This window comes from Punica granatum, chromosome 5, assembly GCF_007655135.1.
Source record: "Punica granatum isolate Tunisia-2019 chromosome 5, ASM765513v2, whole genome shotgun sequence".
NCBI lineage: Eukaryota > Viridiplantae > Streptophyta > Magnoliopsida > Myrtales > Lythraceae > Punica > Punica granatum.
The window spans coordinates 5,413,713-5,482,197 of NC_045131.1; the positions used below are offsets into that span (position 1 = coordinate 5,413,713).

At 39.1% G+C, this 68,485-nt stretch overlaps 9 protein-coding genes across 13 annotated transcripts; 2 read left to right on the plus strand and 7 right to left on the minus strand.

The window, feature by feature from the left end:
• Positions 1-8,318: 8,318 nt before the first annotated feature.
• On the minus strand, positions 8,319-12,691 carry LOC116208201 (polyadenylate-binding protein 2). 2 transcript variants are annotated; one of them, XM_031541520.1, is made up of 7 exons: positions 12,469-12,633; positions 12,264-12,366; positions 11,824-11,894; positions 10,910-11,399; positions 9,259-9,450; positions 9,024-9,151; positions 8,319-8,680 (listed from the first exon to the last, which is right to left on the minus strand). In XM_031541520.1, exons 4-7 carry the CDS (start codon positions 10,943-10,945, stop codon positions 8,632-8,634), a joined length of 405 nt encoding a protein of 134 aa, XP_031397380.1. In that variant the 5' UTR covers positions 10,946-11,399; positions 11,824-11,894; positions 12,264-12,366; positions 12,469-12,633; the 3' UTR covers positions 8,319-8,631. The 2 variants fall into 2 exon arrangements, with proteins under 2 accessions (XP_031397380.1, XP_031397379.1); XM_031541519.1 differs by lacking the exon at positions 10,910-11,399 and having other exon boundaries at positions 12,469-12,691.
• Positions 12,692-13,032: 341 nt separating this feature from the next.
• Positions 13,033-17,635, minus strand: LOC116208200 (ABC transporter G family member 11-like). Of its 2 annotated transcripts, none has more exons than XM_031541518.1 (8): positions 17,045-17,635; positions 16,284-16,363; positions 15,703-16,167; positions 14,773-14,859; positions 14,515-14,640; positions 14,213-14,413; positions 14,057-14,143; positions 13,033-13,947 (listed from the first exon to the last, which is right to left on the minus strand). In XM_031541518.1, exons 1-8 carry the CDS (start codon positions 17,481-17,483, stop codon positions 13,267-13,269), a joined length of 2,166 nt encoding a protein of 721 aa, XP_031397378.1. In that variant the 5' UTR covers positions 17,484-17,635; the 3' UTR covers positions 13,033-13,266. The 2 variants fall into 2 exon arrangements, with proteins under 2 accessions (XP_031397378.1, XP_031397377.1); XM_031541517.1 differs by having other exon boundaries at positions 14,213-14,416.
• A 5,512-nt stretch (positions 17,636-23,147) lies between these two features.
• Positions 23,148-24,794, plus strand: LOC116207739 (ras-related protein Rab11D-like). Its single transcript, XM_031540823.1, has 2 exons — positions 23,148-23,562; positions 24,068-24,794. Exons 1-2 carry the CDS (start codon positions 23,342-23,344, stop codon positions 24,510-24,512), a joined length of 666 nt encoding a protein of 221 aa, XP_031396683.1. The 5' UTR covers positions 23,148-23,341; the 3' UTR covers positions 24,513-24,794.
• Positions 24,681-32,102, minus strand: LOC116207736 (multisite-specific tRNA:(cytosine-C(5))-methyltransferase-like). Its single transcript, XM_031540821.1, has 15 exons — positions 31,366-32,102; positions 30,769-30,857; positions 30,212-30,278; positions 30,001-30,116; positions 29,705-29,771; positions 29,528-29,576; positions 29,100-29,185; positions 28,667-28,926; positions 28,525-28,580; positions 27,918-28,003; positions 27,599-27,691; positions 26,312-26,639; positions 25,806-26,191; positions 25,482-25,713; positions 24,681-25,204 (listed from the first exon to the last, which is right to left on the minus strand). Exons 1-15 carry the CDS (start codon positions 31,654-31,656, stop codon positions 24,969-24,971), a joined length of 2,442 nt encoding a protein of 813 aa, XP_031396681.1. The 5' UTR covers positions 31,657-32,102; the 3' UTR covers positions 24,681-24,968.
• A 184-nt stretch (positions 32,103-32,286) lies between these two features.
• LOC116207737 (40S ribosomal protein S6-like) lies at positions 32,287-34,678 on the minus strand. The gene is made up of 6 exons (XM_031540822.1): positions 34,528-34,678; positions 34,346-34,410; positions 33,577-33,634; positions 33,386-33,494; positions 32,994-33,266; positions 32,287-32,754 (listed from the first exon to the last, which is right to left on the minus strand). Exons 1-6 carry the CDS (start codon positions 34,531-34,533, stop codon positions 32,516-32,518), a joined length of 750 nt encoding a protein of 249 aa, XP_031396682.1. The 5' UTR covers positions 34,534-34,678; the 3' UTR covers positions 32,287-32,515.
• A 918-nt stretch (positions 34,679-35,596) lies between these two features.
• On the minus strand, positions 35,597-37,457 carry LOC116207454 (histone H3.3). The gene is made up of 5 exons (XM_031540401.1): positions 37,308-37,457; positions 36,667-36,738; positions 36,419-36,495; positions 36,236-36,326; positions 35,597-36,138 (listed from the first exon to the last, which is right to left on the minus strand). The coding sequence occupies exons 2-5, from the start codon at positions 36,736-36,738 to the stop codon at positions 35,968-35,970; spliced, it is 411 nt and encodes a 136-aa protein (XP_031396261.1). The 5' UTR covers positions 37,308-37,457; the 3' UTR covers positions 35,597-35,967.
• Positions 37,458-38,247: 790 nt separating this feature from the next.
• On the minus strand, positions 38,248-43,841 carry LOC116207453 (protein SCAI). Of its 2 annotated transcripts, none has more exons than XR_004156924.1 (9): positions 42,907-43,841; positions 41,090-41,296; positions 40,737-40,976; positions 40,396-40,462; positions 40,132-40,311; positions 39,951-40,046; positions 39,325-39,507; positions 39,102-39,238; positions 38,248-38,965 (listed from the first exon to the last, which is right to left on the minus strand). XR_004156924.1 is itself a non-coding variant. In XM_031540400.1 (9 exons), exons 1-9 carry the CDS (start codon positions 43,411-43,413, stop codon positions 38,788-38,790), a joined length of 1,791 nt encoding a protein of 596 aa, XP_031396260.1. In that variant the 5' UTR covers positions 43,414-43,828; the 3' UTR covers positions 38,248-38,787. The 2 variants fall into 2 exon arrangements, 1 of the variants encoding a protein (XP_031396260.1); XM_031540400.1 differs by having other exon boundaries at positions 39,955-40,046; positions 42,907-43,828.
• Positions 43,842-51,892: 8,051 nt separating this feature from the next.
• Positions 51,893-60,223, plus strand: LOC116207631 (LMBR1 domain-containing protein 2 homolog A). 2 transcript variants are annotated; one of them, XM_031540665.1, is made up of 15 exons: positions 51,893-52,336; positions 53,586-53,662; positions 54,051-54,209; positions 54,633-54,846; positions 55,563-55,649; positions 55,748-55,887; positions 56,447-56,527; positions 56,795-56,859; positions 57,736-57,911; positions 58,105-58,235; positions 58,329-58,422; positions 58,599-58,812; positions 58,932-59,032; positions 59,179-59,333; positions 59,403-60,223. In XM_031540665.1, the coding sequence occupies exons 1-15, from the start codon at positions 52,169-52,171 to the stop codon at positions 59,683-59,685; spliced, it is 2,145 nt and encodes a 714-aa protein (XP_031396525.1). In that variant the 5' UTR covers positions 51,893-52,168; the 3' UTR covers positions 59,686-60,223. The 2 variants fall into 2 exon arrangements, with proteins under 2 accessions (XP_031396525.1, XP_031396524.1); XM_031540664.1 differs by having other exon boundaries at positions 51,894-52,336; positions 59,179-60,223.
• A 5,823-nt stretch (positions 60,224-66,046) lies between these two features.
• On the minus strand, positions 66,047-66,484 carry LOC116207934. The gene has a single exon (XM_031541065.1). The coding sequence runs from the start codon at positions 66,482-66,484 to the stop codon at positions 66,047-66,049; it is 438 nt and encodes a 145-aa protein (XP_031396925.1).
• Between the last annotated feature and the right edge of the window lie 2,001 nt (positions 66,485-68,485).

Genomic DNA, 68,485 nt, shown 5'->3' on the forward strand with positions numbered 1-68,485 from the left:
TTATAGCACCATTGTATTATATCATCTTTGATAGCATAGTGGCCACCCTGTTTAGTCCCAATATATATATATATATATTAATCGTGATGATCCTATTTTTCAATAATATGATAAAATATATTTATGGTGTAATCAGTTATATGATGCAATTAACATTTTGAAAAAATTTATTAATTATTTATTTCTTCATTAATAATTGCAATTCAATGATTCAAAAGGGATTGTAAAAAAAAATGATTGCACTATAAATTTTTTTGGTAAAGAAGAATCAACTAAATTGTTATAATTAAGAATTGACACTCATATTTTCATCTGTTGCAATTTGATGAGTATTTTTTTTAACTTCATATGCCCAGGTAGGATCATAAAAAATTTGCCCATTCCTCCAAAAAGAGTATATATATTTTTTAAATTACAAAGGAGACTCATAAACTTAATAAAAGGAAATGAAAAATTGAGCACAAATAATCTCACTTGATGAGAATCGAACTTGAACGGGGAGATTACTCCATGTCTCATCTTAGTTCCTTAAGGAGTCACACCCAATAGCCATGTCTCATCTTCCTCATTTGATTGATTACTCCATTTTTCTGAGTTTAGTGTTAGATTTTCTTACCATAGTTGGTGTCTTTGATTCAAAAAGTTGCTTAGTTTGCTGATGCTTTAATGGGGAGATAAAAGCCCGAAGAGAAAACTATCAATAGCTTCTTCAAAAATTATATTATCATCAATATGGTCCTTCAAATATCTTATTGCCATCAATATGGTCGTTCAAAGATCTTATTGCCATCAATATGGTCCTTCAAAGATTTTTGCCATCGATATGGTTCTTTGAAGATCATATTGCCATCAATTTGGTCCTTCAAAGATTTTTGCAATCAATATGGTCCTTCAAAAATCATTCCGTCCATCAAATTAATCCTCCGTTAAAAAGACCGTTTCTATTGCTTAACTCCATCAAATAATTTCTATATAAAAAAAGAATAAAATATATCTACTGAAACAAAAAATCGACAATATTTTTCACTCAAACACATGCGCTGTGATTATGTCAATCGCCTGATAGTCTCCATCTCCACCTCCATCTCCATTCATCTTCATCTTTTCCATTGATATTTAGAAGAAGAACAAATAAACCAAGCAGATACGTACATTTCCAACATGAACATATATAGACTGAATGTTACAAGAGAGTATGAAAGAGACTGAGAGAGAGCATTTTTTCTTCTGTCTGAAAAAAAAAATTCTAACGTTTTTTAGTGAAAAATTAAATTGATGGCAATATAATCTTTGAAGGACTATATTGATGGTACAAATCTTTAAATGACCAAGTTGATGACAATACGATCTTTAAAGGATTAAATTGATGGCAATATGATCTTTCGGGGACCAAATTGATATTTTTCTCAAAGGTCGAACATATACGAATCCCATGATTTCCTTATATTTGTTAGAATATTAAAGAATAATAAATTAGTACACTGCCGCATGATGACATCTATATACTTGAGCTAAAGCAGAGTTCCAAAGGGAAATTCTCCTTTAGCCAAGTTTCACCAAATGATTTGCTATAATAAAATATTTTTAAACCCATCTCTCTTTTCTTTTCTTTTTTTATAGTAAAAAAGAAATAAATGATTTTACCTATACTTAAGCTAAAGGAGAGTTCCAAAAGGAACTCCTTCTTCAACCAAGTTTCACCAAATGATTTGATATAATAAAATATCTTTAAATCCTTCTCTCTTTTCTTTTTTTTTTATAATAAAAAGAAATAAATGACTTTACCTGTGAAAAAGAAATAAATAAATAACTTTATTAATATAAATTTATTTGGTTTCATTTTTTTGGTGTGTAGTATGGTATCCGACCCCAACGGACCCTGAGTAATTCAATTCAAAACCCAATTGGTTCACTATGTTAATGTATCTTCTCTATTGGCAAGACACGAACTTGAACCTTACTTAAGAGGCAGCGTTGGGTCCGTTTGAATCAATTTCTATTAGTTCACATTCCTTCTTTGTTGAGGCCATCTTTTTTTAATTATTTTTTGAATCATCATTTAATCTACCTATTCATTGATAGTTTTTCTTACTCTTATTATTAACCAATCCCACAAAATCCTCAATTTCTTATCAAGTGCTTTTCATTTTCAATCAAATTATTTTTATTTTCTTATTAAAAAATTTAAATTTAGTCAAAATGAAGGACACCAGTTTTAAATTTCGAAGTACATAATTTCTAATTAATAATACATGATGTGATACAATAAGAATAATATTGTAATTTAATTATAAGCTATGATTGTTCGAAAACATTATCACATAGTCCGCAATGAAGTACGGGTGTACTACTAGTAAAAATTAAAACAAGCGTGTAACCGAAAAAGAATAAACAAAAAAGCGTTCAGAATGATTATGCAGAAAATGTTGCTTGGTTCAAAACAAGAGTTTTTTAGACTCTCTCTTCTTCTTCTTCTTCTTCTTCTTCTTCTTCTTTTGCGAAGCAGACCAACTTTGAGACGTGCGCCCTAGAGAGTTATGATATATGTATAGTAAAACAAACTAGCTACCTTCTTTTTTCGAGGCATGTGGATACACAACCAAAATGACCCACCCCATGAAACATGAAGCTCCTTTGGTTTTTCATAGTGAATTATAATCATAAAGCCAAACGGTGTATAGGAATTTACTATGGGGTGATGAAAAGAAGTCAAAAATCATATAAACTATCCATTAAGTTTATAAGCGATTACTGAACTCATTTTCAACGTAAATATTTAAGTCAACAAGTTGTGATATACATTCAATCTCTTATAAATTCATTGAATTCGTATTAACTTTTCCATATGAGATCTATACTCTCAATACAAACAGTACTACGACGACAACATGCATGGAATTCGAAAAAATATTTACATGAGTGATACATAGATTTCAAATATATGTAACACTCCAAAAAATAGTAAAAAGTTAAAATTTATTTTTGATTTGATAATTATTTCCTTTTTCATTTTTTTCCTGAAAAGGACAGTTACATAGATTTGAAATCTATGTGTGACTCATGTAAATATCTATTTGGAATCCGTAAAGGGAAAAAAATGCATGGAATCTCAAAACGTTCTGCTGTTTCGACGGCTGATGCCTTGGGCAGGGTGGAGGTGCAAACAGACCCTTCAAGAGTTCAAGGTGCAAATTAAATCTAAGCTTGAAAGTGTGAGGTGCGGATTGCAAGAAATGTAAAGCCTGGGGTGCTAGGAGGTGGTGGATTGGACATAAAACTTCATGCTGCGAAAATAATTGCCCAAAACGGCGCGTGGAACAGTCTATATATATATATATATTCGTTAAATACAACGACTATGTCGAATAACATATATATCTTATAGTAATTAAAAATACTATATTATAACCAACGTGGGTTGGTTCAAGCGATTTAGTATTTGTTCTGCTTAAGTAAGGTCTTGAGTTCTAGTCCTTGTGAATGCAAAAAATTCACGCTATGAGAGCTTTACCCCTTACCCCTTAGTGGGCCGACTCGGCTCAACTGAATCAGTCGAGGCCCAATTGAGTTTCCATATATTAAGGTTCATACAAAAAAAACTATATTTTATATATATATACATTGACATCTTAACCGATTATGTCTTTTTTTATACATATAGTTTATACAAACAATATATTCCTTCAACCAACACATAAAAATTTCGATTAGTACGCTGAAAAGGAAATTAGATTATTGCTGGGGTTGGCTGGTTAATTACACCAGAGGTACAAAAGGTTTACAATGCGTAACAATGTGGTACAATTTTTTATTTTTTATTATTTTTGTAATGGTTTGATACAAAACATTTCAATTTTGTTCCAATCAAGTACATTTCCCAATTGTCCTCTCACACAAATAGTATTTTCCTGACGTGGCGTGCTCGATGTGTCACTATTTTCATGTAAACCAATCATACCCGCCACATCATTAATGGAGATGTAATTTGAAAAGGTAAAAAAAAATACAAAAAATAATAATACTGAAAAAAAATTGTTTAAAATGTTAAAAAAAAATCAAAATTGAATATGTTTATGCTATCTTTCTCCCTACCTATAGCCTGTGACGAATGAAGAAGGAAGATTGAGGAAGGAGAAGAGAGGGCAATAACGCTGCCTCCGTCTCAGCTACCACCATCAAACTAGCTCCGATGGTCTCCTCTCACCGGCAAGCAACTCATCACCACCCCGTCACAGCACCAGTACCTCCTCATTCCTATCTCTCGTACTTGTTATCCCCCATACGAGATCAGATCCACTGCCTCGACCTCCTTTGTCTCGGCTCTTAGGAGCGTGCATAGATACCGGGCATACTCGGAATCGATTTGAATCTACCCGTTAGGGTAGGGTCCGGGTAACTTGTATTGAAAATAAAGTAGAGTTCGGTACCCGAACCCGAACCCGATAATAATTTTTTCTAGTTATATTCAAATATATTTCTTCATTTTACTTTACCATGTTCCCCTCTTTGTCTCTCTCTCTTTCTATCTTTCAATAGAAGTTTCGCATTCCTTATCATCGGTAGCTTTGGTTTGACGATATTGATGTGTCCTCGGTGAGGCCTGATCGTATTACATATATTTAGTTTTGTGGATGGATTGATGAGACATATTACTAATTGTTGTAGATATATTGTGGATTAATCTAAATCTATGTCGACATTCTGTTTTGCGTTATTACTGATTATAAATGAGATATTTTTCGATTTTATTTAGTACGACGATAAAATTTATATGTTTCAACAGGGTACTCGGAACTTGTGGTATAATACACGTTCCATGTATGTTCCGGTTTCAAGACTCAACAGGGTAGGGTCATGTTCAAAAATCTTGAAACATGTTCCTTACAGGGTATGATTCGGACATTGTAAAAAGAACATGATACCCAAACCCGACCACCCCTATCCACTTTCTCTACTTGCAACCCAAGCTCAAGACCACGACACCACCATGAGTTTCCCCTCCTTTGCTGTTGCAGGCTCCGGGGCATCCCTATGGTCTGACACCAGCCTGAGCTCAAGCCCACATCTCGTCATTGCCTCACCCCCTCTACATCCTGAGCCCATGAGCTCAGTCCTGCTCTTTTACCTCTTCTCTTTCCCTTTTCCCGCTCCCTTCTGTCTCCATTCTCTCTCTTGCAGGTCCGGAGTCCTTCCATCTCGCCGTCGTGAGCTTCCCCTATTCTACTACTCGGGTCTTGAGTTCGGCTTTGCCTTAGCCGTGTTTAGCGCGCCCTCACCCAAAAAAAAAAAAAGAGTCTCCATGACAGAGTTTGGTCTCTCGATCCCTCTCACTCTTTTACTCTCCTTGTTTCCCCATTATGCCCGCTTCCTCTCTCTCTCTTGCAGATCTCGGAGCTCCGATGACCTCCATGGTAGCACGGGATCTAACTTGGTCTCACTGGAGCTGCAGACCTAGTCTCTCTTTTCCTTAATTTCTTTAATTTTTTTTCTTAAACTTTATTGTGGATATTGAATATTTTTATTTCTTTGAATTTTCTAAATTTGCTTTTTCATTTTTTTCTGAATTTTTATTTTATTTTTGATTTTTTTATTTGATTTTTTCAGATTTCACATATCCATTAAGAATGTGGCAAGTTTTGATTGGATCCACATGACAAAAGCGCCACATCAGTAAAATGTTTACATCGTTAGGGCAATTGACGGAATGCACTTGATTGAAATCAAATTGAAACGTTTTGTATAAATTTGTTACAAAAAAAATATTTTGTGTCATATTGTTACACATTGCAAACTTTTTGTACCTCTGATGTAATTATCGTGGGGTTGGTGACTTCCAAAACATGAAAATTATTTAAATGAACAGTACAAAGTAAGACACATCATCAGCAATGCGCATGGCATATATAACCTAATTGCACAATATACATGCACTAGAGAAAACTACAAATATCCCAAGAAAAAAACTACAGATATGTAGAGAGAGCAATCGATTATCTCGAGTTTCATACCGAATAATGAACAGAAAGAGACACGGGATATATATTCAGATATTCATCTTGTTTTTCTCTGAGGAATGAGACATTTTAATTACGCAGATTTTATAGCAGGACTATATATATAATTTTGGTGTAAATTTTGGTAATTAGAAATTCAATTGGGTTCTGACTAATACAGTCGAAGCAGGTCGTCTCACTAAGGGATAAAACTCTCCCGGCGTTAATTTTATGTATTCACAATGACTCAAACCCGAAACCTCACTTAAGCAGAATAACCGTCAAACAACTTGAATTAATCCACGTTGGTTCACTATATACATAATTTAATTTGGTTCATATATGATATTATTATATATTAAGGAACTTGGTTACAGAATTCTGTTAGGTTGCCAAAGCAATCTAATCATTTAAAGAACAAAATGATGTGATACCTATAAAAAGGGAACGAAGAATAAGAATATCATATATTCATACACATACGCACATATATGTATATATATATGTTGGGGAGCTGCCATCTTTGGCGGTGAAAACTGATCTCAACAAGATTTCTCTGATCTTTGGTCTCCCCTGTCCAACAATGCGTCAACCTCTGTAACCTTGAAACAAGTGAATCGACATTCCGAAAAGCATGAACCAAAAAAAAAAACAAAGAAAAAAGAAAAAAAAGAGGCTAACTGATCTTCCTTTCAACGGTTTGGTCGTCCAAATGCAGTCCATGCTGCAAAGGAATTCACAAATGATTAATGAAGAAAAATTTAGTTATGCGTCTGCCATAAATAAGATCATCAGAATGTCCGATATATCGAATATCTTATGCTATGATAGATAATCGTTCTTATCGTTGCAGGTCCTTTTTTGTTTTTTTCTTTTTGCTCGGCTATCGTTAGAGGTCTTAATTAGATAAATTTTGTTCTTCCAACAACATAATATATATGATGCTCTATAATTGAACCTATGCGTTTGCTATCTCAACGCTTGTCAATACATCAGTTCTATTCAATCGATCGGTAATCAATTATTTATATCGCGAGAGTATAAGCTGCGCGTGGCGAGCGCATGCATGGTGCATGCTAATTTTAAGGTCAAATCATAAGTCTCATACCATCAAACCATGAAGGCTTTGAACAGCAGAAGAAAATAAGATATGAGATATTTCATACATCTATATATGTATGTGCATAAATGAAGAAAAAAGACGGCACGATAGATGGCTGCTCTCTGCCTATATATTCTAGTCAGTTGATGTCTGCAGTTTGCTGATATATGGTTGGAAAGTGACCAAACTGTCTAAGCACGGAGAGATCGCCAGACGTGTTGGCGCAGTATCAGATACATGCATATATACACAGAAATATATTGACACATAATGTTATATTCCATAATAAAGCAGACTGGATTTATTCAACGACGACGATGCTTCGAGTTTTTATGTGTAACTAGCATGTTATCATGTACCATACATGTCGTGAATATGACACTGTACAGATTCACATATGATGATAATAGCTTTCAATTCGCTATGTAAACTCCAGATGTGGTGTAATCAATTGATATTGGATAGCACGGTTGACGGGATCGATGAATAATAAATTTATAAGCAATTCAAATTCTCGGTTCACTGGCATTGAAGGTGATCATCCTGTTCATAGATTTGTAAAATTTCAAATCTCTGCCTTAGCACATAAAGAAATTTACACAAAATTGTTCTAAACAAACTTTGAGTAGATCGTCCATAAGATGATTCTCTAATTATGATATAGCTAACTTTCAAGTCCTAATATGATATTGCTACGATGTAATACGATAGTGTAGAATATTCCAAACCCAGGGAACCTTTCAAATATAATACAGGGAACGTTTGAATGGGGCATTTGGTCAACCATCGACCAAAAAGTCAACATCACTCGACGCTCAACATCCCAACTCCAATGGCATTATTTTCATCACGTGACGATTCCAACAAGCGATTCCCTGCCGGTTTGTTTATTGTATAGCGTGTGTTTCTAAATGAACACCTCGTCACACGGCTACTTGCTATGGCTTCATGGTTTTAGCTCCATCAATGCGTTTAAAACAGACCGACTTCGACGAACCGGTCGAAGCCAACTAAACTAAAGAGGTCCAGTTCAGAATCAGACTCCAATCCGAAGCCAGATGACAACCGTCATCATATTTCTCCATCGGATGATATAATAAGACTTCTTAAGAATTGTTGGACACATTCAACTTCATCATGCCTCCCCGGTTTCTTAAGAGTTCGGCAATTCTCCTACATTTTCCAACTCATGTCAATCAATAAATCGATGAGGCGCATGCAAATAGTCTCGAGCAAAAGGCTCCCATGGCCCAGAGGCAATTAGACTATAAATGAAAACCTCAATAGATTACAGGAAGATTTATAAATTCATATTACACAGCCGGCTAAAGGACTATGTCTAATGTCTCAACTGAATTTCTCTAGCATCCATGACTAAATTTGTCCGGAATGGTAACTCCTTCAGTCACAGTGATAGCAGATGTAGGAAAGCGACAACAGTTGATAATAGCAGGTAAATACATCTGAAATTCGAAATGTGATGTAGATAAACTGGTCGTTGGGTACAATGCCTGGACCTGGGGGCCAACAATGTCCCTAGTAGTAGGGCATGTATCTGTTTGGTCTTCTGAATCTCGGTGCCTTCCTGCAACATTTTCGAGATGCTAATGAATCCTCTCTCCAAGCATACACAGAAATGAAGAGCTTTCTCAGAAGGGACTTTGGAAAGTATGTATTTGAAAACAGTTTGTTCTAAAACTCGTCGTCTCTCGCAAGTTAATTTATCTTAAGCCGTGGTTCAATACTGCCGACAATATATTTGGAAAATATTTATCTTCTTATTTCAAAGCTATATTTGCTGTATTCGATCCCTCTCATCCAAAGAGATACCAGAAGAATCTAAAATGTTATCTTTTATATTGGTTCTGAAAGCAATTTCTAGAAAGCAACTTCAAACAGCCTCAAGGGTCCAGCAACAGTAAACATACCCGTATCCGTAAGGGGAATAGAAATTAGGAGTAGCATAGGGCCTTCGGAATCGGTAACCCATGTAAGGATTGAAACGCCTAGGAAAGTACTGCTTCATGCCTGGAACATTGGTCCTTTTAGGCAAGACCTGCACAGAATATCAAACCTTTTCATAATCTTAAAACATTCATGAATGAATGAACAATTCATAAAGATCCATAAATAATAAAGTTTCTAGGAACAGATCCTGAACACCTTCAACTGGCGCCCATGCAGTTCAGATTCATTCAAAAGGAGAGCCTCCTGAACAGCTTCAGTTTCGAGGAACTCAACATAAGCGAAACCCTTTGGCTGGCCGAATTTATCAGTCAGAATAGTCACCCTGTTCACAGTACCGCATGCCTGGAAATGCTGCTGCACTTCTTCAGGGGTGCATGCATAGTCAACCTGCACCAACATGATTCAGAAGAAAGGTTTCAAGTTCATGATTTGCTTCTGCAAACAACACAAAAAGATAACTGAAACAATCAAGGAATGACTTTTCGCAGTACATTTCTCTAGCACCTATATCCAGGGCACTATATCAAGGGCTTAGCTGTTGAGGACTATACTTTTCCTAGGACACTACTAGTCGACCATAAACAAGCACAGAACCATGCAACATAACATGAGAAACTTATGTGGAATGCAGGTCAGACACTTATAACCAGATCAATTGACTTGCACAAATTGCATAAATAAATCACAATTCTTAAATTATAATGAAGTATCTTTAATCTTGAAACATAACATGCTAAAAGCACGTTCTTCCCTTTCCTGCAGTTCCTAATCAAGGTTCACATAATTTACAGTTTCTAGCTTCATATGAATGGCAATCTTCCATATATTTTTCCGATGAACTGAGAACCCTTTCTCCAAAAAAGATATGTCAGCACTTTAGTCACAAGAGGCCCCTACGACTAAGTTGTATATAACCACATCGACTCATATCAACTTGGAATAAGCAATATACAAATCATTCAGATAATGACTGCAGAAACAAAACCCACAGACTATTATTTATACCCAGCATGATTTAGGGCTTACCATCCAATCTCAGTTATTCAAACTAAACAACCCACCCCCCCCCCCCCCCCCCCCCCCCCCCCCCCCCCCCCTCTCTTTCTCCTGATAACTCCAGGCACATTATACATTTACAGCTGTCCCACAATAAACAAGAATGCCTCAAACAGCTCCTCTCTTATTCATGCTTCACTCAGGAAACATAAAATATCCAGTCATTGTATTTACATAAGCCAAGACAGTTGCAGACAAGATCATTATACTCCAAATGCCCATTAGTGAACTGACATATGAACATCAAAAGCATATAGCATTTGGATTACAAATTGTTCTTCTATCTATAGCTCCAAGTATTACCTTAAACTATAATTTTCAGAAAAGAATTTCGAGACAAGATATATATTAAACCTTATCAATTCATCAGGAGTTAGTTTCCGGATAATGGAGTAAACTCTTAAGATAGTAAACAATCTGCAAGAGAGTTATTATAAATATTTTTGGTAACTAGTAGAAATTGAACATTTTTACGAAGTTTTCAATATTAGCTTCCAAACCCAATAAACTATGTAGTAAAGCGTCAAATGACAATCGCTTTTGGACAGAAGATAATCAATTTGGAAATCCCTATTAATCAGACCATCAGGTCAATAAGCCATAGCTAATGGATGCCCAAGAGTTTACAGCTTCCCTAATGGTAGTTTTAGCAATAACATAATGATCAGATGAAGCCCCACGTTATAACTATAAGATCCATGAGAGTGGCCAAGAGCAACGAACTTGTTAAACTCCAGAAATAAAGCACAAGCTTGTGGGCTCAAGGAAGAATAGGCCAAATGCCTCTCACCAGATCTGCTAAATGACCCAACGGCCTGAGAAACATGATGGTGTCAACACCTCCAGCAGCAGCAGCAAGGCTACGAGATGTACCGGAGCGTGTGCTGATGACTTGTCTTCAACCTTTCATGGTCACTTCTATCTAAGAAGTCTCTTAGAAGCAAAACTTCACATCTCCATTCTCCCCACACATTTACATCTCAACCCACTTTTCTTATTTTCTTTTTTACTCCATATAACCATTTCTTTTTCCTTTTTTCTTTTTTCTTTTTTCTTTTTTTCGTTTTCACATTTGATTCCTTTTTTTTTTTCCATTGCTTCAGATTTTTTTCAGTACTCTTTTGTCCTTTAATCCTTCTGCTTTTTCCCCCTTTTCTCTAACATTATTTTACAATAGGGAAAGCATCTCCCACAAAAATAAGAATGTGCACAACTATCATTTGGCTCAAAGACAGGATAAAAAATCCACTTCAAACATACAGAGAACTTGAGAACGAATCCTGCAACATAGTGAGATACAAAGTCAACATGACTCTGACATTGGGACCAAGATCACTCTAATCACCATCCACGTCCATGCCCCAGAAATAACCAACCACATACAACTTGCAAAGGGCATCAGTCGACATTTACATATCAAAGAACAAATCCCACTCTCCTCTCATACTGAACATGTTAAATATATTAAAGATGTACTGGATTTTCTTCACAGAAATTGCTGGAACCTAGTGTTTGGTCCTTTTCATTAGAATCTCGGAAGAGTCAATTCAGGCTACAGAAAGAGTGACAAGCATGGGTAAACTGAGACACCGCAGAAAACTGGAATTTTCATTTGTGATTTGAAGAACAACATAAACATATATCATTAATAAATATTGAGCAAACATTAGCAAAAAGTCTCTAAAGAGTTGGAGTGATGCTCACATTGCCGACAAACACCGATCTGGAATCAACTTCCTCCTTACTTGCTTGAGAAGCAGCTGCACCAGCAAGGTCTGTAAAATTTACAAAGCAATACACATAAGTAAATAAAGCGAATCAGATATCGTACTACATCTCAAATCTCTACCGCACATGGAAGCCAGAACGTCTATTCCACATTGAACTACATATACATAAGACATATGGACAGTCATGTCCCCAGCTCTACGAAGAATATGATCATACAATAGTACAAGCAACGAAAGTTGACGTAGTTTGTCCCTATTGAAGAGACCTCAGGCTTCATAGGGTACCACTTCACTTGAGATCCCACCTATATTAGCTCAATTCCCACAGCAAAAGTCGGGACAGCATAGCCACTTACGAGTAGGAGAATCGAACGCTGAACAAACGATTATCGAGAGGGGAAAGGGAGTGCAAACCTGAGACAGCGCCCATTTCCTTCTCAACCTTGGCTTGCATCTCGCGGAGAGCTGTGGCTTCATCCTCTATCTCCTTCAGCCTCCTCTTCATCTCATCGAGCTCCTGAAATCACGATTTGCTATAAGTTCCGCATCGAATCTACCATCACCATAAGGCAAATAAACAGAGGGGAAGGCGTAGAGAGAGAGAGAGAGAGAGAGAGACCTTGATGGCGTCATCGTCGCCGGTAGACATGTCGACGTCGGCGTGGTGAGGGTCCATCTCGCCTTCCATCTCGCCCTCGACGGGGATCTCTCCGCCATACACCTCATGCTCCTCTTCCTCCATCTCTCCCTCTCTCTCTCACACACACACACTCTCTCCCTCGCGCCTTTTCGAGCAGAGAAACCTATCGAAGCTTCCCTCGCGGTCGGATTTCGGCACTGTCCGCGCCGTTATATAACTTATACGGTCACCGCGGGGAGGCCGAAGGCTGATTTCCGTCGAAAAAGACGTATTTGCAAGGGACGATACGGTGCCACTGCACATATTCGGCCCATTCTAGGCCCATGTCTCCACTCCTGGCCCGGTCCATCAGTATGATTATGCTCTCATTTTGCAAATGGGAACGTCATATAAACTAGATGGAGACACGCGCATTATGCGTCACGAATAGGCAGAAATTGCTTCTGATATATAGTGTAATGAGGTTGTTTAAAATGTTCTTTCTATAAAATGCTTTGCTTTATACACGATTGAATAGTAAGAAACTTACAGTACTATCTTCGATTTTCACCAACAACGCAATATAAATTTTATTGGACTATGAAATGTATACATTGACTGAACTTATGTCGAATCTATCGAAGAGTACAGCTAAGAATAACACTTACGTCCGGAAGAAAAGCTCGACAGGACTACAAACTTCACTTATCAATTGCATAACAATTTAGAATATATATGCAACTCATTCCTCTCCCTAATAGCGCTAGGAATTTTCCATGCTAAACTGATCAATGTTGCTTAGAACTTTTGGTGTTTGGAGTAAGGGTTCGCAATGACTTGTTTGGATGAATGGCTTGGATGAGAAGCCCAAAGAGCTCTCACCATGGGCTTCATCTTCTCGTTGGCCTTGATAATTCCCAAGAACATGAGCCTATAGAGAATCACCATTCCAAACAAGACCCCAAGATCGACCCACTTGGAGTAGCCCATCTCCACTTCCCAATAGCTCCTTAAGATCTCTTCCCCACTGATCGTGGCCGAACCCCCCGCTTGGTTGTTTGGGAACACCAGCCCCTCGAACTCATTCTTGTAGAACCCTTGGTTGGCGTACTTGTGGAACGCGATGTAGTACATCGGGTACTGCCAGAACAGCTTCGGCAGGTCATCCGGGAGGCGGAAGAACCCCCCGTTTAGCATCATCACGCCTTGGATCCCCGCGCCTGTGATGATGCCCATGAGGAAGTCCGGGACCACGCTCGCCACGATCATCATCAGGCTCTCCACCAGCGTCATGCACACGAACAGGGTGAGTGCAAAGTAGGCAAAGTGGTCGACGCTCCTCTGGAGGCCGACCAGGTAGTACGCTATGGCTCCCGGGATAAGAGAGATGATGAGCAAGTAAGGGATGGAGGAGAACGTGTTCCCCACGACGAATGCTCCGACCCCATAATGCCCGTTCAACCTTTCCCTTCCGAATATCTAGCACATGTTAGGAAGCATGACATTGGTAGCCATGCAATATTATTATCCAAGTGAAACTTAAGTTTTCTGACATAATCAGCTGAGGAAAGTCGGAATAGAGGCGAACCTTCATGTCCTCGACAAAGGAGGGGAATCCACCAATTGCCATGAAAGTGAGGAATGATGCAACGAACATGAGCATGGAGCCTCTTGCCTGCGAATTCCACAACCGCTTAAACCAAATTCACCTCCGTACGTTGCTAGAACATTCAAAGGAAGTTACCTGAATTGAGCCGTAAGTGGACCCAATATCGTAAAAGATCGTCCCGACGCATAGACAAAGAGCGATATAGATTGCTAGGCGAAGCCAGTAGTAGCCCAAGTCACGGTACATGTTCACGAATGATCTCCTTATGAGTACAAGGATCTGGGTAATGAAGCTCGCCTGACTTCCCTTCCTGACCTTCATCCCATTTCCTTCTGCCTTCTACCCAAAAAAAAAAAAAAGGATTTATTGGATTAGTCCTTATTAACATAATTAGCCAATTAATTGATTTTATCTGTATGTATAACACATATATATACCTCTTGGCATATATGTGAAACGCGTTGATGAACCTGTTGGCAGAACTCGGAGGACTCGTAAGATTTGACCAAAATGTCAATGGCTTCTTCAGTCCCCAGTCCCCCTTGTCCTCCTTGTTCAATGTCCTACAAACAGCAGTCCAAAAGTAAGTATACTAATTCAATTATTTGACTAAATCTCGAGTAGGTTATTCTAACTGCACCGGTTAATTAGTAATCTCGGCAGTCCAAAGAAACTTTTGGATGGACTGGACTCACTGTTTCGAAATCCTTGTTGATCGTCCGGAGATAATGATCTGATGGGTTCCTTAGAGTCGGGCACGGGAAGCCGTTTGACGCGAAGAACTGCAAATAATTTAAACGGTAATTAATGATTTTTTTTTTGCAATTATTGATTCTATAATGTATAATTTGGAAAATGACATCTATCAAGTATGGAAAGCTCGAGATTAGAACTGCATTTATGTCAGAATCGACAAAGCATCATGATATTGATAGGTCACAGATGTACGGGGCCTTATGTGCTTACTATTAATTTATTACTACTAAATTATTACTTTCTATTTTTTCTTTTTTTTTGGGTGAATTAGTATTATTCTTGCTACTACTAGCTATAGTATTATTATAAATGCATGAAAAAGCATATTGTCCGACCTTTAAGGCTTAATGAGCTTTATCTCAAATCTCTAAAAAGTTGTACTTCACCAATCGACATCTATAGAAAATAGGCACTTTGCCTTCTCTGGTCAAGTTCCAACCAAATTCCGGCCAAAATTATTTGTGATAATGAAAAATATAATAATAAAATTACATTAAATTTTTTTTAAAAAAGAAACAAACTTTCAATTGGGGGTGGGGGAGCCCCCACCGGCCACCCCACCCCCCGATCGACATCGCTGGTGGGCTAATAACCCGCCGACGACATTGATCGGAGGTGGTTGGCTAGCGGGGCTCCCCACCTCCAATTGGAAGTTTTGATGGTTTTTTTGTAATAATAATATTATTATTGTTATTATTATTTAAATTGTAAAAAAACTCGGAACTTGATCGGAATGGCAAAGTGCCTATTTTTTTTTTTTATAGAGGTTGGGAAATTGAATGTAACTTTTCAAATGTTGGGGGTAAAGGTTGTTCACCCTCTAAGGTCGGAGAGACAAATGCTTTTTCCCCTTGTAACTATTGACTTACCAGTTCTGCCGATGATGCTGGACCAAAGTAGACTGTATCTCCCGATGATAGGAGGCATAGATTGTGGAACAGCTCGAAAACCTCACTGCTCGGCTGATGGATCGCTGCAACCACGGTCCTCCCGTCTTGCTTCACCAGCTTCGCGATTCGATTCATGACATGGTACGAGGCGGCACCGTCCAACCCGCTGGTGGGCTCGTCGAGGAACAGGAGCTTGGGACGAGTCAGGATCTCGATGCAGATGCTGACCCTCCTCTTCTGCCCGCCACTCAGGCCCTTCACACTCCACCCGCCAATCCTCGTGTCCATCGCATCCACTAGGCCCATCTCCCTTATCGTGGTCTCAGCTCGATCCTTCTTCTCGGCCCGCGACATGGAGTCCGGGAGCTGGAGCTGGGCTGAGTAGTACACAGCTTCCCGTACTGTAAGGGTCGTCATAAGTGTATCGTCTTGGGTCACGTATGCCTGCCAAGTTTCACGATATCCACATATAGTTCGATAAAGCAAACTACGCGTAAACGTCTAGGTTTATATTTTGGGATCGACGATGAAGATAGAATAGTTATGGCAACCGTACTAACCGAAGTTCCAAACGCAAGCGTCTGTCTGCAGCCATTGATTAGGATTTCTCCCGTTTGTTGGGTATTTGAACTTAATCTCCCTGCATATATATAAAGATAGATTACTAGTTTCCTTATTTATCCGTAACTGTAAATCAAATTTCTCTATGCAGAGCATTAATTTCCTGAAGAAATCGCAGCCCATTCCCTATCATGTTGTAACCAAAACATGTGTTTATAATTATAAAAATCCTACCCGAATCTCCATCCGGACAACCAAATATGCCCTAATGTTTTTGCCGTCCTATAACCTTGAATATGAATGCGTCACTATTATCAACTATTATATATAGTCCACGTATAATTGAATTTGGTCCATGAAAAAAATATAATTTTTATATAATATTGCCAGAAAGCTTGTTATAAAGTCGTCGTCTGACCTTTGCATATCTATTACACGCAACTTTCTCGATTCAATCAATTTCTTTTCGGTCACAAATTAGAGATACACGAGTTCAATTCAAGAAAATGAAAATCTAAATTAAGAAGTATAAATAGTTCAACTGGCGAAAATAAAATCTATAATATATTAATATCTTAATTTTTAAGCGAGGATGTGTGTCATTCATCACAGTCGATTTCGGTGATCCCATCTTCCATATGAAAGATATGCACTCCTTCACATTTTTATTGAAACATTTCTTTACGCATTTTCTGTAAATGAGAGTAGAGAATTTGCAAATAAATAAATAAATAATAATAACTTAAAAGCTATGATTTACCAGATAATGCGTCGAGCAGAGTTGACTTTCCACAGCCCGAAGGGCCCATAATGGCAAGGACCTCCCCGGGGACGGCGTAGCCCGTGAGCCGCCGCAAGATCGGCAGGTGACCGCCGTTCTTCCTGTCCAGGACCATCACCGAAAGGTCTTTCCATGTCAGGAAAACCCTGCCTACACCGTCTGCCCCCATGTAACCCTTGCCGGCACCCTCATGGGCTGGCCCCTGCTGATCACTCACCGAAGCATTTAACCCGTCCTTGAGGGACGGAAGTTTGAACCCGGAGCTGAAGGGGAAGAGCCTGTTGACAACGCCCCGGTCCTCAACCCCTTGTATCTCGATGGCCTTATCATCGAGTCTCGGAGGAGCTCTCGAAGGGCTAGGGCTCGGGGTCCATCTCAGGACATTGAGCGGAGACTCCATGGAAGACACCGTCTCCATTGGTGTATAACTATAATGTAACACAGCTCTCTCTCTCTCTCTATCTCTCTCTATCTCTCTCTCTCTCTAATGAATTTAATGGACATGCAAGTTGAAGAGATGGGGCTGATGGAGAGAAGAGATGTCTATACAGTTTGTTGCTTAACCGTTTGAAGCTCTTATGTTAACGTTGCTGAATATATATCTATATATATACATCTCAAGGTGGAGGGAGAGTGATACTATTATACTGGAGGGAATATATATATATATATATATATATATATATATTAATTAGCATCGAAGTTGGACCAGTTTATGTAGAAATAACATGTAGAAACGTGGTCTGGTAATCTTAGAAAAAAACCACACGCATTTGGTGCATAGATCCTTTGTGATCTCATTGCAATATTTAATATTTTTAACCCTTTCAAGGATAACCTACAAGAGATAAGAAACAATTAGCGATAAAGAGGAATTTATTATTGCAATAATTCTCCCGACCTGAAATCAAAAGATATAATGAGTTCAATTGTCATATATGAAATTTTGCATGTCCCTTTGTTTATCTTTTCTCATTACCCTCTACATACTGTTCATGTGGATCACTCTTATAATCTAAAAAAAAAAAAAGCAAAGACGACTGCATTGTAGGTATATATAGAGTGAAGTATGAGAGCTTGCTTCGTACAATAACTAGAAAGGTGGCATCTATTTCATTATATTAGATCTATGAAAAGAAAATCTTATATGTAACGATTTCAATAAAATAATTATTAGAGCAACATGGCTTTAATTATGATTGGTGTATCTATTTATATATTTCATTTAAGAAAGGTAGAAAGACCGTTCACCGAGAGCTGAAAGTCTGTCAAAAAGCTAATAGATGGTCAATTATGCTGGCGCGATTATTAAGTAATTTTCGAATACATCTTAAGCATTTGTATTTTTTAGATTAAATTTAAGGAGTAGGACCTTTACAATAATCTATGCACGTAGTAATGCATGAATAAAAATAAAAGATTTGTTATCGAAAAATATTTTGCAAGAACTAATGTATGCATTAATTAAGAGATAAAATTAGAAAATATTTTTAAAAAATTAAAATATCCAAAATTAATTAATCTAAGGAACTTAAAGGGACGTCCAATCACGAGCTATGGGATTGATCAAGAAGCCTATGTATCTCTCATTAAACGAATTAAGCAATCTTGTGAGCTCACATGGAAGTCTCTTATTGAATGAATCGAGCAATCTCGTGCGAGTAGTTTGAATTAATATAATATAGATACATGTATCTCTCTATTGAATGAAGATAGATTTTCTCTTTGATTTACGAATTTGAAAAGCACGAAAGATATGCTTTGAAAAAATAGTTTTTTGTAATTGTGGATCTATTACTGTTAGACCGCTTAATGCTTTCAAACTACAAAAGATGTGATGGTAACGAAATTCTTGACAACTTTAAATTGATAAGAATAACTCATTTGATAATTGGTAGGCACAAAAAATTTATTTGTGGACTATATAAGTTCTATATCCAATTATGCTAATAAAGGCAATTATCAATAGAAATCAAGTATTCATTTAAGAATTTATAGATTTCTCAAAACGTAGTTATTGTTATTTTCTCGATGAAGGTGAATTTCGGAATTTCAGATTTCTCACCAACGTATAAGCTATCTCAAGTTGTTGTGCGATTGATGATAGTTTTAGTTAATTTATAAGAAGAAATCTACCTACCTACTTCCACCGAAATACTAATCTGCCTACCCTTCTTACCATACAACTCGAGTCCCATTTTTTCAAGAAAAAGTGAATAATTGTGTCACAAAAAAAAAAACTTAAGTTATCAATGAATCAGTTACTTCTGACATACACAAGTCGATTCCATAACGTGTCCCTTACGAATGAACTGGAAAAACAAAATATTATGGTCAAAGAAACCACTTTCCCAGAAAATGTTGAAATATAACATGAGTCGTTTCTTTTCCTAGAAGAAAAATAACATTAAGCTAGTTTAACCAATAATTTAGTATATGTTTGCACAAGTAATATAGTTTCTATAGCATGAGCGCCTACCCAGCACACATATATGGCGATGCAAGGGCGGTGATTGCCATCGTGCCCGTCCGCACTCGATTGCTTGCTTGCCCCACACCTCAAGGCAGATACATAATGTATCCTTAACAAAATTGTACGTAGATCGACTAACAACAGATAGGAATATTGTACTCAGTATATAGTTGAGTAGCTGTGTTAATATATAACGGTCAACTTAGATCGCAAAATCTTCTTTGTTTCTTCAAAATGATCATGTCGGATCTGAAAGTACGTGGACTGGCAACTAGTTTAGGAAAGCTCAGTAAAATGTCAATGTCTAAACAGGGTAAAAAATGTTGACCACTTTCTAGGTCTGTTATTCCATTGATAGAATCTAATTTTCATTTAATACGTGCTATCCTGTGTCGAATGCGCGTGGGCTTCATGCGCACTGTTGCATCCGACGATAAAGGGGCTCTGTGTCATAGGGACACGGAGCCATGTTAGAAATCACTTCCATTTAGAGGTTTCAAAATGAAATTTGCCACTTTCCTGGTGGAAATAAATAATAATTAATTACTATTATCAGTTGGGCGTTCAAACTTTAAATCACATCTTTAATAGACCACGTGGATCAGTTATACGTTAAAATCAGTGTTTTACCTATGCATGGTATGAATTTCTACATAAACTTATAAATCAGAACTGATAAAAACAAATATAATTTTATTAATGCGTTTTCATGTATATTCTTAAAGCATTATATGTCATAATTCTATTTATATCTTTCTTGCTAATTTTTTATATAATAATACCAAGTATGTTTATATATATATATATACACTTTAATTTGCTTAAGTACAAGTAGGTTTATATAATGGGTGCTTTCTGATAAAATGTGATCATTTAAGTATGCAATATGGATGCACTGAGACCAAAGTTAATGTTTTGCACGAAAATTTTTTAATAGAACTAATATTAAGTTTTTTTTTCTCTAATATTTTAGGCATGCTTTTCTAATCTCACATTTTTCATCCTCTCGGTGTATAATTCGCTTGACTTCCTTTATAGTTATGTAGATATAATAAAATAGAGATATATTTTGATCTTATTAATAATTTTTTTATTCTTTTTAAATTTTTACTAATTGTCTTATTAATTTTTTGAAATATATTGAAAAAAAATTCTAACGTGGATTACTTAACAAAAAAGATGGCACGAATTACAGAAAGAGATTATACAGCAGTGGCACATGGTTTCGCTTGATAATCAAGAGATTTCATATTTGATTTTCGAGATACGATTATTCGTGCTCATTAATTAGTTATTATTAAAAATTTTACTTAATTGTACTAAGTTATGAGCTTCCATTAAAATCCGAAAAAAAAGGTGGGGATATATATTCGTATATTTCCTATTCTTTGTGTATTTATATACGTAATAAATCATATGATTCTTTATTACATTGATTAGCATTTTGAATATTTTCAGGATCAAGTGCTGCTTGGAGTATCTATATAATATTCAGTTGCTTAAGCAACAATATATTGTTCCATAATGACTCGTGTGAAATCATAACGGTAATAATTTCTCTCTCACACAGAGAGAAAACCGGACCCCGTTCCAAGGTCCAACTCGAGTACCGGCCCAGAGTGGGGATAAACCGGTAAAGAACTGAAAACAGCCCGGTTCGACGACCTCAGCAATTTAATTTAGGGCTGAGCTGATTTTATTTTTTTTAAGTAGGGGTTTTTATGTCAAATGGCCACGATTTACACGTTTTGTCAAGTCTATCATATGCTATCTTTTTTTTGTCAAATATATCTTATGGTTTACATTTTGCTCGAATCTATCCTACTAACGTTAGTGGGCTTCAAATCTATTCCATAATTTCAATTTTGTTCTAAATCTATCATATAATTTTAATTATTTCTTTAAAATTATTCCATGATTTTAATTTTTTCTCAAATCTATCCCGGATAAAAGGAGTTACTATAGCAAAATCGTTAGACGTTGACGGAGATATAACGGCGGGATAGATTTGAAGTAAAATGTAAACCATGAGATATAACTGATAAAAAAAATATATGATAAATTTGACAAAATACATAAATCATGAGTCATTTGGGATAAAAATTCCAAAAAAGTAAGAATATTTGAAGACAATTGTTAAGAGAGGAGAGAGCTATTTAAATCGGACAACATCCCTCGGGACATGCGAACATTATTATCTCTGACATAAATTTCACCCAAAAAAAAAAGACATAAATAAACGGAATTTCTAATACTGAATCAAACCGATAAATACTGTGTTCAACCTCTAAACTGTGGACCCCGATTCTAAAAGATTAAAAAAAAACTGTGGACCCCGATTCTAAGCCCATGATCACATATCAACTGCCTACGTAATTGGGCTTTCATACACCCGGCACACAGTAACCTTTTCCGCTCAAGGGTTAGACCCATTTGGGGCTTGGGGGGAATACGCTGAGGCCGGCGATGCCGTGGAAATGACAACACGAAGTACCAGCTGGATTAATTAATCATAAATTTTACTGTGCATAACGAAATCATTATAAGCCTTTAAATTCTCCTCATTTAATATGGACTCATTTCATATAAAAATGATTTTTTAAAGTATTTTCATTCTTTACTTTTATACGTTGATAGTGTTCTCATTCATGGCGTTCTTAGGCACGTTCTCGCCTTTCTCAGCGTACCCCTCAAACTCTTCCTATTAAAACCAACATGAATGAGATTACAATCACGAGGTAACATCTCAATCTTCTATTAAGTGCCCCAACGGCAAATCTAACAAAAAAACTTTAACCGAATCTGACCACACGTCTCCATATCTTTTATACTATTCTCCCGGACCTTAGTCATCCACTGATCCTATCATGCACATCTACGGAACCTTCTCATTGCCCACAATTCCGTCTGGAATTGGGACATGATTGACAGTAATATAATCAGCTCCTATCTTCAAACGAGGTATTCGATTTAAATGAACACGATTAACACGTGAATGGAGAAATTATGGGAGCTGCACTAATTGGCCAGAACAATTTTCAGTTACATGAAAGATGATGAATAGACAAAGCCGCATAGGGATAATTAAAGAAAGGACGGGTCTCAAATCAATATGCACTGATCGAATGATTGAGCTGAAAATCATCAAGTGATTCCATCGAAGGGGGATAATAAGAATCGGACCTTTAAACCCATTTCTAGTTTCTTGGATAGGGATTAAACCGTATGGATGAGGCAAGAGTGGAAAATCGTTTTATTAAATTGTTTGATTGAGCGTCTCGTAAATCGGTTTATTTAATATTATACCTGGCACAATGATAGAAATCCATGTCATCAATTCAGATTTGTGATGGGATTAAAAACTGACTGAAAGAATTCAAAGGGATTATATCGTGATTTTTTAAGAGTGGTTTTGAAATTTTAAGATTTACAAAAATGAATAATTCAGATTAGATTAAGGAGAATCTAAGGGTTCAAATTAATTATATACGAGGTGAAGAAAAAAAATATGTACCGAAAAAGCAACCTTAACTAATTATTATCACGTAATATAATATATTCCAGCTAAATAAATAAATAAATATTTTAAAAATTTTAGATTATTTAATTAATTTAAGTGCGGCATGAACTCGTCGCTTTCTTTCAGTTGTCCGGTGAGGAGTGGGCTGATCGCTGTGTAAAGCGGAAGCTGCTCTGTCTCTGGTCGCTCCCTCTCCCGCTCTCTCCGTCGGAGATCACATCCCGATCGAGCGGTCGATCGGAGAGAGAGAGACGGTGGGTGAGTGAGTGAGAGAGAGCTTGCAATGGCAAGTGGAGATGTGGCCTCGAGGATAGACTACGTGTTCAAGGTGGTGCTGATCGGGGACTCGGCGGTGGGGAAGTCGCAGATACTGTCCCGGTTCGCTCGGAACGAGTTCAGCCTGGACTCCAAGGCGACGATCGGAGTCGAGTTCCAGACAAGGACGTTGGTGATCGAGCACAAGAGCGTCAAGGCTCAGATCTGGGACACTGCCGGACAAGAACGGTGAGTCCCTCCCTTTAGCTCTCGCGTCGCTCTGGTTTCCGATTTCTTCGTCAAGTCGACGGATCTTAGACTCGCCGAGACATTGTTGACTAAATTCTGACTTGGATCGCTTTCACTTCCACTGATCTGATCTGTCCCTTTCTGCCGTCATTATCGGAGAACCGTAATAAAGGTCTTATTGATCGGAAACCTCTCACTAGATGCTGACCATTGCAATGAAATTCTTCGGACTTCAAATGCATCATTCTAATAGGCGATGAAGATTCATCGTCTATTTAAGATGGAAGTAATTCAACTTGGAGCTTCGAACATCAGATTTGTGAAATTACTAGTGTAATGTCACAAACTTAATAATGTTGAAGTCGTGCCGATCTGGTTTGGAATTGGGCGACTACGACTGCGAATTTTATCTATTTGAGTTCATGTTATCGTCTGATGTCGGATACTTAAATTTTCCTCTGGTCGATGGCGCCATCTGGCGCTCTGTGGTGCACTGTATGAGCAGATACAGAGCTGTTACCAGCGCATACTACAGGGGAGCGGTAGGGGCGATGCTCGTGTACGACATAACCCGGCGCCAGAGCTTCGAGCACATCCCGAGGTGGCTCGAGGAGCTGCGGAGCCATGCAGACAAGAACATCGTGATCATGCTTGTGGGCAACAAGACCGACCTCGAGAAGCAGCGGGCAGTCTCCACCGAGGACGCCAAGGAGTTTGCCGAGAAGGAAGGGCTCTTCTTCCTCGAGACCTCCGCCCTCAACGCATCCAATGTCGAGTCCGCCTTCCTCACCGTGCTCACCGAGATATTCAACGTCGTGAACAGGAAGAGCCTCATCGCGGGAGAGAGCCAAGAGAACGGGAATCCCGGATCTCTGACCGGGAAGAAGATTATCGTTCCGGGGCCAGCTCAGGAAATTCCTGCCAAGACCAAGTTGCCCTGCTGCTCCTAGATCATGATCATCTCTGAGATTTGATTATATTTACAGGTGATTTAGTGATGAATTTTTTTTTAAAAATAATTTTACCTATCAATCAATTCTTTTGCGAGCGTGTGATGAGAAGCATAGTTGTCTGGTTTTGTTTCTTGTTCTTCAATTTTTTGTCAACGTGAGGGTGTATTATTTGTAAATTCAGATTCACATCCCCCATAATTGGGATCCGATGATTTGTATCGATTTTGTACCATTATTGGATGGATCAGGACCACTCCGACCAAATTCCCCCCTTCAAAATTGATGATAGAACCAATGGTCCCACTTTTTAGAACAAAATTTCCACCTGCATATATGAGAGCAATGAGAAAAAATGGCTGCCTTCGTGTCAAGAGGGTCCATTCGAAGCATTATCGAATCGAATGGTACACTTCACTCGCACAACCTAAAAATGAAAATCTTGTAACATATAGATCAGCAACCTACTGTGGTCCTGATACTATCACCATCTCTGAGATCATCTGAGCTGATCGAAGGTTTGCTTCCTTGCACTGGGGGGTAGAGGTTTTCTTCTCCTGGGAAAAGCCGATGAAGCAGTTCTTGACAGTCAAGTGGGCTAACCATCACATTCACGCAAGTCTTTCCCTTCCAGCACCCGATTGCTATGGTTGAGTCACCTGCTCGAGTGCAAGCCTTTACCGCTTCATCACCTGCATAAAAGTTTCAGCATTATATTAGCAGCTACTATAGATAAATCATATCTGGGAAATTGATTATGAAACATGCAAATGTCTCCTTTCTTAAGATAAATCGTACTTTATGTCTTCATTAAGTTCAGGATATCTAAAGCATGGAAGGTTATCTAATTTTTGCTGACTGACATGGATGAAAGTTCCACAAAAATCACTTATCCAAAGACAAAAGTTCCAAGAAAATCTTGATTAGCAAACACGAGATACAATTAAGTAATCAGCTAAAACTACTAACCTTTACTTAAAACAACTACACAACCCCCGGGAATAAGCTTCCATGCCTTCTCACCGAACTCGCGATCTAGAAAATTTGCAAATCTGATGGACTTGTGCTGCAAAAGAAGCCTGAAGTCTACATCAGATGCATATAGGATTTGCTTCGTGATGTATGGAAGAATCAAAGGCAGCCCCTCAGATGATATCCTAAATGGACATGTCAAAGTGCCTTCTTTCGATCTTTTTCGCTCCTGTCATTTTAATGGCCATAGAGTATTTAAGTTTAACTGCAATCGATAGAAAACATAAGAGCAGCAATTATGTACTTGGAAACACTACTTACAAACATCATCAGGCCGACGTAAGGAATCTTAAGTTGCTGCCCAGCTCGAATGTTCAGCTCCAGAAGATCTTTAACTTGTTTGGAGATATAGTAAACTCTCTTTCCACAGTTAGAATCACTGTTTCTCGTCACAAGATGACCCCTCAGAGGGAACGAATCACTGATCCCATAGAATGACTTGATGTTGTCAATGATGGATTCATCCTTCAAGAATACAACTGGGTCAATGCCCTTCCACTTGTGTTTGGTATGCGCATTTCCTCCTGCATTATTTTGGACGTTTGACGAGCTAACCTCCAAAACCTCCATATATTCGACAAGGTTCCCTAGTTGATCTTGTAGAGAGGGCAAAGAATCTTGTTCACTAATAGTTCGCTTACGAATGGCTACAGAAGACAATAAGGAGGCAAAAAATAAATTAGGAAGTCAATGCGACAAATAGCTCACAAATATTTTCAGAATCTGACCGAAGGAGAAGTCAAGACGGAATGGAAATATAAGATCACCTGGTAAGGGAGCTAGTTTGTTGAATACTGCAATGAAGAAGGCTCCACCGTTCTGATCATGAGGCAATATTCTAATGCAACGTTCTAAAGGGAAGTTGGAAATTCTGTTAACAGAATCATTGTAATTAACTGTTAGGTGAACTCGCTGCACTGCCGTTTGAGGATCTATGGAATCATTGCTGTTGAACTTCTCTCCGAATTCTGAGGTATGATCGCCGACAGAGTTCCTGTGACTTCTATCAGGAGGGAACATACTGCGAACTATCCCACCCCGGCAATAGTCTGGGACTTCATTGAAGGTAGAAAACCAGCAATTTTTATGACGTATCTGCAGCCATAACAGAACACATAGAGAGTCAACTTTTTAAGGAAACAATCTTGCAGACTCAGGTAGATTGCATTGCAATATGCATTAGGAGTTCACAGGATGAATAAAGCTGAAAGAAGAAATGGTAGTTGGTGCTTCCGCAACATATCTCCCTAAAAAAGCACTCAATGAAGAGTATAGGATAAGCAGCTTTCTCTCATAAAGCTACAAACATCCCCAAAAGAAATCCGGGGAAGCAAACCTCTCTCTATAAACAGTTTAGCCACAAGCAAGAAAACAGAGTAGTTAGAATTTGCCATATTTCAGCCAAGGATGAAACTTCAGGCGAATGAAAAACAGAACTATTTTAGATAACTTGGATTATCTTGCCAAAATCATTTCCAATATTTGGTAACATGCATAAAATAACAGTAGCTCAGCATTTAAAACTACATTTCATTATGGGCAACAAGAAGGCCACAATCATAATCTATATGCATTATAACAAAACAACCTAAAAATTGGCTTATTGTCCGTTTTAGAAAGACAAGTTGTTAACATCCGTGTGGAAAACACACCCGAGTCCCAACAGCCAGTAATTATAAGCATCCCAACGTCTCCTTTTCAATTCGATATTCATAAAATAAAAAAGCGAGAATTCAAAGAACCAAGGAAAATAGCATATTATGCAATCTTTCTTACACCCAAGCTGTAAGACAGACGTATTTCTTTTTAAAGTTTGGATTTATGCATCAACCACTCGCTTATGTCCAAAACTGTTTCTTCAGATATGCATGATCACTTCATAAACAGATGAGAGATAAATAAAATTTTAAAAATTAAATTATCTCATATGTTCTGTTAAATAGCCTGAGAGGTTTAGGAAAGCCAAACCATCAGTTAAAATTGATACTCACAAATCTTTCAACAAATAATATGAAAAAATCAGAAACAAGTGATGACAGTAATAGTAACACAACCTTCCATTTCCTAAGACCTGGATGACGAATAAGTTTAGGAAGCTCAGTGGAAACGTCAACAAGCTCAACAGAATCTTCACACCTTCGCAGAATCTTAACCAAGGAAAACAAAAGTTAGTTCATACCCAAGAAAACTGAAGGAGTAACCAATTATCAGTAGAACAATGTAACTTCTCGAGTAAAATGTACACAAATAAGCACAAAAAATCTGCAATGAGGTCTATCAAAAAGCACATGTCAAGGGTATGATAAGAAAAAAAATGGTACTACATACGTGGTGAAAAATGGGGATGGAGTTAGCTCTTTCTCAAGACAATACCTCGGATACCACAGCCTCATTCTCAACTGGATTCATTGAACAAGTGGAGTAAACCATCCGTCCACCAATGTTAAGCAATGTAATTCCTAATATAATAAGTATTGTTAGCCGTGTTTGCTCTTCATAAAGCATACAATTTTCCAGAGTTGATTGAATGCTCCATGAACTTGAATATATATTAATACAGCATAGAAATAATCAAAACCCTGATAAAGGCCTGAAAGCCAAATTAGATGCCTCCATGCTAATTCTTCATCGTGGGACAAGGAAACATGCCTGTGTATAGCTCATCATATCGCAACAAGCAAATCTAACTATTAAGCGCATGAAACATTTTTATTATTGCAGATTCTATACTACAAATGAGAAGCTCAAAAGGCTAGGTTGATGAACCCTACACAGATTGTGAATAAAAGGACCCATATAAAAGTATTTCAAGATAACGAATTAAACAATTAAAGGGAAGAAAACTGCACCAGATGACTGTGATAAAATATTTCTGGTGAATAAAAGGACCCATATAAAAGTATTTCGAGATAACGCATTAAACAATTAAAGGGAAGAAAACTGCACCAGATGACTGTGATAAAATATTTCTAGTGCTCACCTCGCATAGCTATCTGAAGCTGTACGCTGTGGAGCCCATTTCCCATCCCTGCATTCCTGCGTACATGAGAAACTATAAACCAAAAGGAAGACATTATTCCTAAAGAGAATCAAAGTGCACTTGAAGCAAATAGAATACATACCACCTCCTCCATAAATTTGGAGCTTTCCGAAGGTTACCATCTCCACTGCATGGGACATCACATAAGATACGATCAAAGAGAAGCTGATGAGGATGCATCTCTGTTTCAGCAGCTATTTGAGAAGCATTAGTCTCGCTGAGGAAGCCCCCAGGGAAACATTGAGCTTCATGGTTGGTGACTACCAAGTTTGCAGTATTCATTCTTTTCATCTTGTGAATGAGGTGGTCGCATCTTTGGGCTACAAGATCATTTGCCACAATCTGTCAACAAGATTGTTACAGAAATAACAGAATAATCGTTAGCACAAAAAAGTCTGAAGCTTGCTACTGCAGAGGCATGATTCCTCTAGGCCATTTAAGAAATTTCACAAAATAGAATCTGCAGTGCCAAACACAGTAAAAAGCGTACAACAGTTCTCTCATAAGGAACTCACCAGCCCATCAGGCAAAGATCCTTCCCGGTTTGAATGGTGCATGATCTCAAGCAATTGATATGTTTTTGAACCAGGTGCCGCACACACTGTGTTGAAGCAAGTCAAGCAGTCAGCAGATCACACGACTCATACTGGTTGCATTATCTAATCTCTCTCAATGTCTAGTTCATGTATCTAAAGTTCTCAATGTTTCGTTCATTTCAATGGTGTGGTAAATTCCAACGAATATTTCCTTTTTTTCTTTTTTTCTTTTTATAACTTCATAACCAACACACAAGAAGGTTTCAAAAAAGCTTCAATAATACTTCAAATGTTCAACCCGTTAAGGTACAGAAATAGGCATTTTTCACACATATGAATAAATATGGACGAGGTTATCAGCAAAGAAAGGAAACTACGAAATGTAGATAAACCATGTTGGATCTTACTATCTAAAACCAAATGTTCTGGATGTACATCCAGTAAGAGTGGAGGTACCTGCATTAGAAGCAATTATTTAATGGATGTAAGCAGAAAATTCCGAGAGGAAAAAGCAGCCAGGAGAGAATAACAAATGTTAATCGGTGGTAGTAACGTGATCAAGATACAATTGAAAACTTAAATACCATGCTGACTGCCTCCTGTCTTGTGATGTTTCCAATTTCATTTTCTAGCTTCAAGAACTCATGAAACCTGAAAGTACATGAAGAGAACCATCACTTACTACACAATTAACCTATCTACCAGTTTTTAGATCCGAAGAGGTATACTCATAAGATTTGCAAGCATGTTATAGTGATACAGCAAAAGTTTACTTCAACAAAAATCTTCACTTCATGTGAAAACTACTAAAATTAGAACTCCAAGCACTGCTTAGCTGCATAATCTTCTCGATAGTGATTAACATATTCCAGTGCTTTACCTTTCAAGACTATGGTCCTTCCTAAGCTGCCTCCGAGAATAATTAAATTGCCATGCTAGATTGTCAGGATACCAGGGCAATGGTGTAATAGCCTCAGTGTCATTATCGTCAGAGTGCTGGACAATATTTGAAAAAATTACTAGGTTAATACTACATGAAACAAGAGAAGAATTAAATATGACATGCAGTTTCTAAAAGAGAGGTTTCTTACCTCTGGTCGGATGGATTTCCTGAAGTCATTTTCCAACTGTGAAAGGATCTCCACACAGAATTGGCTACTGTCAAATCAAGCAATTGAACTAGATATGAAAATTGTGCTCTATCCACCTCCCCAGAAGTAACATAATATGCACAACCAAGAATCAATCAGAGGTTTAGGAGGAAGTGAATAATTAGCAAAAAGCTTTCCTTCTTCCATCCCCACTTTCCTCCCGGTCCCGGGTAAGTGAACTAGGATGCCCCTCAATACTGACAAAGTCCATTTACTTCTCAGATCTATTAACACATGTAATCTTGCCTAGACTTGATAGCAATAGCAGTACAATGCTTCCGATTCGGAACCCATGAGATATGACCAAGCATCGGAAAGAAAACTGATTTGGTGAACCCAAGGATGCCCTGCTGCTTCTCAGCAGCTTACATCCCACTAATAATTCTAACAAGCACTTACATTAAGTCAGAAAGTGGACATCTAACCAAACAAGGAAACAGCGATACGTGAAAAATCAGACGATGATTCCAGCAATCTTCAAAGTTAGAAAAGGCTACCTAGGACTCACTCTAAAAGCAGCAGGCAACGGCGTCCGAAGGACTTCGATAAAAGTGTCCCATTCTTCGGGTGACACTATCTCTTGCTCCTACAATAAACAATAAGAAGGGGAAAAGAAGCTTCAGTTTCATATATCTCCATTAATCGAGTCCTCATTCAATTGATAACAACCAATGCCGAACTTTTTTTTTGGATAAGTAACCCATGCTGAACTTAACAACAAAATTCCATAATCTCAACTGAGTCAGAGTAGTTAAGCAATTGTTAACGGATTGTAGATTACTATTTATAGTAGATAATTTCATCACAAATCCGCGATCTCAACTAACAGAGCAGCTCGCACAATGAATCACAACGACATAACATCGCAATATGATCAAGATAGCAGTTTTTATTTCAGAAATAAAATCAGACTCGAGTAATATTAACACCAAGAGTCAACTTGCATCGATTCTGTTATACTTTAGTAATCAATGGGAATCACTGAAGTTAAACAGACACAGTTAACTCCGTCACCGGCCGCTCATTCTGTACTGTCTCTACCTCCACGCATCTCTAGCAGGTTAGGAGTCGGAGAAGGAGAGAGGAGAAGGAACCTTGTAATACTCATCGAAAGCTGGGTTAGTGATGACAGGATCGAACTTGTTGTGGCCTTCTCTGTCGCGATCGTCGGTATCGGAGTCAGAAGAATCGGACAGTGAAGGTAGCGCAGCCTTCTCCCGGCTCCGCCGGAACTGCACCTTTTGAGCTGGCGCTCGGGCTCGGCCACCGCGGCCAGCGGGAGTGGACATTCTCTGCGAGTGAGAGATCAGTCCGGTGACGGAGTTGGTAGCCGAGGGGGGAAGGAGAGGGAGAATGGAGCACTTGTTGGAGTTCGCAATCTGCATTGGGGAGATCTCAGCTCAGCTCGGCCAACTAATGGTTAGTTTTCAGAGGGAGTTGCTTGTGCCAACTAATGGTTAGTTGCTTCTTCCATCTGGCTCGTCATTCTATTATTTTGCCGCTAACGGCATTAGCATGCTTATGCATGACGATAGCAGTAAATCCTTTTTCTCGCAGAAACAAAAAAAAATCAAAATGCATGCTTAGTGTGTGTGATTATTTCAAGATGCCGAGCCATATAGAAGGCGTTATATAAGCTACTCAACCTCAACGGAGCAACCAAGCTTAGAGACCTGCTCCCGGTGGAAAACTAATGAGCCATATCTGGCCAGCACAAGCCATGCGAGCTCATTGACAAGCTCCGCCAATGACAACAGCCATGGGATATTGGCTGGAGCTCAAAGGAACATCAAGCCAAAACAGGCATTGCAGTTGGCGTCTGACTATGCATAAGCTATTCGATCTGGAACTAAAAGTACCGACGACTTACAGCCAAATTACCGAGTTAAGGTTACCTACGGGATTTGACCGAAACTTATCATTGGAACACTGGAAGAAAACATGGAAAAGAAACTAGACGGGCATACTTTAAGATCAAACAAGACAGCCATACTATTAAGATCAAATGGACAGAGTAGATCTCAACACAGCACAGCAAAAATTCATTCAACGTCTCAACCTGCTAGGCTAATAGAGTAAACGAGTCTTCTTTCGACAAAAGCCCAAAATCCATCAGAAGCTAATACTCAACAATAAAAGAAAATAAACAGCCATGTTCCAACTTCTCATCAAGTCGAATTCAACTTAACCTATGTATGTCGAAATGGGGAACCATATTTGACTCCAAAATCGAGCTACTGCAACCTAAGCAGCAACAGAGGGCTTCGAGGCAGCAGACAGCCGGGATCTCTTCTTGGCCAAGCTCTCACTGCGCCTCTCGCGCTGCTCCTTCAACCTTGTAGCGAGAAGCTTCTGGTACTCAGCGGCTTCCGCCTTGGCCTTAGCGATCCTCTTCTTCTTATCTGCAATCCTTGCGCGCTTCCTCTGAAGTGTCAGGGGAGTCACCAGCCTCTGAATCTTGGGAGCCTTGCTCACATTCTTGCCTGTAACAAACAAGACCAACGAAAACATTCTCAGGAATTTAATATAGCAGACCATTAAAAAAATGCACCATAAAAAAATGCAACAAAGATCAACTCCGAGTTTCATAGAGCCATTATCTAACTGATAGAACGTGCAAAAACTGTCTTACATAATACCTAGAAAATTCCATCATGTGCCGGAATAAAACAGTTTGCAAGTATCAATATTGACTGCATTCAAACTAATGTAGTTGACTTACCAGTCTTGGTTGTGAAGGTCCTACGGTAGGTGTTCACATATTTGCGAACATCATCTTCTTTTGAAAGGTTGAACAACTTCCTGATCTTCGATGCCCTCTTGGGACCTCTCATCCTTGGCTTCTCAATGTCAGTCAAACCAGGGAGATCATTCTCACCCTTCTTCACAATCACCAAGTTCAGAACAGAGAGGTCAGGGCTGACAATGCAACCCCTGACAGACTTCCTCCTCCTCTCTCCGTTTCTCCTGCCATACCCACGGAAGCAAGGAGTACCTGTGGAAGAAATCGTTCACACAAGTTGACACTTCACAACTTCATGGCTATCAAGCTCAACAATAGCTCATTACACAATCAAGATTACAAAAATTATATATGCATTGAACCAGCAATACCTCGGTGAAGCAAAAGACGAACACGGCCGGGAGTCAGAACTCCCTGTTTCATCGGAAAACCTTGCTTGTCACATCCTCCCATGATCTTGAACACATAGCCCTTGAATTCCTGCAAGACGCATTTGCAATTTTTTTAACAGCTTGTACAATCAAAGTGGCTAAAAGTAAAGGCGAAATTACCAGCAACATACCTCGCCCAAAGCATCTCCACTAACTTCCTGAGAGATCCTCTTGTCGTAGAAAGCACGACTGCAGAACCAAGCTTAGAACCATGAGACGTCAAATTTCACGTATTGCAAACAACTACGTGAACTGTGATAAAGGTAAAACGAGAAACAAAACAGAACTTTCATCCAAAACTCTTTTCTGCCAGCGCACAGCTCAAACATAAATGGAATCACAATTCATTCAAGAATTCCGGTCCAGCGAAGGAACAAAAGTATCTATGCTCAAACTCAAGGTAAAACTTCCTCCAATCACTCTCGCCCAAAAAGAAAAATCCCCATATGCGCCATTCAAAATTGCAATATCAGATTTTCCAGACTTAGACCACACAAAACGACATTTCTGAAGAAGCTTCCCACTGTGCTAACCACTCATCAGCAACAACAATAATGCCCTCATGGTGATTTCAAGAGTAGATAAAATCCGTACAAACCGAGACAATATAATGCACAGCAAAGCTACGATAAATAAGATACTCATTTCCTCGTTTTGTTATAATTAAAGAAGCCATTGTCAGGAAATAGTTCAGCTCAGAGGCAATACGTTTATCATCAGTGAGCTAACCTAAAGGTGTGCAAATCCACAGAACCGCGACCACTAAATTAAACAAGCAGCAGAAACGATTGAAGCTCTAGCAGCACATATAGCGATGAGAACACTCCGACTAGATGGTTTCATCCAGCAGAATACAAGAACACGTCAAAAGGAGAGAGAAGAAACGGGAAGAGAGCTCACAGTTTCTGGTCATCGTCGATCTCGAGCTTCTTCTGGCACCCAGTGGTGGGATTGGCAATGTTGAACTGCACGAAAGACACGAACAAACGACAGAGAATCAGAGACTACATTATCTACAGGGCAGACAAAGGAACGAAGGAGGGAATCTGAGAGAGGAGGGATAGGGAGTTTCGTCGGCGTACCTTCATGTTTGGTTGTTCGGAAGAGGCAGATCGGCGGCCGAAATGCTTCTGCTTCCGCTCTGTAAAGTGTAGGGCTCTCTCTGCGCTGCGAAGGGCTAGGGTTTTCCTTTCTGCTTGTTTATATAGTAGGTCGGCTATCTTACGGTGTGCCCGAGTGCACCGTGCATATTCACGGACAAGCTTTGCGTCGTGACACGTGTCATTGATTTCTTGAGGACCACCAAGTTACCAAATCCCAAACCCAAACCTACATTATACGATTTTTTTTTTTTTAAATGAACCACTTGCTATTTAAAACTTCAATAAATCCGGCCAACTAGGGATCGATCCGAGTTGGCGATAAAACTTTCTCGATATTAATTTTTTCCATTCATAAGACTTTATTTTAATACCTCATTTAAGAAAAATAAATATTAAATCATTTGAATCAATTCACTTGAATCATATATTACGCTATTTTTCACGAGAAGATATAGGAATAAAATGACTGAACACTTACATCTAAACTTAAGTAATGCAATATAAGGATTTTCTTGCAAATATCTTTAAGCCCTGAGCTGCCTTTTCTGCCCTATATACTGTGGTCCATAGCTATCAGAATGGAGTGGATCCAGAGAGCCTCTTTGTTATGATGATCCAGTTAACAATAATAGCATATGTATTTTCATCATGGTCGATTTCTAACATAGGGGGACTCCACTTTGGATAGTCCGCACAATCAATCCACCCATATCCGTAGTACTGGCTAATCAGAAACAGAAGCAGACGTAGAGATCAACAGACTAATTTTATTTTCTTAAAGAACTTCGTGATCTTGCCAGAAACAAGCCCTTACACCAGTTTTCGTCTTTCATTCCCAGCTGCTTTTCGGAAAACAATTCGGGTTCGATCAATCCTCATCTCAGGCTACTTTACAAAAAAAATACAAATGAGGCCCATGGATACGTTACCGGCCCCAACAAAGCGAAATTCAGCCCAGTGGTCTGGGCATCTCTATTCCAATTTATTGACCTCTCTGAGAATGAAACTCTGTTAAAAAATAATAGAAGAGAGCAGGAAGTAGGAACCATTCTTCAACAAACTGAGCTTAGATTTAATAGTTATGTGTTCCAGCACCGAATAAGTGCATCACACCGGCTATTCAAACATCCATCAAGAGCCCGATAGGAAGACAGAAAACAAATTGCACAAAATATTAACAGCAGATCAGCTGCTGCACACCACCAGGTCCTTTACCCCCTCAAAAGTTACAACTGCACACCATTACCTTCCCCACTCCTCCCTTACCATATTAGACTCGGCCAACTACTAACAGACGCCTACCCATCTAACAACACCTAACCCCTAACTTCCCACATCAATATCAATAACAAAAGAAACACAGCCCCACCTTGCCACCACCACTGCCGCCGCCACCTAGCCTCTGAGATGAGGGCCTTCTTAAGCACGCTCACCGCGAATTCTCCGAGCGAGCTGAATGTCCTTGGGCATAATGGTCACACGCTTGGCGTGGATAGCGCACAGGTTAGTGTCCTCGAACAGACCCACGAGGTACGCCTCCGCAGCTTCCTGAAGAGCCAGGACAGCGTGGCTCTGGAAACGCAGATCAGTCTGCAGCACGATCACACAACATGAATCCCGGTCAGTTCGGGATATCTCAACGATAACATTAATCCAGACATCAAAGCACAAGATTCTGTCATTTTACCTTGAAATCCTGAGCAATTTCACGGACCAGCCTCTGGAAGGGGAGCTTCCTGATCAGCAGTTCAGTACTCTTCTGGTACTTACGGATTTCACTGCACAAAGGCAAATATGACATGATGGTCAGCAAATTGGACACCAACATGGCAAAAAAGCACATTAATGTATCCGTTGACGTTTTACGTACCGCAGAGCAACGGTACCAGGACGGTAGCGGTGAGGCTTCTTGACTCCTCCAGTGGTCGGGGCTGACTTACGAGCAGCCTACACACAGAAATGGACATCCACTATATCTTCAGGACAACTATAAAATCTCTAGGCAATAATTTTCCAAAGGAAACTTCCCTGATCAACCCACTGTAGAACAGCCCATTCATTCAATGTTGGAAACAAAATCAAGATCTGGGCAATACCAAATAAGGTTTTGAGCAATACCTTAGTAGCGAGCTGCTTCCTGGGAGCCTTTCCTCCAGTGGACTTACGAGCAGTTTGCTTGGTACGGGCCATCTACATCAACCAATCAATTATTTAATTAATTTCATAAACAATTGAAGCTGGGGATCTTGACAAGATAGGCGCGGCAAATGTTCCAATTCCCACTAGCATTAACGAGAGAGAGAGAGAGAGAATCAAAATTGATTCCAGGTTTGTTTAGGCTCGAAAAAATTCCGTTGTAGCAGACCCACATTACGGAGAAAAGATGAAAAGTCTTAAAGAAAGCATAGCTCCCCTCTGAATTGGACGCGCCAAACAAAGAAAATCAAGGCAACCCTAAGCATCATACAGCATAGACGTTTACAAGCAAACGACTTGAGCACCGAAAATTGCAGCCAACAATCCCGACTTAATTTTACTCTGCAACGATGAAATCCTACTTCGAACTACCAGACCAATAATTGACATAGCAATCACCACAAGCATCAACTCGAATTAGGAGGCGCCCTAATCTACAAATCCGATAAACGGAGAACGATAATCGGCAAAACCTTTGAACAATCCAACCAAGAAGTAGATCAATGATCATCATATCCTTAAACAGAAACCACATCGAAGATCAAAAGACAGAAAGGACGAACCTTGATCTCTTCTAAACTCTGGCGCTCGCTCTCTCCCTCTCTACGGTTATGTGTCGGAGCTAAAGTTTGAAACGACGAACGGTCAGTTCGTATATATTGTGCGCAGAGGGCAGAGCCAATTGGATGAGAGGACGGGTCAAGCTTCGCTATCCGTGTGCTTTCTGTTATTGGATCGAACGGTCCGGAGATCCTAAAGTTGTGTTTTCTTGACTTAGCTGGACGGCCCAGATTTGAGATTCAGTGACGACGCGGATCGCCAGTCCTACCTGGCGTATTACTATTGGCTAAACTGACTGAATATCAAACTTACTTGTCTTTCGGGGATGCAATCAGAAAAATGGGTATTTTAATTTTGAGTAAATTACATTAATGGTCCTCAAACTTACAGCAAGTACGTGATTTGGCCCTTCGACTCGTAAGGCTAGAGAGTAAGACGGGTACACTTGTGTCCTCAGACAAGACAAGCAAGGATGTAATGAGATGGTCCAAGTAGAGTCAAATTTTATTCGGAATAATCAGCTTTCATCTAATACTTCGCACCTGTTGGCGCGTCGATGACCTCAACCATGCAATGGAGCCTCGATGTGTGTCAAAAACCTCCCGGACAAACCTCAGCCGAACGATACTAGTCAAAATGTTTTGTTGTGCTGATGACGAAATATAATATAAACAAGCCTTAGCCCCAGAGATGCAAACAAGAAGCTTGGCTTTGAGCAAGTTCGGTTCGACATGATCATGATGTCGCATCAAAATCACACATATATTGAGAATTCTCAGGGGTGCGAATTCCTCTCGATTGGGAAGTGATATTTGCTTACAAACGCCTTGAGCACTCGTCAGTGAATTGAACTTGCAATCCAAAACAATCGATTTCAAAAGCACGGCGCTTAACCTTGTTGACCACTCGCTTATCATAGGAAAAATATAAGACGATTGAATGAAGAGGTCGACAAGAAAGACTACGCACATACAAAGAGTACGACTCCGAAGAGAAAGGAGTGAGTATGGACATTTTTTTTTATGGAACCATTCGCCGATGAATACTCTCCAAATATACACACTACTTCTACGCAGCAGCTCCCTCTGTAATTTTGCTTAAAAGGGGGAAAACAACCTAAGATGATACACAAACGGCTCAGTGTTTCGACTACCTAGTTTTCTTCTACAAAGGTATGAAGGAACTAATGAGAACTACGAAACAATGACATATAGGCAAGAGTGCCCTCCTAATGCGGCTCACGAATTTGAAAGCAACCAGTGGAGACTACACAGACAGAACAGAAGACAAGAACAAAGGATGCACGGTGCTCAGTTTAGCCTCCCAATGAGATGTCTGTCCAATGTTCCTGAGAAGTGAGCTGTGCTGATATTCTATATCCTCATCTTGAGCTGATATTGCTCCGGTTCGACAGAAGAATTATACAAGCTGCATTGATATTGTACAAACTCAATATAGTTGTATCCTTTGCTGTCTGGCAAGTTATGTATGGAAGTAACTAGCGACTCCAAAGTGATCTGCAATCTGAACAATAGTGGAGAGGACGCCATCAGATTCTGGGGAGAACGAGCTTGGAAGGTCGGGGAGGCAAAGAGGCAGATAATCTTCTCTGCATTCTGGAGAGCAGAAAAAGAAGAGCACGGCCCGGCAGAAGATAAATCTGAAATCAAGTTGAGAAATAATAAGTAATTCGAGGGGTTATAATTGGGAGCACTCTCGAAGGATGAAAGAGGACAATCAGTCCACTGCTGCCCAGAAATAATGTAATTGCAAAAAGAAAAAGGAAAGATGTACACCTTAAAATAAGTCGGCGGATGAAAGGATCAGATAAAACCTGAGCCCAGACCAGATCGAGATCTTTTGATTTGCAAAGCATCACTTCCCATGCACCAAAGGCAGTGGCGAGAATGTTCTCAGCATCATTATAAAGACCCTAACAGCATATGGCAGATTTACATTGAGAAATCATTAAATAAAAGAAAAAGAAAATCAATCCACATCAAAAGTTGGGGAAAGTACAGGATTAATGTCCGAAGAAGACAGCCCAGCCATTTGGCGAAATGCGAGCAGTGGAGCAGTCAAGAAGTACGTGAATTGACTCCCATTTTCTATTTGAGCAGCATCAGAGAGGTTCCTAAAAGACGGTCTTAAAGGTGATAGAAACAGAGCAGCAGTCTCGCCTCTCTCCGCACCATGAATTACCTGGAAACAGCCATTTTAGGAACTTTAGCATATTGAGCGGTCATCACACATGATGCAGCTAGAAGTTCTTCAAATTTTGCGAGACTGTTTCTTCTGCCAAGTCAGCAGTGTCTTATCAAAGGGGAAATATTGAGACGGTGAAGGCATAAATAAGAATCTGTTTCCTAAACATGAGATCAAGTAAAGCTCCATTCAAACTGCGCAGTACTCCACCACTGGTTTTTCTTACTTGATTGGACGTTTTATATTGCTTTTATCGGAGTAGTTGTGGCCATGCAGAAAAGCTTTCTTTGATAAGCATATCACACAGAAAAAGGGAATATTGGCACTAAAACTTTCGATGGGATCATTTAATGCCAGATATAAATAACAATAACAAAATATCCATTTCTAAGGGCATAACCAAGTAAGCCTTTTCACGCCATGCAAAAGTTATGACAAACCTGCCTTGAATGCTTGGCTGTTGTCACTATCGATAATCAAAAACAAAGGTCTTCTGGTAAAAGGAATTATATCAGCAGGATACAGCGTATTCGAACCTGCAAAACCCCACAAAATATTGACTTAATTAAACAAGTGCACCACTTCCAAGAATCAGTGCATGCGGATTTTTAAGAGACCTACCACCACTTCCCTTGGGACCTAACCACAGACAACTATTGTGACAGCTTGACATTTTCTGGCCATCAACATCAGATCCAGATGTGGAACAATGGGAGGTCTCCGAACTAATCATGCTTTTTGAAGATTTCGTTGATCCACCTGAGCTTTCAATCTGCGAAGTGTTCTGCCCACTAGGCTTTCCTGGACAAAGGACGAGAGAATCAGTGATTTGTTATCAACCAATTACACGACATTCCATATAATAAGGAATGAGAAAATACTAACCTGGAGCTGAGAGGTATATCAGGATAACACTCTCAGGCGGGAGTTCCTCACAAACCGTAGCAATAACCTGCACACAGATAAAATTTTTGAACTTAAACCAGAGACTGTTGTTCATGCATGAGAGACCGAGATCAGATACTGTAACTACCAAGACAATACTTCGTTGCTTTCACTTAACTGGAGCACAAGTAACAGCTTGCTCAACTAAAGCAATGTGTTGAGACTAAAATTTGTTTAAGATTAGAAATGCTAATCATATATTTTATTGCATCCACCAAAATAGCACAAAGATGTAAAACAACTTCATAAACAGATTTAAGAAGAAAGAGCTTAGAACCTACTGCTATTAGATGTGTTACAGATGGGCGATAAAGAATGGCCTTCTTAGGATTGGGAGGCAAAGACGGATCACTCATGTCAGGCAAATTCATCTCAATAAGCCCAGAAGCTGCAGAATGATCAACAAAACCACCGTTCTCATTTGAATCAGCTGAGCGTTTTCGGTAGAACGAGGCACTTGGTTCCCATTCTAAACATTGCAGCATCCTATGACTGTCCAGAGTAAGTTCTGCATATTTTACCTGAACATGATTGTGCATTATGAGGCAAGATATAAGGCATTCTGCAACTACGCAATAACTAAAAGATGTTAGTAATTATGAATCAGTGATCAAACAATAGAAGTACTAATTACCTCATTCCGATGATAACTTGTAAGTATCGCATCTCGAAATTTCAAGACCTTCTTTGCATGGAACCGAAAAACATAAGGTAGCGAAGCTGAATGAGAATCAAAGCTGGGGCAGTAGCGCAAAGGACAATCACTTGTGAAGGCAGAATCTACTTTCATAAAGCGGACAATTTCTTTAAGCACTATCTTCCACTCTCTGAAATTTGTTTCCTGAAAAGAAAATGATAAATCTCTTGTTCAACCAAATAGCTACTGAAAGATACTGAAAATATTTGATAATCGTGGCAGGCACACAATTTTATCAATATGATAGATCAAGACAGCATAATGTCAGGCCGATTGTTATATTGCAGAGGCAACCTGAGACGAGACCGAAATTTCAGGTGGAAAGAGAACAAAATGAAAATAAAAGATGCATACTCATGCATCAGAAATAATCAGTCAAGCCTGTTCTCGCTCTTGGTCTATAAACACAGAGAAGCACCAACTTTTCTATGGCTTACTGACCTAACAAGGTATTACCTCATTTGGTGCCTAGAGGCTCCTACACGGAATGCAGATTTCAAATGCTGCCAAAGTCCATACATCAGTGACCATTAGAAACACGGCTTCAATTGTATATACATCTAGAATTCCAGAGCCAGTTTAAAATATGCACCTCAAGTGTGAACTTTAATTGCAAAATATCCGATCAAACACAGGAGTTCACTTTACTTCAGTGTATAGCATTGTCATTCATTGTCACAGAGAATAGCATTATCACTTCTGGTGAATAGCACCAAATCTTCGGCAGATAGAAACAATTCACACAATTCATATATTTTATATCCAAACATATTATTCCCTTCAAATTGTGATCATTCATGAACAATATCTGTCGCCTCTCGCAAGTTCATCCCAAAGGCCTAGCACATAACAAGAATGAAATAATACCAGAAAAAGATGAAACACTGCAAAATCCCCCTAACGTGCATGCCACTCTCAACACAAAACATGCCTTATTTTCTCCACGGTGAACACGCTTCCAAATGCATGCCCAATCAGCAAAATAAGCTAGATTTCTTCTATTGCCTAGACAGCCCTCCAAAATTTTCTAGGTCTCAAAACAAGCAAAAGGGCATTACAGACAGCAGCAAAGAATAGTGCAGACTAATATCAAGAACCTACATCAGAAATCAAAGATGTTTCGAAGGAACAAGCGCTATTGCTTCGTGATGGTGATTCAGTCACAGAGATTTACAAGATGACCTCTGTTCGAAATGGCCCCATTTTCTGATTTTAGCGAAACCAACATGGCAGGATTTGTCAATAAAATAGAAAGACCACACAATCTAACACATACCAGTAACCAACTAAATCAGCTATAGTTATTCATACATGGGAGGAACCAGCTACATAATATTGTTGATAGATATTACTCATATTCTTTTGGATTAGGACATGGAAACCGACCTCTAATGTTAGACAAACAGACATTTCAAGCTCCTGCCAGAAACACGTGGTCAAACAAGCAACCAGAAGATACTGGACAAACGTCACCACCCCCGGACAAATTTTCAACAACCTGACATATTTTGGGATGAAATTTCCCAACATATTGCTATCGGCAGTCAAAATTTCTCGCTCTCTCTCTATCTCTATGGGAAGAAAATGTCAACCAAGAAGACTTGATCGTCTGACTAGTACTACCAATTGCCCAACAAAGATTGGAGAAACTATCGGGCACAGTGGAAGAGCCTGGACGCTCTGTTCTCGCCGATTTTTCGGTCAAGTTTCCCGGCGAAAGACACAAACTAGAGGAACTGAAGGTGAGAATGTACCCGGAAAGTAGCCTCGCAATCGTCAATCACTGCCTTGAATTTCTCGACGAGCATTTTCACCATCTCGGTCCGGTTCAGAATCAGGGCGACGAGCAGAAACCTCGCGTAGAACCTCAATTCCTTTGCCCGGACTCCGAGATCCTTCGCCTTGGGGCCGCTGCCCTCGAAGTACTTCCGGCTGAGAATAGCCTCGTAGAAGATGTACGCCTCCACCAGGAACCTCGCCTCGCTGGTCCTCATGTACTGGCTGAAGTAGAGCTGGCCGATCCGGCTGGCGATCTCGCCGATCTCCCACCGGTTCAGGCCGGACTCCACGAGGCTCTGCCGGTTCTCCTGCTGGAACTTCCAGAGCCGCATGTAGGCCTTGAACGCCTTTGGGAAGAGGTGGCCCTGGGCCGCGGCGGTGCCGTACGGGGGGAGGTCGCGGACGCGGGCGAACTTCTTGTCCGCCCTCTCCACCAGAGCTCGGAAGGTCTTCCGCGCCGACTCGTCGCGGCTCTCCGACATGCTCTCGGGCAAAGCAAGCAAGCTCAGCCACACCACACCACAGCTCAGCTCAGAGTGAGAACGAGAACCCGCCGGCGGTGGCCATGGAAGAGCGAAAACTCCGAGACACAGAGAGACAGAGAGAGAGAGAAGAGAGGGTTGAGTAGGTGCAGAGCAGGTGGAAATGGAATGGACTTATGCTGTCATCGGAATATTATAATCGGAGAGGCAAAGTGGCGGCGAGGAGGGGAGAGAGAAGGAGGATGGAAGCCATTAACGACATTACTCTGTGGCTGAACGACTGAGAAGAATAACTGGGGAGAGGGAATGACAGAGAAATGCTAGGGTGCGGGAAGGTGTACGAGGGGCTGTCTGTATCTTGTGATTTGACTGGCAGGCACAATTAGCTTCCCGTTCTGTCATTTTCCGTCATCTGAGTTGCCCAATCCCCGATAGTGCATATAACTTTGCCCTCCCAAGTGTTCTGATTTTTGCCGTGTTAATCGCACTACTAAAGGTTGATCTCACGACTTGCAGAGAGACGGGATTTTGCTCGATCGTATCGAAAGTGGTCCATGATTTACCCCCTGACCAATTTTAGGACCACCTGTTCGAATCGAGTTTAATGAATGGACTACCAGTTATATCGGTGATAAATGGCTAAATGTTTTTCGAGATATTATGGGTGCCGGGGCGGAGTTAGGATTTTTATCCGGGGATAAAAATGTTACTTGATATAAATAGTATGTAAATATTTTTTCACGAGAAATAAAATACTAATTTTATATAAATAAAATTCATAAATAAACATATTTTTGAAATAAAATTTAAAAAATTTTAAAATTCAGAGTCAATACGTTAAGTCGTCCTTTGTGGGTGCTACAGTTGAGTAATCGAATTTTTGAAACCTCCTCGTATTTAACCAACTACTATATGCGAGACCCAATGCTCATCCTCGTGCAAACAAACTTGTGCTTGTTGAGGTCGAGCCCGAGGCTGCTCAGCGTGAGTAGCGGCTTTGGCGAGGCCAATTTTGAAGGATAAGAGCGGTACGTAACTTCGGATGAGCTTTAAGGGGGGGTGGGGGGGACGTGCTCAATTCAAAGTGAGGTAAAAGGAGATTTTCTTCGTATACAAGACTCAACTTCGAGACAGTGTCTAAAAAGAACGGAAATAAAACCACTTGAATCAATTTAAATTGGTAGTTTGATCATAATTTAATCATATGCCAAGAATGTTAATTTGAACACACCAACCAAAGATGCAACTAATTATACACTTTACAGAGACATCGTGAAACATTAAGCAATTATCTTACCAATAAAAAGGTAATAATAATTATGGAAAGATCGCGGTTCCCGATTTGGCCAGAACTCCCCCACAACGTTATATATGCATAATGCACGCAATTAGATTGAAAAGGAGATGGCCAGCTGCTTCATTTAATACGCGACAATAATTTCAATAAACAACTAATAATATTATATTGATGAAAAAATAATTAATCCTTATAAAAGTGTAATCACAACGTATATTTGGCACATGCAATCATCAACAATTTAACCCAAAAAAAAACCTAAATACTAATTATTGGCCACGTGGGAGCTCAATAATCCTTCTCGTGTGATTTACTATTGTGGGGATTATATTTGGTTGGAGGGAGGAACCATCGGGCAGGTACAACAAATTCTTAACGAATATTATCGACCCATATGACCCATGACGGTCCATCATTATTTAATAACTGTGGGTTAGTAGGGAAATCAATGCTGATGTTGCAACGGGCCATGAAGTGATCCAATTCTCGGTATTAATTTACGGCTGCCCCTACCTATTCATCAGTCTCGATCCTGGTCAGGTTTTGCATATATCCACTTGGTGCCAATTCGGACCGCGATGTTTACTTCCCCGTCAATGCTTGAACATCCAATTGGGCAAGCAAGTCAAATGTATGACTATTTCGAGTTAAAAAATACATATTCACACGACTTATTTACATTTCAATGCTTTCTAAAATAACGACTGTTGAAGGAGATTGGTACGATACAAAATACCGATGCGATGGAATTACTTCTTATTTGTTCAGTCTCCCATCCCCAAGGACTAAGATATTGATGCATTTGTTGAGTATAAAATATAAAAAATTTGAAAATACGTGTCCCAATTATTATATATTTAGATAACACATACATAAACTTGTTTTTTGGTTAATTTATCTATAATTATTGATAAGGGAGAAATGAAAATTATACGCGCAAGTCTTATCCTTGGAAACTCTTCTTCTTCTTTTTTCCCATTGCGAGTGGATAACAAAAACAAGTACATGGTAAAATAGTTAAGAGAAAATTACAAAAACAAAAAAATATATAGCAGATCGCCGAGATCACTGCAAAGGAAATAATAATGTGACAAAGTACAAACAATGAGTACAAATGTATTTGCATAAATCCTTCCAGTTGTTGTATGTATGTTTCCGACCTCTTAGACCTTAATTGTACATGGGCATAGAAAATACCGTGAAGCGGAGCCGATTGCAAACCATATAAAGCTGTTACTGTGCAGAAACAAAAGAGCAAAGACGAGGGATCTTGAATCGGTACTCGGTGCAAGGATCCGTCACAGATTACGACTTCAAATCTAATCTATCAAACCCAAGCATAAACAATCCAGTCCCTCAACAGTCAAGCTAAAGCATTCAGACTCATTCCATCGGTTCAAACCAGTGATTATCATTAAAAAAATCAAATCAAATCAAATCAGCCAGGATACCTGATTGGTTCAAACCAACAACTATCACAAGGGAGCCGAGACCTACAGAAAATCAACAAAAAGGCACGCCTCAAAATGTCATTTTTTGTAAGCGACAATTTGATCTACTAGACTGAAGTTGTAATCCTTTCACATGGAGGGCAGGGATATTGTCGTAGTGGAAGGCGGAGAAGTAACAAACGAGAAGCCGCAGACAAGAAGTCGCAGACGGGAGACTTCCACCACCTATCCTCTTCATTCTTTTCTCGATTTTACTTACTTTTTTTTTTTCAAATTCGGGGAATGAGAGTCTCATCGGGGTTCACCGCCGCCCCTATAAGGTCACCCGACGATCTCAGCTACCTTGATCGAAGGGTGTGGCCATAAATTCTCTTTTTAATTAACAGAAAAGTTGATACATGCTAAAATCGATATTAAATTGATAGTTCGTGCATTTTTAGGTTAAAAAAAAAGTTCGCATTATAATTGATAAAATGTAAAAAGTTTGTATTTTTAAAGCAATTAACCCTTGTTTTAAAATCATCGAGGTGTAGCATATCATCTCAATCTGATTAATATTTCAATCGATGACATTCCGTTTGTGGTCCAGCGGGCCGTTATGCCATCCAAATCTTTGATCCTTAGAAAAGAAAATACTATATTGGCATGAGAATATGATATCGAAGTTTTTCTTAAGCTGCCGTTTCGATATTTGTTATATAGAACACTTACAAGGGAAACCAATTTCGAGCCTTTTTTCTTTGAAGTTTGAACCTTGTTATGATATCTGAGTTTTATAACGTGAGCGATAAATATTGAGTAATTAAAAATTCAATTGGCTTACTGGGGAAGAGTGCAACATCATCAATCGACCAAAAGAAAAAGACGCAAAATAGGAGAAAAACTGTTGAAGATCTGCGTCGGTGAATATAATAAGCACACGGCATGAAGTTTGGATTTTATCTTGCTCATTGCTCCTTTTGCTTTATTAGGTCGAAACTTTCCCAAATTAATTAAGTGAATTTTCTCCTTTTATCCTAACGCCAAAAACCAAATAAAATATATACCGACACAAACTCAACAAAATGTCAATTGGTACGTGCCAAAAATTTCGTACAACCGGTATGGTTGTGAATGTGACCGTAGAACCGGTATGGTTGTGAATATTCAACAGTCGTGTAACATTTCGTACAACCGGTATGGTTGTGAATGTGACCGTAGACGATAGCTGTATGTTTGTCATCAACAAAAAGTTCTAAGCAGTGTATACAATTATTATGCACGATAAAACTCAAACTTGTATCAACTGTAAAGAAGTCAAGGAGGCACGATAGATTGTACTTTTTTTTTCCCTTCGATTACGATGGAGGAACGTATCCTTTATTAATCTTAGAAACTCCCAGGCGGATGTGTCGTGATATCTCACTAATGGGAAAGTATGTTTTTAAGAGTTGATTGACATCGGTGACAAAAAAAAAATGAGAGAGGAGTAAAGCTATAAGAGGAGGTAATATTTAGGTATCAATTCATTGCATACAATTAAAAAAAAAAAAACAAAGACAAGCATCCAAAGTAGCTAACGATGATGAAATATTTGATGTAGATAGATGAGTTAAAAAAATGTGCCCATTTTCATTTCAGGTTCGAAATTTCATGACCACACGATTTAGATGCTTCTTTTTAAGTTGAAATTTCATGATATAACAAAGTGTTACAATCATTGTTCTTTTTCTGGCAATCAATCCTCGTCTTTGTTTGATTCAACCAATGCCTCTTAGTAAGGGTCACTAATTGAATTGAATAAAGATGATAGGACGACTGTTACATTAATGAAGACTAAATTTTCGCTAATTCAAAATCTCGAGCTAATGCAAGAACGAGTTCAACCACTTTATAATTAATTTCAGCGTACATTGGACTTTCACTTTTATGTTAAGGACTTATAATCAATCACGAGACGGGCCCTTTCTTATACACTCGAGCCCCAGATAAACTGAGCACGAATTCCATACTCGGTCTAGACACGAGGAACGCATTGGTTGCTCTAGATACAAGTTGGACCAGGCACGACGTGAACCAACGCGAATGCTTAAACACACTCAGATGTCGTGCAAAACTTTCACTGATGAATGTAGCCACTAAACATGAATTTTCTCCAAAATAAAGGCCTCATTCTTGTCTTGCAAAAAGGTATACCCGACATGCCTCATTAGAATCAAAAGGACGTCTCATGATTTTATGTCTGAAAATCCGGCAGGGAAAATAAGAAATATGATTTCGCAATTCTATGGAATCAACGATCAGATTTTCATAAAGTCAACGGTAATTTTGCACGTTGACATTACTTAATCCACGGTTCTATGGAAAGTCATGGCATCCAAAGTTTGCTACTGTTCTTTCCAATTACGCGTCTTTTAAGTTTTATTGCGAGAAAAAGTTGGGTTTATTGCACCATATATCATAATGTTGACAGATATTTTTAGATCTATCCCAATATCATTTTTTTGCATGAGATATCTTAACGTTGCTATTTTTGTTTCACCAACTATCCCCTGGGACGATGGTGACATCAAATTAGTAACCTTGAGATATCTCAAGTAAAAAATCAACGTTGTGATAAATATAAAAATATCTGTCAATATTAAATTATATAGTGCAATATACCCGAAAAAGTATTCTAAACTAGGTCAAGAAGATGTTGAATCTTCGTCTGCGCGATGAGTCCATCTTTCTTCAAGAGAGTGCTTAATTATGAGGAAGGTCATGTTTCGATCTCATTTGATTATAAATGCACAAAAAGCTACTAATAATAATATTTGATTTGAGCTTGGTCTAAAGTGGATGGAATAAATTATTTGACCGATGGATCGGGTATTATAAATCTAAAAAGGAGTAATATCATCAATCAAAAAGGAAAGAGCGCAAAAGAACTCCAAATTGTGCATGAGGTTTGTTTTGTTTTACTTTATTCACTGGGAAGCTCGAGAAAATGACCACCATTATGTTTTTTTAAAGATATTTTATTAATCCTTTTGCTTTATTAGGTAGACACTTCTCCCAGGCGATTAGTGCCCTAACGAAAATTGAACTTATAATGTATAAATTGATAAGCGAGAGTGCGTGTCGCTGTGCTAATGAAAATTAAACTTGCAATATTTAGATTGATGGGTGAGAGTATGTACTACCGTGCTTACACTCTCATCTGAAAATTTGTCATTTTTAAAAAAATTTCCATAATAAAAGAAGCATAATCCAGTACAATAAAATAAAATAAAGCTAAATAAAAAGACATATAAATTCCACTATTGAGGATCGAACCCACAATCTTTTGATTTCGGATGACACTTCACTGCTTCAAGATCCTTTCCTTGAAACTTTTCCTAATTTAATCAAAGCAAAAAAGAACATCCACAAAGACTTTACATAATATCAAGGACATGTCATCAGTTATAAGCAAATAGTATTTAAACCGGTCACTCGTCGCAATTTGTTCAGTTAATATACATAAATATGTGTAAGTGATAACTTTTTTCGATATACCCCACCTGGTACGCGGAAGTGTAACTATTCGAACCGCGGTCAGCCTACCAAAGGGATAAAATATCCCAGTTGTGGATTTTTTTCTATTCACAAAATCGAGTTTGAAACATTGTTTAAGCAACATAAACGTCGAATCGCTTGAACTAATTCATAATAATCTTTTTTAATAAAATGACAAAGAAGATAAAATTTCAGTAGACGACGTAGAGTTAATATTCACAATATATCTAGGACTGTTTCATCAAGGTTTAGCTAAAAGGACATGAAATCACACCTTCCTTTTCTCTTTTGAATCCATATCCATGCCCGTGATGGTAAATGTCAATTCCCACCAACGAGGGAAAAAAAGGGCCTGTTTTTAGGAGCGGATTGATTGGGTGAGCTTTGGGAAAAGAGAGATTAAAAGCTAAAGGAGATGAGCAATTAGCTATCAATCCATTGCATACAATTCACCAAGTAAAGAAAGCATCCAAAGTCCCACCATTGAAGAATCTTCTAAAGCTTCCTCCCCCCTACCACGAGATCAAAAGTAGCAGCTAATGATGAAACGCTTTGGTGTGGAGCAAACTTGAATCCTTTGTCATCCGCTTTGTTTCGAGTTTGAACCTTCCCGATCGCATGCTTTATGTGCTTCCTTAGTCTTTTCTCCTCTCTTTACAAATTTGAAATTCTACCTTTGTCCTCAAATTCTTCATGAGTCTATTGGTGCCGATTGACTTCAGGATGCATGTCGTTGCTCTCCCAGGAAAAACTATTCCTTACATGTTATTTTGAATCATGCGTGATGACTTCAGAGGAAATAAAAAAGAGATGAATATGCGACAAACGTATCGGACTATTGTAATTTGAGTCGAGTCGTCGGTTCAAGTGATGCTTCACATAATGAGTTGCTCCCCTTTCTTTCTTTGGTTTTAAGAAACTCGAAATTTGAATGATGGGAGTCGGGACCATGGGGGAAGGCCACATCGTTTTCTACAGATTGGGCTCAAATAAAGACGAGAAAGCCCGGCCCATAGCCTTTAGACTTTTTCTTTGTGCAAGAAAAATTGTAATATATTTTCGGTAGATAATAGGCCCATTTAGTCGGGGCCCAATGAAATGGTTTAGAATAAGAAGTCAACTCCCTGTCCTTGTCCCTGGCCTAATATTGTCTTGTGGCGTGTTTGGATTGTGGATGCAATTTTAAAATCACAATTCTAACTTAAGTCTACCCATTACAAAACAAAATAACTCATACAAAGTCAAAGAGTGGGCCCCATTTATACCACTTTTTTCCACAACAAAACAACATAACTCATACAAAATTAAAGGGTGGGCCCCATTTATTCCACTCAAAATCAAAATCAAAATCTGATTTTAAAATTCTACTATGAAACCAAACGCACATATATTTATGAAATATATAAATAATAAATAATAGATGGCACTCATTATCGGAAAAAAAGAAAAAGAAAAAAAGAAGATAGCACTAGTGGACCAATTGCCTCATCACTAATTAAGAAAAAGAAAGCAAATTCTAAGAATGTGGAAAGGACTAATATATATATATATGTGTGTGTGTGTGATTTTTCTTTTTGAAATAATTAATTAGAAGTGTCATTCCTAAAGTGATTAATAAGTCTTCATATGCCATATAAATTGGGACTGACCAGGATCGGAAACGTTGAATTAGAATTGCAAGAAACGGGAGATATACATATATAACAATGTCGATCTTATGGATTGTTTTAGAAGCAAAGGCACATATTCCTAACTAATGTGGTAATCTTAAAAACATTTTGTTCACACATAAATGCCGAATAAAACTTACGTAGTTTGTGCAAATTATGTATGCCATTGTTTATAAAGTCAGATTTTTTTTAATAACTAATTAGACTATATCTTCATTTTTTATGCTTAAATTTTAAAATATAACGCCGTTGAGTTATTTTAATAATCCTTATAGAAGTTAGTAAATACTTTCAATAGTATTACCGAACAATACATATAGAGAAAAATACTTTCATCTTATTTAAGCATATTACATTCGTTTATCATTTATTCTCATTTATACGCATTTTTCATATCCAAGACAACTTGAAGTAATTATATATTAGAAAAGTTAAACTTAATTATTTATTTCTTCGGGGTGAAGGTGTATAAGTACAATCCAAAATATTTAATCATTATATATATAAATAAATATACAAATAGTGGAGCAGGAGTCGGGTCCCGTTACAAGACCGGGCCCCATCTCCAGAGATCCGCTGAGCCGTGCGTGACCGCGTCGTCTCCTTCTTTCCCCTTCCGTTCAGATTCCGCTGAACCAGAACTTCTTTATAGCTTCCCCGTCCCCGCCCATTTTTGCCGGGAAACTCTGCATCTCCTCCGCCGGCGCCGATCGCCGCTCTGCCTCTCCGTCCTTGCCTTCTCTTCCCATAGGAAAGCTCTCCGTCCCCGCGGTCCTCACATCTCGAGAGAGGGGAGAGGATAGAGGAGACGAGGAGAGATGCAGGTCTTCTACCTGATCTCGCTGCCTCTGACCCTGGGGATGGTGGTCCTCACGCTCCGCTACTTCGCTGGACCTGAAGTCCCCCGCTACGTCCTCTTCACCGTCGGCTACACCTGGTTCTGCTCCCTCTCCATTATCATCCTCGTCCCCGCCGACATCTGGACGGTATGCTATGCGGATTCCCTTCCTCACGGTGTCAAAATGGGGGTGAAAGAGCTTATCGTTTCTGTAGGTTTTTGCCGCGATCGTAACTGATGAGTAGTCCATCGGTTGTTTATGGGGTAACCGGTACTACGCAAATCTAGTCTATGAGTTTTCCTTGCATCCTGGATTCTCCTTATCTCGTGCCAGAAGTTCTATGTTCGTCATAGCTCTCGGTCTGCTTGAAGGCTCTGTGTCAGCTACGATGGCTTGATTCTTGTGCGTGCCTTTGAAATGTCAATCGAGGCAAAGAACTTCGTGTTTCGTAAACATCGTGAATGGTGAATGCTGAAGGTTTCCCTTTGGTTTTTCCCCTCATTTGCTTCCCTGCTTGTAGCTGGAATTCTTGTATGTTCATTCCTATCTTGTTCAAGAGATTTTCTGAAAAAGCATCACTCGTGCAGAACTGGATGGAGAAAGGGTGTTACTGATGCAGTTCCTGTAATATCTGAATCTTCATCTTGATATCCGTTCTTCTTTTCAACCTTCTTCGTACTGCTGCTTCAAAAGCGCCTCTTTATATTGGAAAAATAGTATGTGAACTAAAAAGCAGTTTTGAATCATAGCTTATGGAGCAATTTTTATGTTGGAGATGGTAGAAGATGAAGTGGGATGTTGGTGAGACTGCACTTGTGTCTCATTCTGATTTACAAATTTCTTTCCTTATTGGGAATTTCGATTTTGTGTTCCCTTTCGGCAGTTGAGTGATTTGCAATAAAACTAATGCCATAGCCGAGCCTAATGTGGGCTATTCTACTACTTTGTCTGTGTCCACTGTGTGCGTGGTGCTTTGATGTACATCCTTGTGGTAAAGACAATGATTTGAGCTTTAGACTTAAAACTTCCTTTGATCATTCTTATTCATAGAGTTTTGGTATGCAGACTTTAATTGTGGCCTATATGAGCAAAATATTTTAAGTAATTCTGCAGAGCGTTACAGTAGAATGTTTTGATCCACTAAAAGCTTCATGTCGGTCGCCAGGAAACTATTGCGCACATATCAAATAGATAGTTATACATATGAAATAGATAAACATCTTCTTTGTTTATAGGAGAGCACATTTTCTCTTTTATGAAATAGCTGGAGAGAGATTAATCTTAATTGATGTTGATTGACATACTTTGCAGTTCGCATACATTTATAATGAGTTGAGAACTGTTATCCTTATATCAACAATTTGTCATTTACTAAAATAAGTACATCTTTTTCCAGACAATTATCCATCATGGCAGTGGAGGCATCTCCTTTATGTGGATCTGGTCATACTGGAGTACGTTTCTACTTACTTGGTATGCTATATGAATAAATCCTTCTTTCTTTCCAATAACTCTTATGGTTTATTTCTCTGCAATATAGGGAGTGATATTCTGAACAGACTAATACACGAAGTATTGGGCTGAAATTTTGTTGGTCTCCTCAGCATGTCTCCAAGATCCCTTTAGCATTTATTTTTCTAGATAGTCAGACCTGTTGAAACCTTGATTGTTTGAGGCGTTGCCGCATTGGTTTCAATTGATTGCTTTTAAGCTTACTCCATTTGACAAATATATGCTTGCATTGCTGCACATGAGCTTTAGTGAATTTATTTTGTGTAAATAGCTAGAATATGCATCAGTTGATTTAAGCATTAGAAGGAAACTATCCTCATGTCTGAAATGTTTGTCATTCACATTGCAGGGCTGTTGCTCCCTTGATTCAGGGTTTTGAAGATGCTGGAGACTTCACTTTTAAGGAAAGATTAAAGACAAGCATACACGTGAACTTAGTGTTTTATCTAATTGTGGGATCTATTGGCCTTTTTGGGCTCATCCTCCTCATCATGATGCACAAAAATTGGTGCGTGCTTGGTTCTTTGACGCATGATTCTTAATATAGGCTGTTGCTTTCTTATATGTTCTCTCTTTGTGAGTTAATCTTCATCCATGTGAATTGGTTTGAATTATTTTTCTTTTTAAAAGCACTGGAATGTTTTTACTTTATACTCATTTATACAATTTTTTCTTTTAGTACGATGCTCTCTCTCTCTCTCTCTCTATGTGGTCATCTATGTCCATTCAGTAGATTTTCGGGCATAGCTCATGTATCCTTAATCCAATGGTTTGTACCATTAAGAACTAGTTTTTGGAAAGGAAATTGGTGTTAGGTACAGGAATGAGGGTGGTATACTCTTGCTTCTGTAGTCTTTGTAAAAGTGATTTGTGTGCATTAAGAATTGTTACTGCATTGATTTATTTTATTTGACTTTGGTGAAAGATGCAGGGGTGGGAGCGTTCTTGGTTTCGCAATGGCCTGTTCAAACACTTTTGGGCTTGTCACAGGGGCATTTCTTCTTGGTTTTGGCTTAAGTGAAATCCCTAAGAGCATTTGGAGAAATTCAGATTGGACGACACGCCAAAAAGTTCTCTCCCATAAGATAGCCAAAATGGCTGTCAAACTCGATGATGCTCATCAAGAGCTTTCTAATGCTATAGTGGTAATTGTTTCTGCAATTACATTCTATGTTCCAATCTGTTGAATGAGTGTAGTATGTTGTGTATTTATCTTGACCGAACTTTTAACAAATTCTTTACTTGACATTCACCTATGCTTGTTAGAATGTATATATCTTTTTGATATTTACTAGTCTGGTAAAATTTCACTATTAAGCTCTGGGTAGCGATTGCCAGCCGCGCCCCCTAAAAGTAGTAATGTTCTTGCACTTTATGCATAATTTTGCCTCCTGAGTTTATCTTTAAACTCAAGTTAATACTTTTGTCTGGCATTTTTCTAAAGTTGTCTCTTTTTTCTTTTATTATTTTCTTCTTTTAATTTTTTTTTCAACATGAAAATGGTATTAAAATCTTGAAACCTGTGTTCAAATAATGCATCACTTATATTCTGCAATCTCGAGTATCTTCAGGGGGGGAAGAGTGAGTTTCGATTAGTAGGTAATGCTCTATTTGGTGCAGTATATTGGAAATTGTACAACTGAAGCATTATAGATGCAGTAATCAACCATAGAGCTCAGAGCTCATATGTCTGTCAGAATCATGAACTGCCCGATCCTTTTTGGGAATATAATCTTGTTTTAGATATTTTCAACACATACTTATCTTGGCATTAATATTGATGCTGTGTTTTTTTAGTCAGTGGCTTATCAATTGATATTTAGTTGCTTGACTCATCTTGTTTGATGATTCTTCTTGACAGGTTGCTCAAGCTACTTCCAATCAGATGTCCAAACGTGATCCATTGAGACCCTATATGGATGTTATTGATAACATGCTGTCCCAAATGGTTATTTTTCTTAATTGTTTTAGTTTGAACTTCATTTTGTAAGTTTAATTTTTCTTTACGTTTTTGCGATGATTCGTGATTAATATTTGTGTTTCCAGTTTAGAGATGATCCATCCTTCAAACCACAAGGTGGGAGATTAGGGGAGAATGACATGGATTATGACACAGATGAGAAATCAATGGCAACCCTTCGGCGTCATCTGAGGGAAGCCAGAGAGGAATATTATCGTTATAAAAGGTAGTGACTTCTGACTTTGTGTTCTGTCGTATCCTTATAATAAGCCCTTCTTAATGCAAATACTGATTCTCTCATGGATAAAATTTGGTTAAATTGGAGGGACATATAGATAGCTGCGTAGTAGCTCTGAACTGTAGGCCTGTCGGCTGCTGCCAGCAACCACTAGGTTTATCACGTTTTCACAACCCCCCGACTAGCATTATATATCACATAGGAAGTGCGCAACTTCATAATGTGTTGTTCATTCCATGCCAAATTTTTCTCCTTTACCTTTTGTCATCTTTATCGTCCCACTTCTTGTTGGTATTATTGGACTGGCATCTTTGGGCTAGAAATTGCATTGATTGTCAATGTGATAAATGAATTTGTTTGGCTGAGTGCAGCAACCCCCATGAATGCTTAATACCTTGTATGGAGTTTCTAGTTAAAAGTCTCATACTTGGATATCAATTTAAATTCCAGTATTTCTACTATTAAGGTTAGACATTATATTTAATGTGTTTTATTCATTAATAGCTCCATTTTATCCAACTCTATGATATGTATTTCACTTATGTAGTGAGTATATGAATTATGTATTGGAGGCATTGGAACTGGAAGATGTGATAAAAAACTATGAACGCCGAGATGCAACAGGATGGTATGCTTGTACTCTAGCCTTTGTGTCATCTTTTCTTTTCTGTTCTCTTCTTATCATTTTCTGTTTTTCTTTCAGCCAGATCCTTCAAGAAAAATTAAAATCGTTAAATCCTAAAATTAAAATCTTATTCTTATCTATTCTCTGTTGTCTCTGAATAAATTGATACTACAAAATGCCTTTTCGTTTCCATATAAGCTACATTGTTGGGTTTTTGTTGTTCTAGGTTATAACATTCTGGAGCTTAAGCTTTTCTACGTGTATTTGCAGGAAGTATATCTCAAGCCTAAGACCACCTCGAACTGGACGAATGGGGGCATTCCTTGATACTCTCGGTAATTATGAGATCTGTTTGCCCTTTCTCCTTCTGCAATTATATCAAATTTTAAGGCTTGATTGATCTGAGTAATTTTTTAGTTCAGTGTGCACCGATCATGTCTAAAGAAAATGAGCTTGCCACCTTATGAATCTGACCTTGTTGTTTTCCATGTTTTCGTTTGCGGTGGCAATTCTTTTGTTTGTCATTGGAGTTCATGTATGTTTAATACGGGTGGTACATTTCAGTCAGAATCTGATATCTAACGAGAAAAATTAGTTTTTCTTTTCCTCATAATGGAGAGTATTTTGAGCTCAACTATGCTCAAGTGGTTATAAGCAACAGGATCTATATCTGTTCTTCAAAGTGATTCACTCTGTTTTCTGATGTAAAAAGTGCAATCTATCTCACTGTCTTACTGAACTTCCAAATTGTTTTTCCCTTCATTGTGCCATTTACCGCTTGTAACCATCAGTTGCTATCCTCGTTGCCTCCAACTTTTGGTTTTTTACCTCCTTCTGGGGTACCCTAACATTGGTTCTTCGAAAAGGATTATGTTATTGGATCAGTATCTTTTAAGAGTTGGAGGCATATTGTTGTTAGGCATTCGGTTTATGGCTGTCCTATGGCTTTAGGTATATTACTTGCTGCTTGGGGAAATTGTTAGGTTTGTGGTCATATATAAATTTGCTGCATATGTAAAATGTCAGCTTTGTGGTGTCTGAGCAATTGATGAAGTATGTCACACTAGTTACCATTTTCATTAGTCAACATCTTGATTCGTCAGTATCACTGACAACTTTAAATTTTCTCTTAGGAGAATGTAAATCTTGATTTCTTTTTAATCAGAAGTACTTCTTGTGCTTGCTTCTTATCTTGTTCTTGAACTTTGCAGAATTTGTTTGGCGATGCGTACTGAGGAAGCAGCTTGAGAAACTTTTAGCTATCTTACTGGGTGTAATGTCAGCAGCTATTCTTTTAGCAGAGGCGACTTTGCTTCCTAGAGGGGTCGATCTTTCTCTCTTCTCAATCCTTATAAAATCTGTTGGAAAGCAAGAGGTGCTGGTGCAGGTCAGATTTCAACTCTTAGTAATAGTGATACTGCGATGTCAATGGCTATTCATTTTCTAAAGGCATGGCGGTCATTTAATTATGCTTTTCAGTTGGTCATAAAGTTCATTTGTCTTCAGCTGACTCAGTTTGTAGGTTTTTCAATGGAGGTTCTCTAAGTGGCGCTCATTTTTTCTTATAATTCCTTTCTCAGGTTCTTGCTTTTATTCCTCTTATGTACATGTGTATCTGCACATATTATTCTCTGTTCAAGATTGGAATGCTGATGTTTTACTCATTCACACCGAGGCAAACAAGTTCTGTCAGCTTGCTTATGATATGCTCGTAAGTATTTTTCTATTTTGCTAAAATTGATCATGAGTTTAAATTTATGTAGTTGCAACTGAAATAGGAATTTCACAAATGTTCAATATACAGGATGGTCGCTCGATATGCTGCTCCAATTTCATACAACTTTCTAAATCTCATTCAACTTGGTAAAGATGCAGCTGACAAGACTATATTTGAACAGGTGATTCCACAATTTCGATATCCTTAGTGGTCTCTCTCAGACACGTCTGCTGGTCTAAATATATTTTCATTTTAAACATGTCTTGAGTCTTCTTGTTATGACCCCGCTCTCTCTCTCTCTTCTATCTCTGTCTGTGGGTTTATTTTTATCCTCAAGACTTCTCTTATGCTTTGCAGCGGATGGGAAACATTGACCAAGCTGTGCCATTTTTTGGGCAAGGCTTCAACAGGATATATCCTCTTATTATGGTCATATATACCATAATGGTGGCAAGCAACTTCTTTGACCGCATAATTAATTTCTTTGGAAACTGGAAGAGGTTTAGGTTCCAGACTGAGGCAGATGATACAGACGGATTTGATCCCTCGGGACTAATTATCCTCCAAAAAGGTGACTTTGGTTTCTCACCTGAATGGTCCCCTTATGATGGCAAAATTGTTGATGTCACAGATAGAAGATCTCTTGCGGCTTCGATTTCTTATCTATCCCTCAATTCGTCTGTCACACAGAGCGAGCTTGGTTGGAAGAAGGACGCAAAGTCGGTGAGCACGTTGTCCCTCTGGCAAGGAATTTCAATGGCCAAGATGTCGAGTCTGGTATAAGCGGAAAGGTATGTAATATGTGTCTCAACTCTCTCTCTTGTCCTGTCTACGGAGATGATTAAAGATGACTTAAGATGTGCATTGACTGTTTCCCGTCACACGTTGATTCTTTATGAGTATCTCCAAGTCGGATTAAGCTCATGTAAATATCCAGGATCCGACAGCTGTGGAAATGAAGGCTGCGACCAGTTCAATGCATGAAATCACCAAGGAAGGTCCATCTAAAGCTTTACGAGAAGGGGGCCACAGATATGCAAATAGCAGAGAAGCCATTGGCGGCAAGTATGCTGCCATTAGAGAACAAAGCAGGCAAGCCTCGAAAGCAAATCCTTCAGAGAAGAACATCTCCTCTGCTAAAGTTTCCTTGCTTGATAGCAGGGACTCTCAGTCAGCAACCACTGCTGCAGGCCCACCTGCTGGGCTGGTCTCGAGGTGGGAATCGATGAAGAATGGATTCCAGACCTTCAAGGCAAACATGGGCGCCCGCAAATTCCTCCCTCTACGCCAGAACCAGGAGACTGATCTCGGGTCCCGAGGGTCCTCACATGAATCGCTTGATGAGATCTTTCAAAAATTGAAACGGCCGTCCACGGATCATGATGGCTACATTGATGAGGACAATGATGGTTTAGAAATTACGAGATCTGGCCCCAGTAGATAGTATGCAAAGCATGTTCGGTTCACTTTTCTTTTTCTTTTTTTTCTTTTTATGTTGTTTAAGATACTCTGTCCACGGAAGTTGGGTATTATGCCCTAGTCCGAGGTAGGTGTACAGGCAGCGGGACCGGGAGGGAGATTGGGAGAATTAAACCCGGCCACGCGAAGAAAAGTTTGGTTTAGACCGAATGAAGCTCAACGGTTGATTGTTAAGGATGTCACAGTAATCTCCGTGGACTGACAAGGAGCATCGGTTGTGTCCCCCTTACTCAGCTAATTCCAGCAGGTGGATCTCCCTTGCAAGAGGTGAATAGGATCTGCTGCAGTGATATATTAAAAAAAAGGCATAGCAATCAAATTGACAGAAAATGTGAAAGGCACGGAACTTAGAAAGAAGCAGGCTTGTAATGTTCAGTCAAAACTTGAAGCCACACTTTTGGCAATTGTTTTTTTTTTTTGTAATCTTCATATGTGTTTTTTAACTGTGCATCTTCTTCGAAAGACTGCATAATGTTTCACTGCATCTGGTGGTTTCAATCTCACTCGAGAAGAAAGCTCGGAGCTGATCAATTTTTCCGAGGCTCTGCTGCTCCGTGTTTTATCGGGGTGGCTACTCCGGAAGCCGTTTTTAACATTTGCAGAGGATGCCTCATCAAACACCCCTTACACTTAATGGGCAGATCAAGACGGGCAGCCCATAATTGGAGCATGATGACAATATGGTAAGAGGATTCAAATGTTGCTCAAGACTCCTAAGGGAAAGCCGACTTCGCTTTCAGTTGGGTGGACGTCAGTCGCTTGAGACATGACATTCAAATAATTCGGCCCAAAATTTTAGTTGCGTGCTATTCTTAAAGATATATGTTCCTTTCATCGTAACACGTTTGTTTCCTTCATTCTCCTTTTCCAAGTCAAAGTCATTTAAATAAATACCAGAAACCTCCAATTCAGTGATCAAAATGGTCCATCCATAATCACCCCTCCCAAAAAAAAAAAAAAACAACTAAATTTCGATCATTGCTGACCAAAATTTACTCAAAATTTAAGAGGGTATGTGAAATCCTACCCCAAGTTGTCCTCATCCTCTTCGGTCTATCCTAATGGTTCTCCTCCCAAGGTATCATTTGCTCATCAATTTATGCTTGGAAACGTTTAAAGATGGTGGTCAAGTGGTTAACGCCTCATATTCGACTGTCCATGCTTAAACAGGGACATCTCCGATTCCGAACTCAACCGATACATGCCGAACAAAACAAGAACAACAAAGAGGGAAAAAGAAGATTAAAGTATCGGATATTTTACAAATTATACGTAACTAATTTATTTCACAAGATAAAAAAAAAAGAAAAATTAATTAGTACATGAAAATTTCCCTGAGGGTTGCTGATGATGAGTGGTTGTGGTTGTGGTGGTGGTGGTGTCGATGATGAGTATTACTGCAGCTGATCTCTTTCTCTTTGCTCCTCCCTGACCTGAAGCGGATCAGCTTCGACCAGAACCCTCTCTTCATCATCTTCACCCCTTCCTCCTCCTCCTCCTCTTCTTCATCTTTCCCCGTCCCCAACACCATCGACCGGCTCTTCTTCAGGCCCCCGCCGCCGACCCTCACTCCCAGCGGCGCCGACCCTCCTTCAGCCGCAGCTACATACGAACAGTTCCTCCTGTGCCGGCCATCCTGTCCCCTCCGCCGGCTCCCCCCCGGCAGGGACCACGGAACGTGCAGCGCCGAAGAGGAACGTCCCGAAAAGGAAGGTGACTTCATGAAGTGGAGCCTCGAGTTGGCCGTGGCGGTGGTCGCGGTCTCCGGCGAAACGACGAGCTGGTGGAGCCTTTCCCGGAGACAGGAGGAGCAGACTCCCGGAAGTTGGTGGAGGTTCGGGTGCTTCCCGCAGTTATTATTGGCCATTTTGATAAGTTCCTTTTTCTTGAATGGAGCTGATGACCCCTCTGGTCGCTCTGAGATTTATAAATGAACTCTCTTGCGTATACTACATATATATATATATATATATATATATATAAATGTAATAAGAGAGGGGAATTGTCTGTGACTTGTTCATTTCTTTTTCGAGGAAGCTTCGTATGTATACGTCTTGCTAGGCTTCACTATGGTTATTATCAGCTAAGTTGCATCGTTCAGGGATAATAGTTGTTTATCTTTTTTAATTATAAAGGAGATTTATGAATATTATAAATTAAAAATAAATTAAGTCGGAACCATTTCGATAAGATACTTAAGCTATAGCCGATGAATTTAGAAAATCCAGATCCCACGCACACGAAACAGAAATATTTGGTGTAACTGAATTAATTAATATTATTGTTTTCTCAATTTTATGGTTCATAGTATAAGCAGGTGTACGTGTCAACTTCAAAGGGTTTGATTTAGTGATTAAGAAGAAACTCATGTATCTATTTTAATCTTGAATTTAAAATCCCTTAGAACCATCTGAGTGCATCGCCGAGATTCACGGAGTCTCGAAATTAATTTGGGTGAAATTTGAATGCTCTGGGTTAAAAAAAAAAATGCGTGCGTGTGCGTGGGTCGTCATCGTGCAAGCAAGGGAAGTCAACTCACACGTGCGTCTCATGAAAAGTATTTTTCTGTTTCTTTTATTTGTTTTTTTTTTTCAATTTTCCCATTTTCTCATTAATTTTGCTGTGACTGAATTGTTCTTCGTTGACCCTCAAATTCCTCGAGGGACATTTTCGAGAGTGGCTGTAGTTTTGGAAACGGGGTGAGTGAGTGGTTATTAACTTTTTAGAAATTTTAAGACGCTTAAATTTTTAATAATTTTTAAAATGTTTTCCACTCTCTCTCTCTTCCTTCACTTTCTTTCTTGTGTGCAATCTAAAAATTCATCGGATTAGTTAGATCCCATTAAATTTTGAATATCATGGTACATATCGAAAAGAAAAAGCTATCGGCCTCTCTTGACTCTCTCTACTGCTCTCGCTCCCATCACCACGAGATCTGATCGAATCCCCATCTCAGTGGCTACTTTTCCCATCTGGGTCGAGGAAGTTCATGGCCTCGTCGCTCGGGGAGAGGGACAACCACGGGGTCCGATTGAGGAGGAGGAAAGAAATCTTGCCGTCACCCCATTAAGAGATGACAGAGCCGGTTGCCTCTGTTGTAGAGGGAGAGGGACCGCCCTGCCGCCGCAAAGTAGATACGCAGATGAAGATTTGAAAGTACATACGTGGATGGCCTACCAAAAAGTACATACGTGGATGATGTCATATCAATAAAATGATATATTCAAGTAAGAAGAACAAAGGGGGCCTAAATTGTAACTAATAAAGTAAATCATTAAACACAAACACGGTCCACATACACTCCATTACATTATCGATGATACCACATAAAAATAGTTGAATTTCCAATGATGGTAAGGTACGCCAGAAAGAGGTTGAAATTCCGAAAGAAAGCTGGATTTTCAAGGAACTTCTTGCAGAATTTCGATGACTTTCCAATATATAGAGCCTCTAGCATAGGAAAAACCTCGGTGGGAAAGGCTTTCGATGCTTTTACTTAAGAAACCATTGGAAAACTCTTGGTTGAAAAGGTTTTTTGATGCTTTTACCGACGAAGTTTTATGTTAGTAAAAGCATCGGTAGTGCATAAGTAATCTATTTATGTATTTGAATAATCCATGTATATACGATATGAAATTATCCGAGCCAATACTGCATACGTTTGTTTCTCAAGACCCGGCTTCGCAATATTGGACCCCAAAATTACTTCAAGTGAGAAACAAACGACCGAACACACGTACTTATTCGTGCATCACTCTCCATCATCTGTGGTCCCTTTCATTTTGCTCGTGAATTATTGAGTTTAGGCAAAGGCCATTGTCTTCTTAGGTAGACAATCTTATAGCTTCGTGCGTACTACTCTCTTCCCATACGGCCACGGCATCAACTCGTAATCGCCGTCCCACTGCCGACGGCAAAGCTATTATCTCCGTGATCAGCGGCTGTCATGGGAGGAAGGAAACTGAGGTGGGACCCAACGGCAGTCGGATCAGATGTGCTTGAGAGAATGGGATTGGGATTGTTCAGGAAAAAGTCGCCGTGGGGCCCGAGGGTGCACGTGGGAATGAATATCCGGTCTCGAGCCCACTTCCTCCTTTGATTAATTAATTTATGGTCAGAAAATTGAGGATGTTCCCTCTCCCCGCACGAGTGCTCTTGGGACTTCAATCCCTTTGCATTGGGAACACGTTCCCCCGTTCTTTCTTCCCAACAATAATAATCATGGCACCATTCCATTCCTTCATGCAATTAAAGCATAACTTGACTTAAATGATTGGACAACGCTTATTCCTTTTAAATAAATTTTTTAGTACAAATTTTGTAAGTAAAAATTTTTAGTTTTAAGTGAACTGATATAACTTAATTTGAATTAGTTTGAATCCGTTAAAATTTTCGATTATTAAGGTGCATATTGAAAAAAAGTTCCCTCCCAACTTTATCATCCACAAAAAGCATATATAGAACGCCGTGTGAGTTGATTCAAGTCGATCGGTACCTGTTTTTCCTAATTAAGATTTCATAATCAAATGTTATGATAGAAAAGTTTACAATTGATAGAGACAAGACAAGCTCGGGAGCTCTATAATTTGGGGTTAGAGTTCGTCCCCGAAGTAGGGTTCCAGTTTCCACACGATTTGTTGCACCGAATCTTGCTCATGGGGAAGAAGACGACGCATTTCCTTCGCTCATGAATATACGACTGACACGCCACTGACCCAAATCGTGTAGATCGTGTCTTCATCCCCCACTTCTCTTCGTTGTTTGTGAGTCAAAAGTGTCGTGCCATTTCCAGCAAATACCATGTGATTACGTGCCACGAGTCCTGTACTTGGTGTAGCTTCCCCCGCATGCATCATATGATACACGAGTCAAGGGATCCGTTGCTTTCCCTTAGCTTTCCTAAATTTCCAGGACAGTTCTTTCTTCTTCATCATCGTCATTTCAGTTTTAAGTTTCTCAATTTAATATAATAAAATAGAAATTTTAATAACTAATAAAAAATAATTTATGACTAGTTAGAATGTTTCAGTTTAATGAGGCAAAAAAAAAAAAACAATAATTAGGTAGAAAAGAAGGGAAAAAAAAAGGGCACACCGCACAGGTGAGAATGGTCTGCTGTCCAAAGGACAGAGGATCAAGAAATCACTGAGGTCGGTCCCCCTCAATCCAGTCCATGCATGCATGAATCAAGAGAGAAATGGACCATATGGGCTCTTTTATTTTTTATGGAGCTGAATGAATGCTTGGGCATTCCAGACAAGTCTTTGTGGGCTTTGAGAAGAGGATCTACATATTTATATTATCGCGAATTGCGTGCCCACAGGATCATCGATCGTGTACATACATAACTTTTCATTTTCAAATTGATATTCAGAAGTCCAATAGTCCCGACTAGTTCAATTCGAGTTGCATCCGCTCAATAAGAAGTAAAACTCTCTTGACGTGAATTTTTTTTATTCACAAGACTCGAACGTGAAATTTTATTAAAAAATAGTATACATACATGACTTAGATACTATGGTAATTTTTTTTTTTAAGATGCTATGAGAAAAATTGATCAGATGCAAAGTAATTCATCTTCTTGAATTAGTCCGGATTCAATTGGATATTCGGATATAAGGATTTATACCGAAAAAAGTAATTTCTCTTCCCAATTCCGGACTAAAAATATGCAACCAAACTTCGGAATTTGGATTTTGCTCGGCATCTATCCGGAAGGAAAATCCGGATTACCGACTATAAGACATGCCACTAGTTCTCCCATGCATCGATCCGGTGAATAAACCACATCAAACTTTCTTGCGATCGAACCCGATTAACTCGTACTGCTTGACTTCCCTTGATAGCATTCTTTCTTATTCAAATATTTCAATAGCTAAGACAAATAAAAATTCCTTTGGATGGACTCTTTCGAAATACTAATTAAGCCCGGCCCAACATTTTCCACCATTTACTGTGCTTAATTAAGCAAATGAATGAATGTATAATTTCATTTACAAAATAAATAACATATCAAAGGCATCTGACCAAATTAGTGAAGTCACATGTTGTTCCTCTTTCCCTTCCACTATGGTTCAACCTGTTCTTACATGTGACAAAACCATAAACACCCTGTCCAGGATTGGGTATCCCGATCCGGGGGATCGGCAGTTGTTGATCAAGACGAATTCTCGGCTGCTAATTCTCTCGGGCAGTCAACCCAAGTTAATAGGTTAATCGGAGCAACAACCAATGATCACACATGACATCGAGATACAGGAGCCCGAGTTATCGAATCTCTCTGCGTCGCGTCATTTGAGCGAACCATAGTGATTCCTCTCAACGCATCAAAACAAGTATCTCCAAGCAAGAGCAATCCCAATCCCAGCAATGCCCAGAGACACCCCCAGCGAGATAACCCAATCCATCACCATCCCTTCCTCTTCCTGATCATCCTCTTGCTGGTTCAATCTCGAGTTCAAGACCAGGACTTGGAGCTCGAGAACCCGAACCCAGTTCAGATACGCCGAGGCCATCATGGACTCTCTCATCAGGCCATCGGCCACCATGTCCCTCTCCTTGGCCAAGGACAGTCTCCTCTTCTCTGCCTCCCTGGCCCTCGTCTGCGACAGCTGCAATGCCTTGAGCAGCCCCAACTTTTCCGCGTGGGGGTTTGCCTCGATTATCCGGGTCTCTTCCTTCTCCCCCTTGAGGCCGTGGTAGATCTTCACAGGCGGGGGAAGGTCACAGTTTCGGATCAACAGCCTGAAGTTGCTGGTCTCCATTGATGATATTGAATTGAATCAATCCAAACTCAATTGATATATTTCTTTGATTGGACGAACAGTAACAATAGATGCTTGGTTTGTTTGGTGGGATTTCTTTTGTTGGGATCATTTCGTGTTAGGGGGAGGAATTATGGACTAGAAAAGGACATGGCTGCAAGAAACGCATTGTTACTGTCACCGTAGGAGCCATGAGTAGGACAATTAAGGTGCGCCTAAACTTGTATTCGATCTCGGGTTCGAATCCCCTTAGGACCACCGGAGCGCCTTTGGTGTGATTACCCGCTCCGTGCGTCGCCGGGGGTTCACGGAGCCCCGAAAATTAGTTATGCAAAGTCTGGATACGCGCCCCATTAATTTTGGAGGTGTCTCTGCTTTCCGGAGCAATTATCGGGACAAAGGATCTATTGAGAATTATAATCTCATATGGAAAAAATGAAAGACTAATCACGAGTTTATATGAGTATTAGGTATCAACACTTATCAACTTGAGCTTTTAAGTGGATATGAGTCCAGGTCCGTATAAGCTCAATGAAAATTCAACATGGTATCATAGTCTAGACTCTAGATTATGCGTATGCGAGGTCATGCGCATATGTGCAAGCACCCTCATCATGTCAAGCTCAGTATATCCGAAAGCAGCAAAAAAGAACGCCTCTTGGCTAGTCCCCCTTCACTTGAGTACAGAAGAGGAGCCCGACTCCGAAGTCAATTATCGAAGGCCAATGTTTAAGGGCACCTGACAAAGGGTGTAAGTAGAAATAAACCACACATTGCTCGTGAGGACAAGTGTTGAGAATTATAATCCCATATGAAAAAGATAAAAGAACAATCATTGGTTTATACGAGACTTGAATACCATCACTTATCAACTTGAACTTTTAAGTGGATACGAGTCAGATCCGTATAAGTTCAATGAAAATTAAATATTCGATGTGAATGTTTTTGGAGGATCCCGGATCACATCGAGATTTGACGATAAATGACCCCTTGATTTAATTTTATGTCTCTGGATTTGTCTACGGGTTAGGTTAAGATGGGATATTCTTATCTTGGAGGACAAGTACACACCATCAATAAAGTTGCCGGCAATAAATTCCTCTTGCCAGAAAAGTTCAAAAATTATCTTCTTTTTTAAAGGAGACGCGTGAAGTCTTTGATGTGTTTCTCTAGCTTAGGGGTGCAAGCAACAGCAACCTCGGTATATATCTCGAGGCGATTCGTATCGTTACGGTCCTTTATCGAATTAAAACGTTTGATTGGAAACTATCTTTTTGAGTAGTAGGTCATGAAAAGATTGATTTGATTCGTCGGATTATTTCTTGGATGGTATTTCTCCGCAACAATATTTTTCTCTTTAGCCCAATTGTCATTACTACATGATCAAAATTTTCTTTTGACGAGATGTCTGAGAAAACGTGTAACATGATCGTAATTCTATATTGTCAGAGTCGACACAACCAATCCGACAAATTTCATCTGACTATTTGTATATTCAGTGTGGTCAAGTATAGCTTGAATCGCGGGTCTGGTCAAGTAGTTGGCCATGTAAACTCAAGAGTCATTTTCCCGTATGCATAACCTAATATTGAAAAATCCGACGGATCATATCTAATTTAAGTTTGAGTAGGATCAACTTACTAATGAATAAATCTTTTCCAATCATGAAATTTTTGTATTTACGAGATTCAAACATGAGATTTTATCTTAAAAAATAAATACTGAACCGCTTAAATAGTTGCAAGTCCTTTTTTACCGGCGAGGGAAACGGTTAAAATAACAGTGAGAAAAGCAAAATCTGAGGTAGGAATTGGTCATATGGAGGTCTATGTCATGGACTTTTGTAATATCAAAGATCAAACGATGGGCCCACAAAGCTCATGGGCCGAAGATGGTTTGTTTGCATCATAATGGACATGTTGGGCCCCTTCGAAGACTCGTCAACGGTTTGAGAATTCATACCAGGGGAAAAAATGATGTAACATATTAACCACACAAAAT

What these genes read in the sequence shown, in the direction of transcription:
- LOC116207739 (XM_031540823.1), top strand. Translation starts at nt 23,342, where the DNA reads ATGGCAAGTGGAGATGTGGCCTCGAGGATAGACTACGTGTTCAAGGTG. An exon ending in GACACTGCCGGACAAGAACG is followed by an intron (nt 23,563 to 24,067) that starts GTGAGTCCCTCC and finishes CTGTATGAGCAG; the next exon opens with ATACAGAGCTGTTACCAGCG.
- LOC116207736 (XM_031540821.1), bottom strand. Translation starts at nt 31,656, where the DNA reads ATGCAGATTGCGAACTCCAACAAGTGCTCCATTCTCCCTCTCCTTCCC. An exon ending in AAGGACCATAGTCTTGAAAG is followed by an intron (nt 29,772 to 30,000) that starts GTAAAGCACTGG and finishes ATGTACTTTCAG; the next exon opens with GTTTCATGAGTTCTTGAAGC. An exon ending in ACGTCGGCCTGATGATGTTT is followed by an intron (nt 25,714 to 25,805) that starts GTAAGTAGTGTT and finishes TTAAAATGACAG; the next exon opens with GAGCGAAAAAGATCGAAAGA.
- LOC116207454 (XM_031540401.1), bottom strand. Translation starts at nt 36,738, where the DNA reads ATGGCCCGTACCAAGCAAACTGCTCGTAAGTCCACTGGAGGAAAGGCT. An exon ending in CCTGGTACCGTTGCTCTGCG is followed by an intron (nt 36,327 to 36,418) that starts GTACGTAAAACG and finishes GCCTTTGTGCAG; the next exon opens with TGAAATCCGTAAGTACCAGA. An exon ending in AAATTGCTCAGGATTTCAAG is followed by an intron (nt 36,139 to 36,235) that starts GTAAAATGACAG and finishes ATCGTGCTGCAG; the next exon opens with ACTGATCTGCGTTTCCAGAG.
- LOC116207934 (XM_031541065.1), bottom strand. Translation starts at nt 66,484, where the DNA reads ATGGAGACCAGCAACTTCAGGCTGTTGATCCGAAACTGTGACCTTCCC.
- LOC116207453 (XM_031540400.1), bottom strand. Translation starts at nt 43,413, where the DNA reads ATGTCGGAGAGCCGCGACGAGTCGGCGCGGAAGACCTTCCGAGCTCTG. An exon ending in CAAGTTATCATCGGAATGAG is followed by an intron (nt 40,977 to 41,089) that starts GTAATTAGTACT and finishes AATCATGTTCAG; the next exon opens with GTAAAATATGCAGAACTTAC. An exon ending in ATCCGCCGACTTATTTTAAG is followed by an intron (nt 38,966 to 39,101) that starts GTGTACATCTTT and finishes ACTTGATTTCAG; the next exon opens with ATTTATCTTCTGCCGGGCCG.
- LOC116207737 (XM_031540822.1), bottom strand. An exon ending in TCGTCTTTTGCTTCACCGAG is followed by an intron (nt 33,267 to 33,385) that starts GTATTGCTGGTT and finishes TTTCTTCCACAG; the next exon opens with GTACTCCTTGCTTCCGTGGG. An exon ending in GACCTTCACAACCAAGACTG is followed by an intron (nt 32,755 to 32,993) that starts GTAAGTCAACTA and finishes TGTTTGTTACAG; the next exon opens with GCAAGAATGTGAGCAAGGCT.
- LOC116208200 (XM_031541517.1), bottom strand. Translation starts at nt 17,483, where the DNA reads ATGGAGACGGTGTCTTCCATGGAGTCTCCGCTCAATGTCCTGAGATGG. An exon ending in CAGCATCATCGGCAGAACTG is followed by an intron (nt 14,860 to 15,702) that starts GTAAGTCAATAG and finishes AATTATTTGCAG; the next exon opens with TTCTTCGCGTCAAACGGCTT. An exon ending in TCAACAAGGATTTCGAAACA is followed by an intron (nt 14,641 to 14,772) that starts GTGAGTCCAGTC and finishes TGCTGTTTGTAG; the next exon opens with GACATTGAACAAGGAGGACA.
- LOC116208201 (XM_031541519.1), bottom strand. Translation starts at nt 12,591, where the DNA reads ATGGAGGAAGAGGAGCATGAGGTGTATGGCGGAGAGATCCCCGTCGAG. An exon ending in GCGACGATGACGCCATCAAG is followed by an intron (nt 12,367 to 12,468) that starts GTCTCTCTCTCT and finishes TCGTGATTTCAG; the next exon opens with GAGCTCGATGAGATGAAGAG. An exon ending in GATCGGTGTTTGTCGGCAAT is followed by an intron (nt 9,451 to 11,823) that starts GTGAGCATCACT and finishes ATGTTGGTGCAG; the next exon opens with GTTGACTATGCATGCACCCC.
- LOC116207631 (XM_031540664.1), top strand. Translation starts at nt 52,169, where the DNA reads ATGCAGGTCTTCTACCTGATCTCGCTGCCTCTGACCCTGGGGATGGTG. An exon ending in GGCATTCCTTGATACTCTCG is followed by an intron (nt 56,860 to 57,735) that starts GTAATTATGAGA and finishes TGAACTTTGCAG; the next exon opens with AATTTGTTTGGCGATGCGTA. An exon ending in ACTAATTATCCTCCAAAAAG is followed by an intron (nt 58,813 to 58,931) that starts GTGACTTTGGTT and finishes TCTGTCACACAG; the next exon opens with AGCGAGCTTGGTTGGAAGAA.